Source organism: Malus domestica, chromosome 02 (genome assembly GCF_042453785.1).
Source record: "Malus domestica chromosome 02, GDT2T_hap1".
NCBI classification, from domain to species: Eukaryota; Viridiplantae; Streptophyta; class Magnoliopsida; order Rosales; family Rosaceae; genus Malus; species Malus domestica.
Genome location: NC_091662.1, coordinates 34,080,613 through 34,141,560, shown reverse-complemented (window position 1 = coordinate 34,141,560; position 60,948 = coordinate 34,080,613). Strand labels below are relative to the sequence as shown.

At 39.6% G+C, this 60,948-nt stretch overlaps 5 protein-coding genes, 2 long non-coding RNA genes and 1 other non-coding gene across 8 annotated transcripts; 6 read left to right on the top strand and 2 right to left on the bottom strand.

Annotated features, from left to right (window-relative positions):
- Positions 1–14,860: 14,860 nt before the first annotated feature.
- On the bottom strand, positions 14,861–16,337 carry LOC139190173 (uncharacterized). The gene is made up of 2 exons (XR_011574229.1): positions 16,127–16,337; positions 14,861–15,929 (listed from the first exon to the last, which is right to left on the bottom strand). It is a non-coding gene; the product is annotated as an uncharacterized lncRNA (long non-coding RNA).
- Positions 16,338–21,880: 5,543 nt separating this feature from the next.
- TRNAN-GUU (transfer RNA asparagine (anticodon GUU)) lies at positions 21,881–21,954 on the top strand. The gene has a single exon. It is a non-coding gene; the product is annotated as a tRNA-Asn (tRNA).
- A 1,182-nt stretch (positions 21,955–23,136) lies between these two features.
- LOC103418556 (trihelix transcription factor ENAP2-like) lies at positions 23,137–25,379 on the top strand. Its single transcript, XM_008356670.4, has 2 exons — positions 23,137–24,037; positions 24,719–25,379. Exons 1-2 carry the CDS (start codon positions 23,375–23,377, stop codon positions 25,112–25,114), a joined length of 1,059 nt encoding a protein of 352 aa, XP_008354892.1. The 5' UTR covers positions 23,137–23,374; the 3' UTR covers positions 25,115–25,379.
- Positions 25,380–28,682: 3,303 nt separating this feature from the next.
- Positions 28,683–38,326, top strand: LOC103411185 (thioredoxin-like protein CITRX, chloroplastic). Its single transcript, XM_008349836.4, has 4 exons — positions 28,683–29,000; positions 29,351–29,473; positions 37,394–37,474; positions 37,805–38,326. The coding sequence occupies exons 1-4, from the start codon at positions 28,764–28,766 to the stop codon at positions 37,919–37,921; spliced, it is 558 nt and encodes a 185-aa protein (XP_008348058.2). The 5' UTR covers positions 28,683–28,763; the 3' UTR covers positions 37,922–38,326.
- A 328-nt stretch (positions 38,327–38,654) lies between these two features.
- LOC114822016 (uncharacterized) lies at positions 38,655–39,293 on the bottom strand. The gene is made up of 2 exons (XR_003770027.2): positions 39,008–39,293; positions 38,655–38,892 (listed from the first exon to the last, which is right to left on the bottom strand). It is a non-coding gene; the product is annotated as an uncharacterized lncRNA (long non-coding RNA).
- Positions 39,294–40,674: 1,381 nt separating this feature from the next.
- Positions 40,675–43,446, top strand: LOC114823789 (uncharacterized). Its single transcript, XM_029099215.2, has 3 exons — positions 40,675–40,806; positions 40,906–42,974; positions 43,080–43,446. The coding sequence occupies exon 2, from the start codon at positions 40,941–40,943 to the stop codon at positions 41,619–41,621; it is 681 nt and encodes a 226-aa protein (XP_028955048.1). The 5' UTR covers positions 40,675–40,806; positions 40,906–40,940; the 3' UTR covers positions 41,622–42,974; positions 43,080–43,446.
- Positions 41,631–41,993, top strand: LOC139192034 (uncharacterized). Its single transcript, XM_070813141.1, has one exon. It carries the CDS (start codon positions 41,631–41,633, stop codon positions 41,991–41,993), a length of 363 nt encoding a protein of 120 aa, XP_070669242.1.
- Positions 43,447–55,550: 12,104 nt separating the features above from the next.
- Positions 55,551–57,180, top strand: LOC139190158 (uncharacterized). Its single transcript, XM_070810026.1, has 2 exons — positions 55,551–55,789; positions 56,408–57,180. The coding sequence occupies exons 1-2, from the start codon at positions 55,622–55,624 to the stop codon at positions 57,128–57,130; spliced, it is 891 nt and encodes a 296-aa protein (XP_070666127.1). The 5' UTR covers positions 55,551–55,621; the 3' UTR covers positions 57,131–57,180.
- The last annotated feature ends 3,768 nt before the right edge of the window (positions 57,181–60,948 follow it).

Sequence of the window (60,948 nt, the reverse complement as noted above, 5' to 3'; positions counted from 1 at the left end):
TCATCATCTCTAAAGTGTGTATGGTCCCCCATCGCGGATATACCAAGCAGAACCATAAGCAATATCTCATCATACATGTAGTGATCACCCATCGCGAATATACCAAGCATGATCATCCCTGAATACATATGGTCCCCCATCGCGGATATACCAAGCAGAACCATATGCATAATCTATTAACATAGGCAGTGATCATCCATCGCGAATATACCAAGCAGGACTGTATTCTGTAGCTCTAGGTAGTGATCACCCATCGTTGATATACTAAGCATGATCACTCCTAGAATGTGTATGGTCCCCCATCGCGGATATACCAAGCAGAATCACTCTATCAACTTCTCATTACTACTAATTATCTTGTCATATAGGCATAAAAGTTCTACATAATACTTCTAATAGGATTCTAAGATCACATGGTCATAACATTTATCCTACTTAACATTCACCTCACTAAAAAGAAAATTAAACACATATATAACCCAATCATCAATAGTAGACAAGCCAAATCATGATTAATAAACATAAGTCTAGGCTAAATATACAAAAATCACATTTCAATAGAAATCACATTTATAATACCAAGTCATATTCACAAATGATATTAATATAAGAAATTAAGGTAATAACCATATCACATATATTCAAGCCACTCTCTAACCAATGTAGGCCACTAGACTTCACTTAGTCTCCCATAGTACTAATTTTAGTATTTAGAACGTTTCGAGACATGTTGACCAAAAGTCAGCTCTCGATCAAAGGTAGGGTCCACAATTCTACATAATTCGATCCGGAAGATCCGCACTTAGGATTTCTGATCCATAACTTTTTGAAGTTCACATTATGTTCCCAAAACAACATACTAAAATTTCATCGCGATCCAACGGTCGAATCTCCGCCAATCACCAATTCTAGTGGCGGTCGACATTTTATTTTACGAACTTACAAATCCAATTTGGGAAGATCCGTACGTCGGATTTCTAATCCATCAGTTTCTAATATCCTCAAATATTACGTACTATAACGTACTAAATTTTGATGACGATCCAACGGTCGGATAGTCAAATCATAAAATGATCAAGTAACGTACTTCACCATACTAGGTTCAAACTATCAAACTATATCAAACGGTTATCAATTTTGAAATTAGAAAATTGAATTCAACTTAAAAAGACAGCATCGGTCCACTGACCTTGCGTCGCCACACGCGTCACCGCACGTGGCAGCCGGCCGGCCCGGTTCGCTGGAAAAACCAACTATTACCAAAATTTACAGAAATGAAGATCTCAATAAGTAGAGCAAGTTTTATACATGTGGCCAAGTCCAATTTGTTCGGGAAAGGCCCCAATGTCCCTCAAACCCGTCAGAATTGTAGAAAATGGTGTGCTTCGATTCAACCTCCATACTCGCTCCGACGCCTCCACCACTTCTCGGGCTTTGTTTTTAGGAATGGAAGGAGTCTATTTGTGGTGGTAATCTAGGGTGAGGTCGTCAGAGTGGCGGATTGCCATCTGGTGTCCCCGGAACCCACGGCTCTGTTCTTCGTCGTACGGGGCAAAACCCTGTCGATCTTGGGTGAAAAATGGAGAGTGAAGGCCGGTGAAGAGTTCCCATGTGGTGGCTCGATGAAACTCGTAGGAAAATCGCAGGAATTTGACCAGGAACCCAACGGGTTCCGCTGTTCTTCCAAGTCGGGTTACCAAAAATGGGTAAGGTATTCATGATCCGGTGCATATCCACTCCCTCATTTCCTTCCCTATTCTCCTTCCTAATTAGTCACCCTCATTCCTCTCCTCTCCCCATTCGCCGAGCCCCTCTTTTCCTCCTTCTTAAAACTTTCCTTCCCCTCTTCCTCGCTGTCATCAGGCAGCTTCCGATTTTTTTTTTTTCCGTAAAGAAACTTCTAAAACGTTCATAATGTTCCTTTCTTATCCCGATTCACATACAACCTTTGCCTAAACACTCGTGGGGTCAAGCCCAATTAAGGAACAGTAAAAGTGACCCTCGAAGGTCTACGGATTTAATAACTGATTTCAAAAGTTCAAACTTTGTAATTAAGTAATTAAAATCTAAAATTAATTTAACTTCACGAAAATACTATAAAATCCCGCAAATACAAAATATGTAGATTACAATAGTGAAATCCAGGAACGGGATTTCACAATAGTATTAAGTGGCGAGGTGGTTAGCATTTTTATACCATTAATTATCGGTTAAGGCTTTTTGGGGCACCAAAACTTGCATTGCATTTTGTTTTTCGTTGTTGCCATTTCATTTTGAGAAATGATAAATACATACATTGTTTGCTTCACACATTTTTGTTTAATCATATTCGTTGTTTGTGTTTGATTTACTCAATGCAATAATCAAAAATAAAAAAGGGTGTAGAAGCTAAAAAAATATGTGAGAATTCTCTCTCTTCTTTTTTTCTAAAATTATTTCTTTTTAGGGTTTCCTTTCTGTCTGTTTTACTTTCTTTTGAGAAAATTAATTGTTTTATGTAAAATACTTAGCTCGTTACATAGAAATTATCTATTCACTATGAAAAGACATTTCGTCATGTGTGTATAATGTTTATCTTACTTAATTACTTACGTATATTTTCATAATAATAGTACACATATGTTGGTAGGAAATTACAAGACACGGATGTTGGTAGGAAATTGCAATTGATTAGAATTTCTTTTTGTTCTGGAAGTATGGTATGTCAGACAACTCAAAAGTGAAGGGTGGGCGTGTTTGGGTTAATATTTAAACATTGGGCTTAAGTATTTGAGGGAGCCCAAATGCGCCAAAACAAGTCGAACTTGCCCGAAGCCCAGTCATGAAGCCTGATGCAAGCTGAAGATTTCTCAGCCAAGGTATAAGCTATTTGCCTATAATTGAAGTGACAAGTGACAGAGACCAGCTCACTATCAGCCAAAACCCACTTTCTAGTGGCATTACAAGTAATTACAAGATGACTCACTGCCCTTGAGAACTTTCCACCAAGAACAAAGCCCGGACAGTTAGGCCAAACTGCCTATAAAAGGAGAAAGAGACAACAAAGATAAGGACAATCAACCAATCAAACAAACAACATACAAACTATGCTCTCAAGCCAGATTTGCACCTAGAAACCTAAAACTCACCCAGATTTAGTCCTTTTAGCAATAGTTCCCTTAGAAAAGTCATCTTTTGTCTATTGTAAAAGCTCTGTTACCTTCCATAGTGTTGTAGTATCGATTCCCTCGTGTAAAACATGTTTACCATTCATCCCTTCTAGCATATAACCTCTGTAAACTCAAAAAGAAGTGGCTACAAGAGGTTCGACCTTGTCTGACAAGGTGAAATCTTGCCCAAGTCTCTTTGCTTGTACTTTCAATTAGTAGATATATCTCTTCATGTACTTTTCAGCATATATTCAAGTTATTTCCAACTGTTTTCTACCTAAGAGTCTCATTTGCATTCAGATCTGGTTAACTTAATGAACCTGTTTTTATTAAAATGAACTTGGATCGAGAATATGGTTTAAATGGCCCTAAACTCCCTTCGTTTTGGACATACAAGATTATGAACTAAAAGTCCTTGTTTACAAGGCAAGAAAAAGAACTTAATGCAGACTTAACTAATCTGCGACAATCCTTTGATAACAAGAAGTTTAAGTAACTTGGGGAGTAAGTAATTAACTTAAATCACATTTGTTTTACATCTGTTATATTGAGATAGCAGTGGCACACCAAGATCCATGTTAGTTTTGATTGTGAGCCTCAAAGCCTACACCTAAGGCCCCACAAAGGCACATTTCAAAATTAACTACTAACCTCTTTTGCAGCACACCAAGCAAAAGCAAGCCCGACAACACACCAAGTGCCAACACTATTGGGGAGCTGTGTGAGGAGAAATCCTTGCCTCGAACATAGTTTTGGCACGCCCAGTGGGACTAATAAGTCTTGTATGCCAAGAAGAAAAACGAACGAACGAACTTTCAGGTGGAACGCAGAGTACGGGCCATCTCATGGTTTACCAAGATCAGACATGACAGATCACCTAGAAGATTTCCCTTCCCTACAAGGTCCTGCTATTTTGGCAAGCCCAACTTCATCCAAGAAGTCGGGCGGAAAAGTTACAAATAAGAACTTGCAAGCTACTATGATGCAAGTACTGAAAAGCATGGAGAAAATATCTCGGGAAACTAGAGGAAAGGTCAGCAAACTCTGTTCACTAACAGGGAGTCTGCAGATGAGATTAGAGTTGGAATACTCCACCCTAAAAGATGGTCATGTTAGGGAGATGATGAGAAAGGCAAGTCCTGAGAAAGAACCATTGATTCCTCTATTTCCTTTGCTTGAGGAAAAGAAAGATAGGGGAAGAAGAAGGATGAGCATAGAACCAGTCAGCCAAGGGTAGAAGAGATCTAGGAATCAAGTTTGTCCGACCTTCTATTATTCCCACTAAATAGTAAGGGGCAGATCGGGCAAGATGGAAGGAAGTCTGGAATGACTCAACAAGTCGGAAAGTCCAGTGGAAAGGGTGTACCCACAATTGCGGGCAAACTGATCTAGTGGAGGTGAAACAATATGAACATGAGTCGACTAAAGACTTCATGATGAGGTTTAGGAGGACAAGGATGAGGTGCATGTTCCCTATCAACCATGCTTAGCTTACATCTATTGCTCAGAAAGCCCTGAGATTGCCATTGAGGAAAAAGTTCTATGATGTCTAGTTCAGTGAGCTGCAGAAGTTGGTAATAGCTGCTACAAAGTACAAGAAGTTGTTAGCAAATAAGCAGCAAGTAAAGCATTCATCCAAAGTGCCTCATTTCTACAAGAACAAAGTTGTGATGCACCAATTGGAATTCGAATTATCAGAGTTAGGAGAGAATAAAGCATTCATCCAAAGTGCCTCGCTTCATGTACGTTTCAACATATATTCAAGTTATTTCCAACTGTTTTCTACCTAAGAGTCTCATTTGCATTCAGATCTGATTAATTTAATGAACCTGTTTTTATTAAAATGAACTTGGATCGACAAAATGGTTTAAAATGCCTTGAACTCCCTTCGTTTTGGACATACAAGATTATGAACTAAAAGTCCTTGTTTACAAGGCAAGAAAAAGAACTTAATACAGACTTAACCCATCTGTGACAATCCTTTAATAACAAGAAGTTTAAGTAACTTGGGACGCAAGTAATCAACTTAAATCACATATGTTCTACATCTATTATACTGAGATGGCAGTGGCACGCCAAGATCCATGTTAGTTTTGATTATGAGACACAAGACCTACACCTAAGGTCCCACAAATGCACCTTTCAAAACTAACGACTAACCTCTTTTATAGCACACCAAGTAAGAGCAAGCCTGACAACACCCTCGAAGAGCTGTGCGAGGGAAAATCCTTGCCTCGAACAGGCCGATGGACTTTTATAGCACACCAAATAAGGCCGGCGATGCTGTATGGCACAGAATGTTGGGCGGTGAAACATCAACACGTACACAAAATGGGTGTAGCGGAGATGAGGATGCTTCGTTGGATGTGTGGGCACACGAGAAAGGATAAGATTAGGAATGAGGATATCCGGGGTAAAGTAGGAGTAGCCGAAATTGAAGGAAAGATGAGAGAAAATCGGTTACGGTGGTTTGGACATGTGCAAAGAAGGCCTACTGACGCTCCGATTAGAAGATGCGACTATGGGACAGAGGTTCAGGGCCGAAGGGGTAGAGGAAGACCTAGGAAAACTTTGGAAGAGACTCTAAGAAAAGACTTAGAGTACTTGGATCTAACGAAGGACATGACACAGGATCGAGCACAATGGCGTTCTAAGATTCATATAGCCGATCCCACTCAGTGACTTGGATTTTCCAAGTCTCCAACCGAGAAGTTTTCCTCACTCGGGAAATTAAGGGAACACTACCCCAACCTACATGCTCCACTCAGAAAGCTTCAACATACAAGCTTCAACAAAAGAAAATTCAAAGAACTTAGCGAAGAAGGCTTTGGTGTATTTAACACAATACGTTGAAATGAAGGAAAGCTTATTTATTGATATCCCCGATAAGCTACAAATATGTACATATACATGAGTCAAAATAAACACACAAGAGGGAGCCTTCACAAAGGTTGCTTAGGAGAAGTCCCAGCAGTCGGTAGAGCCCCAGAAAGAGAAGGCACCGGAGGGGGATCATTTGGAGCCTCAGTACTGGACAAAACCCTAGAAGGAGGAGGCATCAGAGGTTGATCATTTGGAGCTTCATTATGCGGTACAGCCCCAGAAGACGAAGGCAATAAATGCCTTTGGAACAAACCCACAAATCTCTGATGATCAAGTAAAACCTGACCATCAGTTTCCTTCATCTGGTCAAGCTTCCTCTTCATGTTTGTAGCATAGTCATGTGCGAGCCGGTGCAACTGTTTATTCTCATGCTTGAGCCCTCTAATCTCCTGTTTGAGACTCATCACTTCAGCCGCCAATGATTCAACTTGGCGGGTTCGAGCAAATAGGCGTTGGGCCATATTAGACACAGAACCTGCACACTGAACACTGAGAGCCAGCGAATCCTTAACAGCTAACTCATCAGACCGTTTGGAAAGTAGTCTGTTATCTTTGGGAGTGAGAAGGTTCCTGGCCACCACTGCAGCGGTCATATCATTCTTCATCACGGAATCCCCAACGGTAAGAGGACCAGTAGGGGAGACGAAGGATGGGCGCCATATGTTGTCTGGAGAAGGCGGGGTTGCCTCTTCAACAAGGTTCAAGTCAAAACGACGGTCGGAGGGGCCAGACATTTTCAAAGGTGTTGAAGAGAGAAGAGGTCGGACAAATCAAGATCTTAGAAGTGTAAGAATGAAGCTTCTACTGGTGGAGATTCAAGTGTGCTTTGGAACTTAATGCCAGCCCCTATAAAAATCTGCACTCGACGGAGCTTCAGAAATCGAAGAGGCGCCTGCTCAGAAATCGAAGAGGCGTTTGCTTTCTCAAAAGCTGGGCTGCTTAGAGATCACGAGGGTTGATCTCAGAAATCGAAGAGGCGTTTGCTTTCTCAAAAGTTGGGCTGCTTAAAGACCACGAGGGCCGATCTCAAAAATCGAAGAGGCACCTACTTTTCCAGCCTTGTCAGCACCTGTCACACGCACACTCAGCTTTGCGGAAATTATGGGCATTCTGTCGAAGACTTCTGGGGAAGTAGAAAACACATGAATCTTACTGTTCAATCACCCACTTCCCACACGCAACAATAACTCATGAGTACCACAGATAACTTTGCCAAAGTTCTCTGCCAAAGTTGAGCACGTGAAGCTTGCAGCTCCCACTACATCGCTCTGACCAAGAAGGGTAAAAGAATAGCAAAGAAACAGCACTAACAAAGTTTAGACCCATAAATTTTGAAGGTCTAGCTACCATATTATTACCCACAAGGGTAAAGGAACAGTACCACTGCTGGATAATTGGAAAGTCCCTGTGTGTCAACCTCTGTGCTTCGTGGCAAGGTAGACTAGCAAACATGCCCAACCTTTACTCACATTCGAGAAAACACTCCCAATAAGATTGCTTGCTCCAAAATCGAAGAGGCACCGTCCTCCGAATCTCGAGAGCCAGACTCCCAACATGATTACTTTCTTAAAAATCGAAGAGAGGGTAAAGGAACAGTACCATTGCTGGATAATTGGAAAGTCCCTGTGTGTCAACCTCTGTGCTTCGTGGCAAGGTAGACTAGCAAACATGCCCAACCTTTACTCACATTCGAGAAAACACTCCCAACAAGATTGCTTGCTCCAAAATCGAAGAGGCACCGCCCTCCGAATCTCGAGAGCCAGACTCCCAACATGATTACTTTCTCAAAAATCGAAGAGACTGCTCCCCGAATCTCGAGAGCCAGACCCCCAGCATGATTGCTTTCTCAAAAATCGATGAGGCATCGTTCTCCGAATCAATCGAAGAGGCGCTCGCTTTCTCAAAAGCTGGGCTGCTCAGAGACCACGAGGGCCGATCTCAGAAATCGAAAAGGCACCTATTTTTCTAGCCTTGTCAGCACCTGTCACACGCACACTCAGCTTTGCAGAAATTATGGGCATTCTGTCGAAGACTTCTGATGAAGTAGAAAGCACATGAATCTTACTGTTCAATCACCCACTTCCCACACGCAACAATAGCTCATGGGTACCACAGATAACTTTGCCAAAGTTCTCTGCCAAAGTTGAGCACGTGAAGCTTGCAGCTCCCACTACATCGCTCTGACCAAGAAAGGTAAAAGAATAGCAAAGAAACAGCACTAACAAAGTTTAGACACATAAATTTTGAAGGTCTAGCTACCATATTATTACCCACAAGGGTAAAGGAACAGTACCACTGCTGGATAATTGGAAAGTCCCTGTGTGTCAACCTCTGTGCTTCGTGGCAAGGTAGACTAGCAAACATGCCCAACCTTTACTCACATTCGAGAAAACACTCCCAACAAGATTGCTTGCTCCAAAATCGAAGAGGCACCGTCCTCCGAATGTCGAGAGCCAAACTCCCAACATGACTACTTTCTCAAAATCGAAGAGAGGGTAAAGGAACAGTACCATTGCTGGATAATTGGAAAGTCCCTGTGTGTCAACCTTTGTGCTTCGTGGCAAGGTAGACTAGCAAACATGCCCAACCTTTACTCACATTCGAGACAACACTCCCAACAAGATTGCTTGCTCCAAAATCGAAGAGGCACCGCCCTCCGAATCTCGAGAGCCAGACTCCCAACATGATTACTTCCTCAAAAATCGAAGAGACACTGCTCTCCAAATCTCGAGAGCCAGACCCCCAGCATGATTGCTTTCTCAAAAATCGAAGAGGCATCGTTCTCCGAATCTCGAGAGCCAGATACCACAGACCACTTTTTCAAAATGCTCTGACAGAGTTAAAACATGTGAAACTGACAGCTCCCACTACCGTGCTATGACCAAGCAGGGTAAAGGAATAGCATTACTACTTGTTGTTAGGGAGACTCCTATATATGTCGACCTCCATCCCCAACGGACAGGCAGACCTGCAAAAATGCTCAACCCTTCATCATATCTGAGAGGGCACTCCCAACGAAGCCTTTCGAAATATTCAGCTTTCTTTCCCCCCGATAATACCTCTGCAAACAAGCTATATTAGAGCAAGAATATCTCATATCATCAGGGTTAAAAGCAAGAGTATCCCATATCATGCTTTTTCCCTGTCTTTTCCTTTGGCCTTGTTTTTACCTGCAAGACAAGGAGAAAGAGAGCAATCAGTCAGCACTTGGAATCAAGCTTCCAGCCAGGAACTGACTGCCTGGAACCCCTTACCTGATTACTTACCTGGCATTGCTCTCGAGTACTCATCTTCAACATCTTATGTTTCCAGGGAAGATTCCGCATCTGCTTGAGGAACAGATAGGGCAAGTGCGAAGGATACAAGGAAGCATGTGGAGACAAGCGTAACAGCACACGTGCCGATACATCCATTACTCTGTCAAAAGCAAAAGTATCCCATATCAGCAGGGTGGAACCTACTCTAGATTTGATGGACTTGTTTTGACCCTCAAATTCTTCAGTCGGCCTTATACTCTGGAGGAAACCAGAAAACCCTCCAGCTCAGTTCAAGAATAAGCATGTGGAAAGTTACTTCTTCAAAAGCAAAAGTATCTCATATCATCTCTTCTCATTTTTCTTCTCTTTATCCTTCATGCTGCTGCAAGATGGGGAGAAGGTGAACAATCAGTCGGAGCTCTGATTGCTTACCTTGTCTGTCACCTCTTTCAGCAGACCCCCTAGCTCGGCGACTTGGGGGACTCCTACTACATGGTTTGTATCGCGCTTGACCAAGCCTGAAACTACAAGTAAGCTTCAAGTGAAATTGATACATTACCTTGTGCATCTCCACCAGTTAAAGATACCACCCCTGGATGGAGGAAGAGTACTTCCAGAGAAGATGCCACATCTACCTATGAGACAGATAAGGCAAGTCAAGACGACACCACACTCCGATACTTAGAAGTTTCGTGATTACGAGATCATTCTCCCACAATATTTCCTAATGTCATTTGTACTAAATCATTCACTTGTACTCACTAAAGGAGAGCTTGAACCTATGTACTGTGTAAACCCTTCACAATTAATGAGAACTCTTCTATTCCGTGGACGTAACCAATCTGGGTGAACCACGTACATCTTGTGTTTGCTTTCCTATCTCTATCCATTTATATACTTATCCACACTAATGACCGGAGCAATCTAGCGAAGATCACAAAAAGCGACCGTTTTCGCTACCTAGGATCTATCTTGCAAGGGAACGGAGAATTAGATGGAGATCTCAACCATAGAATACGAGCTGGATGGATGAAGTGTAAGAGTGCATCCGGCGTGTTGTGTGACCGTCGTAGGCCACTGAAGCTCAAGGGAAAATTTTATAGGATGGCAATAAGGCCAGCGATGTTGTATGTCACAGAATGTTGGGCGGTGAAGCATCAACACGTACACAAAATGGGTGTAGCAGAGATGAGGATGCTTCGTGGGATGTGTGGGCACACGAGAAAGGATAAGATTGGGAATGAGGATATCCGAGGTAAAGTAGGAGTAGCCGAAATTGTAGGAAAGATGAGAGAAAATCGGCTCCGGTGATTTGGACATGTGCAAAGAAGGCCGACTGACGCTCCGGTTCGAAGATGTGACTACGGGACAGAGGTTCAGGGCCGAAGGGGTAGAGGAAGACCTAGGAAAACTTTGGAAGAGACTCTAAGAAAAGACTTAGAGTACTTGGATCTAACGGAGGACATGACACAAAACCGAGCGCAATGGCGTTCTAGGATTCATATAGCCGACCCCACTTAGTGGGAAAAGGCTTTGTTGTTGTTGTTGTTGTTGTTGTTGTGGGTTTTGCTGAATTGTCAAACTTGTTTCTTTTTTTGAGAGAACTAATGGTCAAACTTTTAAATGTCAAACTAAATAAAAATGTGCTTTTGATGTTGCAGTCTTTTTTTTTTTCTAATAATGAATGTATTTCATGATGCTATGTGAATAAAGAACAAAATGCTTTACTAGTTAACAACAAATTAACAAAGACAGAAATATGAAAAAATAACTAAAAGTTAACTGAAACAAACAAACAAACATCTTCAACTTGTTTATAAAGGGTACATTGTGGATCGGAATTGGGTTATTAATTCCTACAATCCAACCCTTCTTTGGGTTATTAATTCCTCATCTTTGCGTTTCCGCATTGAAAAAGCTATTTAGGAACGGTGCTCGTTTGAAGGCGGTCCCAAAGTAATATAACGAGGGAAAAGGATCCTCGTCGGATCCTTTTTCTGAGGATCTTAGAGATTCTGTGATCGTGACCATTCATCGTATATCATGTGGTCAGAAATTATTTCAAAATTTAAAATTTAAAATTAAATATAAATAGTACCTAACGAAAGCTGACCGCACGATGTACAATGAATGGCTACGCTAGATTCTTTTCCTATAACGAGAACCCTTTATAATTGTTCCTTTGGACCTACCGTGGGCTATTTTCTATGTTGAGAGATCGACACGTGACAAGGAGTTGACGTTTAGACCAAACTTGCCTCTTAGAATTTTGTGCCAAAGAGCTCTCAAGCCTAGCACTTGGTTGAAGTAGTCTGAAAGTAGTTTAAACTGAGCGCTCTCTTCTTTTAGTGGCCAGGTTTTGACAATTCAATAACTCGAGCGCTCTGGTTACGATCACCCCTGATGAGGAGCTCAGTGTTGAAAACTTTTGGGCTGATTTTGTGGGCTTGGTAACTTGGCCCTTTGTTCTTGTGAGTGTTTATGGACTTCCCCAAGCAAGAGGCGCAGAGGATGATGGCTATATATTATTTTAATATGACAACAAAGGGTCATGTGTTAACATACATAGAGTGAAATTGAAAAACCATTACTAGATGAGGAATCTGTTACCCAACGGGTTTGGTTATGGAGAATACCTGTTTGGGTTTTTTACGGTTTCGGGTACAGGGAAAACAAACGGGTTTGGTTATAGGGATGGCACATCCGAACCCAATCTGCCCCATTGCCATCCCTACTCTTGCACAAGTCGGCACCAATCGAGTGAATTGAAGAAGATGAATGGTCAAAAATTAACAAGGATGCGTAAAAGGTAAAAATAGATGTGTGAATAGCACTTTCTTATGAGAAAGAGAAAGAAAAAAAAAAGTAAAAAAGGGAAGAAAAAAAAACATTAATTTGCTGTTTGTTTTTAGAGGCCCACACGGGTGGGTTGCTACTTGTTGATTATTGAGCCCATACATATTGTTTTTGAGAAGGGTTGTTTTTGTTGAATGTGTATGCATAACTTTTCTTGCCATGTTAGCCTAATAAAGCTTGTTTTTCTATGTTTGCTTAAAGGAGTTTGTCTTGTCGTGTCCACCTAGCGGAGTTTGTCTTGTCGTGTCTATCTAATGTAGTTTGCATCCACATCTGCTTGTTGGCGAACTCATGGCGTGTACCGCCATTAGTTTGACGGGGTTGTGTTAGAATTTATTAGGTTTATTTAGGAAATTAATTATAGACTTGATTTAATTTTATATTAGGGGGTTTTTGGTATTTATGCATTAGGATTTCTTAGGTTTATGTTGCTATAAATACAGGTTGTAATTTAGTTTGAGAGAATAAGACAATCACGATGTAGTCTTATTGATTTTGTAGCCATTTTGGCAGTCTTGTTTATTTAATAATATTCTTACTTTCGTACTTTGTTGTTCGTCCGCTTGTTTGTTCATTCGTATGTGAACTCTGATTTTCAACTAGATTAAACTAAAAGGCTCTTAATTTTAAATTTGTCAAGATTTTCACAAGACTCAACTTTATCCCATATATTTATTAGCTGTTGATCAGTTTCTTTCCTTAAGTCTACTCGAACTCAATTAGACATTACGTCCGCTCCATGTCATGGAAAGTCACCAATTTCTCTTGTTGTATTATACACACTTTTTGTCTTCACGATGGTATTGGCTTCTCACTTTCGGTTATCTTGGTTTTATTTGTTTCACTTTTCTTCTAAAGAAAAGACTTCAATTAAAAAAGGGGTAAAAAGTGTTGGAAAGGGGTAAAAAATGTTGGAAATTTTCCCAATGCCTAGTGCTACTTTTGACATCAAATTTGTGTCCTCACACTAAAGAAACCATCGCATATAACTAATCATTTTTTTATTTAACAATATATTTACAGTAAAGAGTAAAAAGGAACAAATTGATTAGACCGACTCCAAGGTGAAGCTTTATATGAAGCCTGGGTTGCGATTGCTGAGGATGGTGTTACGAGCAACAATCAACCTCTAAAAGTATTTTGGGATCGTTTCATCGAATTGTACCAACTAAAATATCCATTGCTTATCACCGAGCAATAACCAAAGTTTGGTATTGAATCTCAATCAAGGCCGTTCACCTAGGTTCGGTTTTGAAATTTTTTGTTTGAATTTAAATTTTATTAGGTTAAAACATTCGTAAATATTGGGTTGGAGTTGGCATTGCTAACTCATCATTTTTACTAAATTTAAATTTAAATCATTTCACTTACATGAAGAGAAATAACACTAAACTGTAGTAATCATACTATTAAGTAGCTACAATTAATAGCATATTAGTTGTACATGAGGGTATTATCTTGCCTCTTATGGTGAGAGTAGTTTTTAGTTTGAATGGGATATCTTTTTTCTTTTAAGATCATGTGTGAAGATAAGATTGTTTTATAGGCTGCACGTAAGTATTGTCGACTTGTTGGCTTTAATCGTCTTAGTCAAACACCTAAAATTATGCTTATCTTTGCCTCAGTTCATGATTGAGACATCAAAATCTGAAACAAGGGAAACCCATATAGGTTGCTTTCCTTGGGGATTTTTAACGATACATTGGTATGGCATGTATTGGTATTAAACGACTACATTGATAATGTTAAAATTTAGCCATATAAATACATAATACATATCATTACATCGATACATTGTAGAATATTTGCTTGCATTGTGGTTAAAAAGTAAATGAGTATAATATAGATTATAAATTAAAAGTAGGAGTGTGATAAATGAGTATTGTGGTAAATTTCTTAGTCCTAAGTAAAATATAGATTATAAATTAAAAGTAGGAGTGTGATAAATTAAAAGTAGGAGTGTGATAAAAAAGTTAAAATAACTCGAGCGTATGCCCTCAACCACAAGGTCAGAGGTTCAACCCCTCCTTATAGCATTATATTGTTTTACATTCGCCAGTAATATTAGTTTTTGGCTTCTGATGTACTTCTCCTCCTCTGATTGTCTAGTGTAATCTCCTCCTCTGATTGTCTAGTGTAATTCAAAAGCAACGTAACATCTACCGTTCATCTGTTATACCACAAAAGATCCACAGTTTTACACGAGTAAAATGACATATTGGACCTTTGAAATCCTAATATATTCATCTTCCCAATTACTTTAGTTTACTCCAACATCTTATTCAATGTGATGGCTATTTACAAACATGGAATAGAGATGAAGTGAAAAAGAAAAAAAAACCCCAAGAATAGAGTGAGGGTTTTTAATTTGTGTTTATGTGCAGACATTGAAATATATAAAAGTTCTAAATACGATTATCTATCTCTATAACAGCTTGCGCATACAATCCTTATGAATTGAAGCCACATACTCCAAATGATATCGGATCATAGGAAACAAAACCACATTACATACAACATGCATGAGTTGACACCATATTTGCGTCTTAAATCTTCTAACAGAAGATGACACACATTTGCATAAGTCCATTCCACTAAGTTAGGCTCGAGTTTAGACCAAACCTCATTATTGCATGAATGTTTCTTTTGGTCGAAAACAAAATAAATGTAAGGATGCCAACAGGGCGGATTGCGTCAAACGTAGAAGCTCTCAAATTTTGACGAAGCAAAATAGATTTTTGTTGCTTATTAATGAATTATAAGATTTTATGAACAAAGAGCAAAATGCCTTACTAGTTAACAAACGAACAAAAACTAAAAAACTAAAATTTAACTGAAACAAACAAATAAACATCCGACTTGTTTATATGTTGATGCAGACGATGATTCATGTTGTCAATCTTCTTCTTCCACCTCTAAAGAGGTTTATGGGTGCTGGACTGCAGGCTTGCATAGAGAGGCTGCATGTTTGATAATGTTATTGTTAACCATGGAGAAATGGTGCTAGTTTGAATTGTCTCTGGGATGCTGCTTCCGAAATACTGCTGGATTCTATCATTTTTCTAAAATTAACTGCATTCTAAATCATAAGAAAATCAATCAAATTTGTACTTTTTTTTTTTTTACAAATTGGGTCTGAAATACCTTGTAAAACTAAAATAGCAATGCCGAGAAGTTGCAACTTAATCGGTAAAAGAGAAGGCTGGTTTACCTTTGAAAATTTCTTTTGAGAGAATAGAAAACTTAAATAAGAAAGCTTCAAGGGCAACCGGTACATTGTTAACGCTCAAATATAGGAGGTCAACAAAGGACTAGTGTGACAACCCTTTGTCAGTGTCGATGTGCTAGCAGTGCAAAAACAACAAATTTAAGTAGTTCATCTCAAAAATCCAACCTCTTCTTTGGGTTATCCCTCCTCTTCTATACCTTGCCTCAGTCCAAAAAGTCTTGGGCTTTTAAGTCTCGGACAGCAAGCTATCCCTTCTATGAGCGGCTAACATGTGGAGCGGAGTTAACATCCAAGCATGTCTACTTTTTGGGTTAGGGTTGGGTTCAAAAAACCGAAAACCAAATAAAATCGAACCAAACACTGAACCGAAACTGAAAAAAATCAAACCGAAAAAAAAAAAAACCAAAACCGAAGTAAAGAAACCGAACCGAAATCTATGATTTTTTTTTTTTTTTGTCAACAGCCAGCCATCCCATTGTTTTCCAGAGTTTCTGCAATTGTGGCAATAGGCATTTGCAAAGTAGAGAGCTCCACCTTGTGCTATTGCATACACCTCTGCAAATCAATAAAGCGCCATATAAGCATATATATATACACATATATTCGTATATAGGCAGAGAACTTTTAGAACTCTCAACTCTCCCCCAGCAGCTGCTTGTGAATATTTAAATTTTTAAAAATAATTTTCAGATTTAAGGCGGTCGTAAAGTAGTCATATCGAATACTCCCTATAATTGTTCCCTGTGACTTACCGTGGGCTATCTTCTATGTTGATGATCCGCACATGGCACGGGGTTTATGTTTGGACTAGACTTGCCTCTTAGAATTTGTGTCGGAAAGCTGTTAGGCCTGACACTTGGTTGAAGCAGACGGAAAGTACTTGGCTCAAGTGCTCTCTTCTTTTGATCAGTGGTAAGGTTTTGTGACAATTCAATGACTTGGGCGCTCTGGTTTCGACCATTCATGATGCAGCGCTCGGTGCTGAAAACTCATAGGCTTATTTTGTGGGCTTAGTAGCTTGGCCCATTGTTCATGTGGGTGTTCGTGGACTTCCTCAAAAAGACGCAGAGGATCATAGATATACATTATTTTGATAGGGCAACCAAGGGTCCATGTTAACATACAAAAAGAGTGAAATTGGAACGTCTGCCCTGCACAAGTGGGCACCAATCTAAAACTAGATACATTTAGAACTAATTTGATGTCCAAAATTAGCTAGAGTATCAACTTAAAAGTTTGCTTCCCTAATGGCTGCACTACAGTAGGAAATTACTAGAATTATGAAACCTTTTTTTGAAAAAATAAAAATAAAAATAAAAAATCCAAGCTTTGTAAGCAACTTTGGGCAATTTCTGAACTGTTGATGCATGTAACTCATAATGCATGAACTATCTAATTTCATGATTGACATTAATAAAACTTATGAGAATATTAAATTAAAATGTTTGGTTGCAAATATTTGTCTATGTGGCTGTTCGTATTCGTAACCAATTGTGTGGTTAATCTCTTATATATTAATCGTTGATGTAAAGTAGAGACACTTGAGATTTTCTTCCAATTTACTCTTACCCTATATAAGGGGGTTGAATGATAATAAAAGGGGAGTTTTAACGAAAAACCCGTGATATTGTTCACTTTAACGAAATACCACATTTTTACACTAAAAGTCAATTATGGTACTATTCACTTTACCCTTTATTTTGTTATCGTTAAAACTCAAAGTTTTCAAGCCCTTTTCATTAATTTTCCCTAATAAAAGTAGAATATCTGACACACTCCGACCCGGGATGTCCACTAGGACTCCAAATTGAGTTGTGCTGGTCGACACCTGGAATGTGACGAAGTCATAAGGTGTGATGGTATGGAAAAATGTGGACAAATTTAAACCTAAGAGTGCCTAAGAACCAGAGTGCGCTGGTGAGAGGGAATGAACCCACTTCACACGTGACGTTAGAGCATAAGTAAGTACAGTAGAGTGGGTTGAGAATCATACCATTGAAAGAAATCTCCAATACTACGATTTGCCACGAATCCTCGTCGATAAGAAAGCTTAACTAATAAACCTAGAGGATGAAAACAAAACAAGGGCGAGTGGCCGTAAAAATAAAATTTTAATGGAAACCTTATAAAACGTTATAACCCCTCGCTGCAACACCTGTATAGATTCCAGAAAATCATACCACGTATCCATGTGAACTCAAAAGTATATCAATAGTAATTCCATAAATATACCACGACACAACATCTCATCAGCAATATAAATAATCATGTACTCAATAATCTATATTAGCACGCAAGTCAAAGTTACCTAATGTAACTTGTACGATTGCACCCATAACTCATCAATCAATGCTAGCACATAAGTCGAAGTCCCCTATAGTGACCTGTACGACTTACCCATATCCCATCAATCAATACTAGCACATAAGTTGGAGTCACCTATAGTGGCCTGTACGACTTACTCATATCTCATTAATCAATGCTAGCATATAAGTCGAAATTACCTATAGTGACCTGTACGACTTACTCATATCTCATCAATCAATGCTAGCACATAAGTCGGAGTCACCTATAGTGACCTGTACGACTTACCCTATAGTGACCTATACGACTTACCTATATCTCATCAATAAATGCTAGCACATAAGTCGGAGTCACTTATAGTAACCTGTACGACTTACCCATATCTCATCAATCAATGCCAGCACATAAGTTGGAGTCATTAATATAGCTCATCTACCAAGTCCTGCACACGAGTCGAAACCACCTAAAGTGGTCTGTACAATAGGCTAGGTGTAAATAAATACGCTCAAGTGCTACGATCACGTGAAGGTTATGCGAAGTATCGTAAGTCTCCTACGAGTCGGAACCACCTAATGTGGTCTGTATGACAGACTAGCACCTACCTTGGATACAAGGTGAGCGTGTGGCGCAGGAAGTAAACAATCACGTGAAAGCTAGGCCTTGTCCTCGGGCGAAGCACTAACACCGGAGTGCAGGACAATGAGCTATAAATACATCTCAACACAATCATACTCACTACCATCAAGATACTCACCTGAAACTTACCCGGTGTCCACAGCGTCATTTGGCATAACCACTTTAACATCCCACATTCTTAATCAGAACTATACCCAGTGATAGACCAGAATAAATCAAGGTTAATTTCTACGTTGTTAACCATCATAACTTCTTTCTTTAAAGAAATCAAGTACCATGTTAAATTCAGATTGTTTTATGGCTGCAACTAACTGTCTTGTTAGACTGCCTACGTACCCTCAAATGGGATCAAGTCATTCGTAGTTCAACTTAGTACGTCAAAGCATTCATAGTCATTATATATAGGAAACATGCATATAAATATGTCATAATGTAATCTAACACTCAACCATATCAAAGTATTTTAGACTATATAAATATATGTATGACATGGTATACATATGCATAAATCAAACTAAAAGCGTTTGCAGAATTATCAATCATATATATATATATATATATATATATATATATATATATATATATATACGATAAAAGGAAAAGACCCACTCACCTGAGGTCCGCACTACGACTCCCTAGCATGCATATCAAGACATCACGAACCAATGTCGCCTAGAACAATTATCAAATCACGTCTCAGAGTTCTTACCGATAGAATACATAATTTACAGAAAAAACACATCCCTACGTAATTCACTCTGGAAGATCTGCATCATGGATTTCCGATCCATTACTTCCAAAGATTCACATTATGTTCTTAGAACCACGTCCTAATATTTCATTATGATCCAACAGTTGGATCTTCGCCAATTGCCAAAACCAAGTGGCGATCAACATTTTATTTTATGAACTTACAAATCCAATCCGGGAAGATCCATACGTCGGATTACCGATCCATAAGTTTCTATGGTCCTCAAATATTACGTACTATAATGTATTAAAGTTTGGTGACGATCCAACGGTCGGATCGCCGATTCACACTTTTACCAAATAACGTGACGTAGAGAATTTAGGTTCCAACCATCAACCTAAGTCATACATTTACCAAGACTGAACTCAAGTCATCTAATTTAGCCTAAGAATGACATCGACGTGGGTGGCGGTCGGCCGCCCCGACTCGTCGGAAAATCCAACTATTTCTAAAAATTACCAAATTTTACAGAAATGAAAATCTTAATGAGTAGAACAAGTTTTATACCTGTGGCTAAGTCCAATTTAGCCAGGAAATTCACTCAAACCCGCCGGAAACCCTAAGATGGGTGTTCTTCGATTCGACTTCCTCGATGTTCCAACACCCCTACAACTGCTTGGGTCTTGTTCCTGGGTCTAAGAGGAGTTGATTATGGGTGGTGGTGGGTGGTGAAACTCGCTGGATCAAAGGAATCACCGTCGAACACCTCCGGTGCTCCGCTGATGTTCTTCGCGTTTTTGGGCCTAAAACTCTTCAATCTTGAGCGAAGGTGAAAGAAGAAAGATTGGGGAAGATGTGGCAGGTGGTGGATATGGTGTTCCATGAAACAAAATGGCAGAAATTGGCCAGATTTTGACCGGTTTGGGTGTGCGGGTGCACTACTCGACGGGAAGGTTTCTTCTCTTTTTTTTTTTTTTTTCCTTCTCCCTTCCTGATTGGTTCTCCTTTCCCTTCCTGATTGGTTCTCCTTTTCCTCTCTTAAAATTGATTGGTTACCACTCCCACATGGTGAGAGTTTGAATTAATTTATAACTAAACTTTAAATAACCAATTTTAAATGTCTGTAACTATACCGATATAATTCAGACTCGCAAACGGCTTTCGCCTATGCGTTCGTACCAACGAGTACCACACAAATGCGTTAAGTGAATAAGTCATACGTTTCTCTACACGTTGGTCAATGAAAGTCAAAACCTTCACCTTTAGGGAATTTTCGTAAATTCATTCTTTTCAAGTTTATAAAATCATAGAACTAGGGACAGGTTGTCACACTATCACATTTCTCCTCCCAATCTCTATATTCTCTCTTGTTTCATAGTTTATTTTAAACACGTTCTTACATTTTAAGTTTGTCAAGATTTTTACAAGACCCAACTTAATCCCATATTTATTGGCAGTTGATCAGTTTCTTTCCTAAGTCTACCCGAATTCAATTAGACTATACGTCCACTCAATGTTCTTGCTGTATTATGCACATTTGTTTTTTTTTTTTTTCCTTTCTTCATGATGACATTGGCTTCTCACTTTCGGTTATCTTGGTTTTATTTGGTTCACTTTTCTTCTAAAGAAAAGATTTCAATTAAAAAGGGATTAAAAAAAAAAGTGTTGGAAAATTTCCTAGTGCCCTAGTGCTACCTTTGACATCATACGACTTAACAGCAAATTCGTCTTATGCTCCCTCTTAGTACAAAGTGTTATTATTTCATTAGACCTTAAATTTGTGTGCTCACACCAAAGAAACCCTCGCATACATTTAATTTTTTATTTGTTTGACAACAGTGCATAAACCCAAAAGAAAAAAGAAAGATTACAAAAGAATATCACAAGGCAATGAGACCCTAATTATATTTACAACTAGCAACCAACGACAAAGAGGATGAGGGGCATACAATTATTATAAAACGATATATTTACACTAAAAAGCAAGGTGGTGGAGGGAAATAACTTGATCACTAACTTGTCATTTACAAAATTTCAATCTAAGACCATTTACTTACAAGTGAAGAAAAATATATAATACTAAATAGCTATATTTTATATCATATTAATTGTGCATGAGGGTGTTAATACCACATTTATGGCGAGATTATTCAAGTAGGTTTTTTTTTTAACAAACAGTATTATCTACACTAAGGGGTGAGGATGTGGGCTAAGCCTTATGAGCCTAACCATAATAATGTGGTTCAAAACCGCATTTGGGGAGAATCAAACTTAAGATCTTTCACTTACAAATAAAGAGAAATACCACTAAATGTAGTTTTTAATTTGTGTGGGATGCATCTTTTCTCTTTCAAGATCATGTGTGAAGATATGATTGTTTTATAGGGTGTGCATAAATATTGTAGACTTATTGGCTTTAATCGTCTTAGGCAAACACCTAACCTTATGCTTATCTTTGCCTCATGTGTATAAATTATCAATGACAACCTCCACATCAACATAATTTTAGAGTAACCTCTGCAATTTTAATTCATGAATGAGACATCAAAATTTGAAACAAGACAAACCCGTATGCCAAGGTTGGGTGTGCTTGCCTTGCCTTGGAGAATTTTAACGACACATTGGTACGAAATGTGTCGGTATTTAAATGACTAGACTCAGAAAATCATAATTTAATTGTCTATCATATCATACATTGGCGCATTGTAAAATTTTCATTGGCGTTGTGAGTTAAGAAGTAAATGAGTATTGTGGTAAATTACTTAATCTTGAGTAAAATTTTCATTTGCGTTGTGAGTTAAGAAGTAAAAGAGTATTGTGGTAAATTACTTAATTTTGAGTAAAATAGCGCAAAGTTGGTAAATATAACAACAAAGCTGGAATAGCTCAGTTGGCTAGAGCGTGTGGCTGTTAACCACAAGGTCGGAGGTTCGAGCCCTCCTTCTAGCGTTTGTATTGTTCTTTTTTTTATTGTTTGTTTCACTTTTAAATAATTTTTTAGGACAATGTTCGCAGGAGTGGAAATTTTTTAACCAAAAGTCAATTAAAACCGACCAAACCGGTTGGCTTGGTTATTAAATTTCAGTTACTGATATATTCGATTTGGTTCGGTATAAGTAACCGATTATTCAAACGTTTAAGAACCAATCTCTAAATCCATAATCAAATACCTAAAAATCAAGAATTTGATCAACTAGGGGATAATCGATTTAAGTTCTCCAATTCATTCGTTCTGCTATTTTTATTAACATCCTAAAATAAGGCTTTTACAATAAAACAAATAAAGCAAATTCAATTTAATGGCATGGTGTGGCAATGGCACACCAATGACCAGTCCCACCACCAATGGTCAGGCAGAAACAGTATGTGGTGCCGATAGAACCGTTGCTCAAAAAGGTATCATAACTTACTCAAGTGGTGATGAATCCACCAAAAGTTTAGGAAAAAAAAGGGCATAAATAAAGCAAAGGCCAAAAGGAGGAGGGCACAAAAGAGGAAGCCAAGTTTGAATGGCGGTAGCATATTGGATGGTTGATAATATTGGGTGGTGAATTGGTGATTGGGATGGAGGAGTGGGTGACAGACCCACGTGACTGACCCACCACCACCACCATTACCACCACTCCCCTCCCCCCCCTCTCTCTCTCTCACTCTCTCTCTCTCGTAGGAATAGTGAGGGCCAAGTGGATGTCTTGGTTGGCTTCATATCAACGCTAACAGCCAAAACAACCCAACGACAACAATAAAACCAAACAAACTTACCCACAATCACACAACTCCACCCCAAAAAGTGAAAAGGAAAAGTTTACAGGTTTCCTATCATTAACTCATTTGACTAAAGTCATCCCATTTTACTTGGTTGCCCACTTTCATTAAACGTTTCCTTTTCTTTCACTTCCCTTTCTCCTCTCCTCCCTATAATGCTAGTAGGCAATGGCTTCTCCCTTTTTATTTATATTTTTAGACTCGAACTTAAGGCCTCACATGCAAGAAATAATGCTCTTAATCATATAAAAGTAATTTTTGTGTATGTGTCAGACTGTAGTTAACAGTTAAGGATGAATGATTATAAAGAACCACAATATTTTTTAAACACATAACTTCATGTGCATAAATAAACGTTGTTAACCACTTGTGCTATAAATCGGACTCATTTCTCTCTCTCTCTCTCTTACTTTATATTGGCCATTTGTACTTACTTAGCCTTTCTTTATCTCTCTAAAATGCTAGTGGTTCTCCTCTACCCTTACCATTTCTTGAGCTCAAACTTGTTTGGTGGGAGGAACATGTTAGCAGCTTAAACAAAAGGGTAAAATTTGTACTACAAGCATTTGGAGAGAGAGAGAGAGAGAGAGAGAGAAAGAGAGAGATGGACAGTGAAACAAACCAAGAAAACCCATCCCTCCCCCCAAACAATTATACCACCACAACCACCAAGGAATTAGAGTCTCCTCCGAGATCAAAACCTCCCCAACAGCCTCCTCTCGGCGGGAGCGGCGGTGACAGACTCAAAAGAGATGAGTGGAGTGAAGGAGCAGTTTCTAGCCTACTTGAAGCTTATGAGACCAAATGGGTTCTCAGAAACAGAGCAAAGCTTAAAGGCCATGACTGGGAAGATGTGGCAAGACACGTGTCGTCACGTGCCAACTGTACCAAGTCCCCAAAGACGCAAACTCAGTGCAAGAACAAGATTGAGTCCATGAAGAAACGGTATCGTTCTGAGTCCGCCGCTGGTGATGGTTCTTCTTGGCCTCTGTATCCTAGGCTTGATCTTTTGTTACGTGGCAGTGGGACGTCCCCAACCGCGGCGGCAGCAGCTGCTGCTGCTGTTGCTGCAACTGTACCGCCCCCGCCACTGCCACCACTACAGCTGCTTCATACACTGCCTCAGAACGATCATCCCTTGATGCTATTGGAGCCTTCAGCACCGCCGCCACTACCGCCGCCACCACAACCTCCTGCTCCTCCGCCACTTATGGGGACTGCCCAGAATTCATTTGGATCCAATGGTGCTGATCATAGGGTGGCCAAGGTCAGTCTACACGGCACCCCCTCCCCTCACCTCCCCTCCCCTGTTTTTATTTTTAATTTTGTTCTTGTTTTTAGCCATTTCCCTTAAATTATGTTTTGATTTAGCTCTCAAGTTTTGTTGAAGACAGTTGGGTTTGTAATTTTATCACTCATATATTAGGATATTAGAACCAAATATGTCCCACCATAACGCCATAGCAATCATATAATTGCATATTTTCTAAATGAACAACAACAATAACAACAACATCTTACCCCACTAAGTAGAGTTGGCTGTATGAAATTTGGAACGTCACTGAGCTTGGTTTTGCGCCAAGTCATCCATTAACATTTACAATTTTTGAAATATTTGTGACATTGAATTCACCGTAGTTAATTGTGAATGATGATTTAGATGTTGTCTCAAATGCTGGTTTGGAAAAATTAGTTAACATTCTCACTTGTAACTTGGGCATTATTTTCAAACACATGAGGTAAAAGTTCTAACAACTGTAAACCACTGAGCTCACAAGGAGGTTAATGCCAAAGTGATATACTAAACAACCCTAATCTACGTAAAAAGGGATTTGAACTTTATGTGAGGGACAATACATTGCTCCGACCAACTAGCCTAACAAAACTCTGTATTAAAACTTGTAAGTCTCACTGAGTTAATTTAACCTGTAGTCGTTTTAACATGCAGGAAGATGCAGTGGGGATGAAATTGTCAGACCATGCATCGGACAAGAACCCTTTGGAGGTAGACAGTAGCACACCAGCTCTCTACAGTGACAAGGAACAATTAAGGTCCAAAAGAATGAAGAGGAAAATGGAGAAAAAGAAGCGGCGAAGGCGGGAGGAAGTAGACGTAGCTGAGAGCATAAGATGGCTAGCAGAAGTTGTGGTAAGATCAGAACAAGCAAGAATGGACTCAATGAGGGAGATAGAGAGGATGAGAGTCGAGGCAGAGGCGAAGCGAGGAGAAATGGATCTCAAGCGTACCGAAATCATTGCGAACACGCAGTTGGAGATTGCAAGGTTGTTTGCAGCTGGTGGTGGCAAGGGGGTTGATTCTTCATTGAGAATTGGAAGAAGTTGACGGAGGGAAAAGTTGAAACTTTGAGAGTGACATAAATGTACAGAATTTATGTAGCATTGGATATTGAGAGAAAAGAAGGAAAGGAGAACTTTTGGAAGCAAAGGTAAGGGAGATCGACTAATTTTTTACCTCATTGTAATCTACATGTTCTCTCTTTCAGCCAGCAATATCAGTGCTTAGACCTACAGAGTATTATTTACTTAAGTTTTCCCAAATATTGTTATTCACCTCACAATAAATAAGTAAATTTGGGCATATTTGATGAGTTGAGTGAATTATTTTTAATAAATCGAACGCCTCAATAGAATGGGAAGTGAAATCCCTACCGGCTTTCTTTTTCGGATGAAGACAAGGACTGTATTTTCATGGTCTGTCAAACACTTTCTTTAAGTTCACGGCCAGAATCAAAAGCGAAGGGCGGTACTGTGGGTTGATTGAATGGATTCACAAACATTTTATATCATGTAGTTAACATATAAATACAAAAAAAACGTAAGAAATATCATAATTCATTTGTTGGTGCAATAGAAATGTTCGCCTTTTTTTTTTTTTGGGATGTTGAGTTCGAAATATGGAGCTGCCATTTTAGTCACTGGTTTTTTCTTGTTTTTCAAATTTACTTCCAATCCATCTGTCTAAATGCATATAAAGTTAAAAAACTCAAGTCCCTTTGCAATCTTTTTTTTTTCAACTTCCTAATCTCTCCATTTATATCGAATGTTTAAACCAACTATCACATGGTCTTGAAGGTTGTATTTTAAGGTAATCAAAACTTTGAAGTTATATTTTGCTTTTCAATAATTTTTTATTCAATGGATTATTTTAATATTTGATTCGTTAGTGTGATGTTGATTTTAGATAAAAACACAAGATAAACAATTGACGGTGGTGAATTTATTATACTCGTCAATCAAGTTTTATTATTCTTCACTCTCAATTTTAAACTCTTGACTATAAACATTTAGGGCTCGTTTTTTATGTGTTTTTAAAATGACTGAAAACACTTTTAGAGAAAATGTTTTTGGAAGCACTTTAAGTGCATTTTCTCTAAAAGCGTTTTCAGTCATTTTAAAAACACATCCAAACGAGTCCTTAGTACATTTACGTCTAAAAACATGAAATATGTAATGTTTAAGTAGTGTTTGTATATTTATCTTCTTTTGATATTAATTTTTAATGATATCTGATGTGGAAATATAATTTTTTATTTATTTAGCAAATTCTTTTTTATACATGTCAATGACAAAGAACCAAGGATCAAAGAACTTTAGAGCCCCACTTCGAAGGCTTGCCTAGGGCCTCCAAATTCTTAAGGTTGACCCTGGTTGAAAAGACGTAGAGCGCGCAATGCATTGAACCCAAAACCACCGTAAGAAGTTTGTTGACCGCAACCAACATCATAAGTAGACGGGTAGTATGCTAAATGTGATATAAACATCAAAATTTAAATGGGTAGTATTCTAAAAATTCTCGCCTAGGCGCTCGGCGGCTGGCAACCATCCGATTAATCCCTAAGCGTTTGAAAATTAATCTATCTATGCATCCGCCTAAGTTGCAACTCTTAGATAGAAAATATATAACTTTATTTGTGTTTTTTTTTTAATAAATTGTAAGAGACTTGATGAATACTTTAATGAACACTCATTATATGTTTGTTCCCCATACTTTCAATATCTTCTAATACTTTATAATCTATTTGTCATTCTATTTTACAATTTATATATTTTAATATAGTTATGTATTTTTTTTTAAGTATAAATAGACATTTATGTACATGTTATATAATAAATATAATTAAAATTAAAAAAAAAAAAAATTCCCTAGCTCGTGCCTAAACGCCTAAATACCGAGGCGCTAAACCGTGCGGGCCGCCTAACTAGCACCTTTTAAAACCAACATAGTAAAACGGATCTTTCATACGCGACATCATTGAAATGATATGACATTGGCCTGTCCAATTTCATGAAGGAGTAGGCAAAACCTTCTTTTATTGTTTTCGGAGTGACGTGAGAAATATGAAAGTTGGTAGTGTTATCTTAATATAAGTAGAACAACTCCATTCCCATAAGAACATTAACTACAAACAGAAAAAAAATGAGAGTTTTAACAAAAAAATTAGTGATACTGTTTACTTTAACGAAAAATCACATTTTTACACTAAAAAGTTAATTCTGATACTATTCACTTTACCTTTTATTTTGTCATTATCGTAAAAACTCAAAATTTTCAAACCATTTTCATTAGTTTTCCTAAAAAAAATTGAAAGTTGGCTTAACAACGTAGCTATAGTAACTAATTAGTTCCTAGTGTTAGTATTTCTCTTCAAAGTTAACAGAGTTTCCAATTGAATTCTTCTTTTTTGGTTGATAAATAAAGAGACAATATAACATGTTTACTTATGAGATAGTGATTTTCACAAATCATTTTTAGCTTCTTATACACTCTGTTTAATCTTTGTAATTGATTATGTGTTATTATTCAACTCAATGGCTATAAATAAAGAAGAATATGCGAGGAGTAAAAAAATGTGTGTGATAATTACTCCCTTATTTATTTGGAATGAAAATTGAAATGATGGAAATTTCCTATTTATTATTTTGATTCATAACTGTTGAACCGTTTATTAACACACGTAGAGTTAAAATATTTTTGAGGTTTAGTCGTCATCCTCTATTTATGATTGGGGTCGTTGGCAACCTCTCATCCACCCTCTGAGGTTTAGTTGTCATCCTCAATTTAGCGTTTTATGTTAATGAAACTTATTATGATTGACAAAAAAAATTAAAATCGTTAATTCAATATTAAAAAAAAATCAGGAATTAGATTGATGGAAAGTAAACATATCGTAGAAGTAAATACATGCTTGTTCTCCTAAATCCCATAGTGGTGACTCATCGTTCGATCTTAATCTAATAGCAGGTGGTCATTTATCTTTTATTTGTACTATTTCCACTGTAGTAGGATTAAGATGGAATTATAGGCATTGTTCTAAAAATCCTCGCCTAAGCATTAGGCGACTCGTCACCGTCCCGATTAATGCCTAGGTGTTTGAAAATTAAGAAGGAGCACCTAAACCTACTGAGGCACCCGCTTAGCCCGCCTAAATCCGCCTAGGTTGTGACTCACTTAGACAGAAAATAGATAACTTTCATTTTGCATTTTATTTTTCAATAAATTGTAAGAGACTTGTTGAATACTTAAATGAACACATATTATATGCTTGTTTCCCATGTTTTCATTATGTTTCAATAGCTCATAATATATATGTCATTCTATTTTGTAGTTTATGATGAAATTATATATATATATATATGTATATATATGTATATATTTTAAGTATAAATATACACTTATTTACACAACATATAATAGATTTAATTAAATCCGTCTAGTTCGCCTAGGCACACATGTGCCTAACTACCTAGGCATTAAGCTCTAACCCACTGCCTGATTAGTGTCTAGCATCTCATAGAATTTGATTATAGGTGGCTACTATTTTCTTTTTGCATGGGCTTGGTTAACTTCATAGTCCTCCAGCAACTCCAACCCAAGTCAGCCCAGTAACTGTCTTTGAGACACAATACTTTTTGGCTTGTCCGCTAGAGTTCAGATAGTGTAGAAAGGATTACTCTTTGAGCTCTGTAGAAAGATGGCTCTCTTCCAAACACAAACAACGCCTCCTATCCACAGCCATGGCGTTAGCTTCCAAACCCACAGCCACTCTCCCATGGCCTTACCATTTCATCCCCCACCGCCTTCCCTCCCTCTTTCTCTCTTCTCCTTTAGAACCCTCCAACAAGACTCACTTTTTTCTCCCCCAACAGTGAAAAGAAAGTTTCTTTGCAGACCCCCTCATGGTAAACATGTTAGAGAAGATTATCTTGTGGTAAGTTCTTCCTGCAAATTCTTTTTTACTTTAGTATTTTGATTACCCATTACAACTTGGTCATCTTTTCTTTAATTCATGAGTTTTTCCTCCTTAAAAGTGGTAATGGTTTGATGGGTTGGTTTGCATTTCCAAATTATTTATCTGTTGGGTATGAAAAATGCAGTAAAATGAAGAATTAGGACATTTAACTTTACTTCTGTTTGGGAAATGGGAAAGCATGGAAATTTTCTTTTCATTTGGCTTTGTTTGAAAACCAACTTGGGATTTGGAGTTTCATTTGTATTTTCCTTTTTGTTACCTCATGAATTATTAATTTGAGCTTATTTAAATTTTGTTTGAGAGGGCAGAAGAAGGTGTCGGCCGAGGAGGTCCAGGAACTGGTAAAAGGAGATAGAAATGTACCCATTATTGTTGATTTCTTTGCAACATGGTGTGGACCCTGTATATTGATGGCTCAAGAACTTGAAATGGTATGCTCTATCATATGCATGCCAGTTTTAGTTATGCTGCTTTCTGATCATATCTGGGGTTTTTGTTTAAAGCCTTAATGGTTTATATGTCGTAATAGTACTACTTTGATATGGATTTCAAACTGTTTGTTGGAGAAATTAGAGTTCACTCAACTGAAATATGAAGCTTTAGACCTTCCTAACTAATCTTGTATAGTTCTATGTGTGTTGTGGTGATTGAAACCATTTTACACGAAATATGCATGTCTACTCTGCAAACATATCTGCATCTTTATCTAGCATGAAATATAATAAAAGGACCCACCATTTTGTAAAACCTCATGGCTGTTTGATATTTGATCGTATGAATTTAACTTTAGAAATACACTTCTTTAATTAGGTGGTAAATGGAGAAAATTCCATTGTCCTACATGTTTAATTGGATGACAATACCTTCAAAGGAGTGTACTTTTCACGGTTATTGGATGGGATCTATAGTTTTATTCTGGTGTTGATAGCTTCTTTTCCTGTTGAATGCTATGTTTGCGATGAATAAGTGTGAAGTTTTCAAAATCCTGACCTCTTCAATAGGATTTTGAAAACGAAGAAGATGCCAAATGAGTGGCGAACGAGCACTTTGGTGCCTATCTACAAGAATAAGGGCGACGTACAAAATTGCATGAACTATAGGGGTATTAAGCTAATGAGTCATACAATGAAGCTTTGGGAGAGAGTCATTGAGCATAGATTGAGGCAAGAGACACGGGTTTCAGACAACCAATTCGGGTTCATGCCAGGGCGCTCAACCATGGAGGCAATCTATCTCTTACGAAGATTGATGGAAAGATATAGAGATGGGAAAAAGGATTTACACATGGTCTTTATAGATTTGGAAAAAGCGTATGATAGGGTCCCAAGAGACATTCTTTGGAGGATTTTAGAGAAGAAAGGAGTACGAGTAGCATATATCCAAGCTATAAAGGATATGTATGAAGGAGCAAAGACTGCCGTAAGAACTCATGAAGGACAAACCGAAAGCTTTCCCATAACTGTAGGATTACATCAAGGCTCATCCTTAAGTCCTTACCTTTTTGCGTTGGTAATGGATGAGTTAACAAGACATATTCAAGATGATATTCCTTGGTGTATGCTTTTCGCAGACGATATAGTGTTGATAGATGAAACTCAGGAAGGGGTAAATGCAAAGCTTAACCTTTGGAGAGAAGTGTTGGAATCTAAAGGTCTTCGCCTAAGCCGATCAAAGACAGAATATATGGAGTGCAAGTTCAGTGCAAATGGAGGCCAAAACGAGTTAGGGGTGAGGATCGGAGATCAAGAAATACCAAAGAGCGACCGTTTTCGTTACCTAGGATCTATCTTGCAAAAGAACGGAGAATTAGATGGAGATCTCAACCATAGAATACAAGCTGGATGGATGAAGTGGAAGAGTGCATCCGGCGTGTTATGTGACCGCCGTATGCCACTAAAGCTCAAGGGAAAATTTTATAGGACGGCAATAAGGCCGGCGATGCTGTATGGCACAGAATGTTGGGCGGTGAAACATCAACACGTACACAAAATGGGTGTAGCGGAGATGAGGATGCTTCGTTGGATGTGTGGGCACACGAGAAAGGATAAGATTAGGAATGAGGATATCCGGGGTAAAGTAGGAGTAGCCGAAATTGAAGGAAAGATGAGAGAAAATCGGTTACGGTGGTTTGGACATGTGCAAAGAAGGCCTACTGACGCTCCGATTAGAAGATGCGACTATGGGACAGAGGTTCAGGGCCGAAGGGGTAGAGGAAGACCTAGGAAAACTTTGGAAGAGACTCTAAGAAAAGACTTAGAGTACTTGGATCTAACGAAGGACATGACACAGGATCGAGCACAATGGCGTTCTAAGATTCATATAGCCGATCCCACTCAGTGACTTGGATTTTCCAAGTCTCCAACCGAGAAGTTTTCCTCACTCGGAAAATTAAGGGAACACTACCCCAACCTACATGCTCCACTCAGAAAGCTTCAACATACAAGCTTCAACAAAAGAAAATTCAAAGAACTTAGCGAAGAAGACTTTGGTGTATTTAACACAATACGTTGAAATGAAGGAAAGCTTATTTATTGATATTCCCGATAAGCTACAAATATGTACATATACATGAGTCAAAATAAACACACAAGAGGGAGCCTTCACAAAGGTTGCTTAGGAGAAGTCTCAGCAGTCGGTAGAGCCCCAGAAAGAGAAGGCACCGGAGGGGGATCATTTGGAGCCTCAGTACTGGACAGAACCCTAGAAGGAGGAGGCATCAGAGGTTGATCATTTGGAGCTTCATTACGCGGTATAGCCCCAGAAGACGAAGGCAATAAATGCCTTTGGAACAAACCCACAAATCTCTGATGATCAAGTAAAACCTGACCATCAGTTTCCTTCATCTGGTCAAGCTTCCTCTTCATGTTTGTAGCATAGTCATGTGCGAGCCGGTGCAACTGTTTATTCTCATGCTTGAGCCCTCTAATCTCCTGTTTGAGACTCATCACTTCAGCCGCCAATGATTCAACTTGGCGGGTTCGAGCAAATAGGCGTTGGGCCATATTAGACACAGAACCTGCACACTGAACACTGAGAGCCAGCGAATCCTTAACAGCTAACTCATCAGACCGTTTGGAAAGTAGTCTGTTATCTTTGGGAGTGAGAAGGTTCCTGGCCACCACCGCAGCGGTCATATCATTCTTCATCACGGAATCCCCAACGGTAAGAGGACCAGTAGGGGAGACGAAGGATGGGCGCCATATGTTGTCTGGAGAAGGCGGGGCTGCCTCTTCAACAAGGTTCAAGTCAAAACGACGGTCGGAGGGGCCAGACATTTTCAAAGGTGTTGAAGAGAGAAGAGGTCGGACAAATCAAGATCTTAGAAGTGCAAGAATGAAGCTTCTACTGGTGGAGATTCAAGTGTGCTTTGGAACTTAATGCCAGCCCTTATAAAAATCTGCACTCGACGGAGCTTCAGAAATCGAAGAGGCGCCTGCTCAGAAATCGAAGAGGCGTTTGCTTTCTCAAAAGTTGGGCTGCTTAGAGATCACGAGGGTTGATCTCAGAAATCGAAGAGGCGTTTGCTTTCTCAAAAGTTGGGCTGCTCAAAGACCACGAAGGCTGATCTCAGAAATCGAAGAGGCGCTCGCTTTCTCAAAAGCTGGGCTCCCCAGAGACCACGAGGGCCGATCTCAGAAATCGAAGAGGCACCTACTTTTCCAGCCTTGTCAGCACCTGTCACACGCACACTCAGCTTTGCAGAAATTATGGGCATTCTGTCGAAGACTTCTGGGGAAGTAGAAAACACATGAATCTTACTATTCAATCACCCACTTCCCACACGCAACAATAGCTCATGGGTACCACAGAAAACTTTGCCAAAGTTCTCTGCCAAAGTTGAGCACGTGAAGCTTGCAGCTCCCACTACATTGCTCTGACCAAGAAGGGTAAAAGAATAGCAAAGAAACAGCAATAACAAAGTTTAGACCCATAAATTTTGAAGGTCTAGCTACCATATTATTACCCACAAGGGTAAAGGAACAGTACCACTGCTGGATAATTGGAAAGTCCCTGTGTGTCAACCTCTGTGCTTCGTGGCAAGGTAGACTAGCAAACATGCCCAACCTTTACTCATATTCGAGAAAACACTCCCAATAAGATTGCTTGCTCCAAAATCGAAGAGGCACCGTCCTCTGAATCTCGAGAGCCAGACTCCCAACATGATTACTTTCTCAAAAATCGAAGAGACACTGCTCCCTGAATCTTCGAGAGCCAGACCCCCAGCATGATTGCTTTCTCAAAAATCGATGAGGCATCGTTCTCCGAATCAATCGAAGAGGCGCTCGCTTTCTCAAAAGCTGGGCTGCTCAGAGACCACGAGGGCCGATCTCAGAAATCGAAGAGGCACCTACTTTTCTAGCCTTGTCAGCACCTGTCACACGCACACTCAGCTTTGCAGAAATTATGGGCATTCTGTCAAAGACTTCTGGTGAAGTAGAAAGCACATGAATCTTATTGTTCAATCACCCACTTCCCACACGCAACAATAGCTCATGGGTACCACAGATAACTTTGCCAAAGTTCTCTGCCAAAGTTGAGCACGTGAAGCTTGCAACTCCCACTACATCGCTCTGACCAAGAAAGGTGAAAGAATAGCAAAGAAAAAGCACTAACAAAATTTAGACACATAAATTTTGAAGGTCTAGCTACCATATTATTACCCACAAGGGTAAAGGAACAGTACCACTGCTGGATAATTGGAAAGTCCCTGTGTGTCAACCTCTGTGCTTCGTGGCAAGGTAGACTAGCAAACATGCCCAACCTTTACTCACATTCGAGAAAACACTCCCAACAAGATTGCTTGCTCCAAAATCGAAGAGGCACCGTCCTCCGAATCTCGAGAGCCAGACTCCCAACATGGCTACTTTCTCAAAATCGAAGAGAGGGTAAAGGAACAGTACCATTGCTGGATAATTGGAAAGTCCCTGTGTGTCAACCTTTGTGCTTCGTGGCAAGGTAGACTAGCAAACATGCCCAACCTTTACTCACATTCGAGACAACACTCCCAACAAGATTGCTTGCTCCAAAATCGAAGAGGCACCGCCCTCCGAATCTCGAGAGCCAGACTCCCAACATGATTACTTCCTCAAAAATCGAAGAGACACTGCTCTCCGAATCTCGAGAGCCAGACCCCCAGCATGATTGCTTTCTCAAAAATCGAAGAGGCATCGTTCTCCGAATCTCGAGAGCCAGATACCACAGACCACTTTTTCAAAGTGCTCTGACAGAGTTAAAACATGTGAAACTGGCAGCTCCCACTACCGTGCTATGACCAAGCAGGGTAAAGGAATAGCATTACTACTTGTTAGGGAGACTCCTATATATGTCGACCCCCATCCCCAACAGACAGGCAGACCTGCAAAAATGCTCAACCCTTCATCATATCTGAGAGGGCACTCCCAACGAAGCCTTTCGAAATATTCAGCTTTCTTTCCCCCCGATAATACCTCTGCAAACAAGCTATACTAGAGCAAGAATATCTCATATCATCAGGGTTAAAAGCAAGAGTATCCCATATCATGCTTTTTCCCTGTCTTTTCCTTTGGCCTTGTTTTTACCTGCAAGACAAGGAGAAAGAGAGCAATCAGTCAGCACTTGGAATCAAGCTTCCAGCCAGAATCTGACTGCCTGGAACCCCTTACCTGATTACTTACCTGGCATTGCTCTCGAGTACTCATCTTCAACATCTTATGTTTCCAGGGAAGATTCCGCATTTGCTTGAGGAACAGATAGGGCAAGTGCGAAGGATACAAGGAAGCATGTGGAGACAAGCGTAACAGCACACGTGCCGATACATCCATTACTCTGTCAAAAGCAAAAGTATCCCATATCAGCAGGGTGGAACGTACTCTAGATTTGATGGACTTGTTTTGACCCTCAAATTCTTCAGTCGGCCTTATACTCTGGAGGAAACCAGAAAACCCTCCAGCTCAGTTCAAGAATAAGCCTGTGGAAAGTTACTTCTTCAAAAGCAAAAGTATCTCATATCATCTCTTCTCATTTTTCTTCTCTTTATCCTTCATGCTGCTGCAAGATGGGGAGAAGGTGAACAATCAGTCGGAGCTCTGATTGCTTACCTTGTCTGTCACCTCTTTCAGCAGACCCCCTAGCTCGGCGACTTGGGGGACTCCTACTACATGGTTTGTATCGCGCTTGACCAAGCCTGAAACTACAAGTAAGCTTCAAGTGAAATTGATACATTACCTTGTGCATCTCCACCAGTTAAAGATACCACCCCTGGATGGAGGAAGAGTACTTCCAGAGAAGATGCCACATCTACCTATGAGACAGATAAGGCAAGTCAAGACGACTCCACACTCCGATACTTAGAAGTTTCGTGATTACGAGATCATTCTCCCGCAATATTTCCTAATGTCATTTGTACTAAATCATTCACTTGTACTCACTAAAGGAGAGCTTGAACCTATGTACTTGTGTAAACCCTTCACAATTAATGAGAACTCTTCTATTCCGTGGACGTAGCCAATATGGGTGAACCACGCACATCTTGTGTTTGCTTTCCTATCTCTATCCATTTATATACTTATCCACACTAATGACCGGAGCAATCTAGCGAAAATCACAAAAAGCGACCGTTTTCGCTACCTAGGATCTATCTTGCAAGAGAACGGAGAATTAGATGGAGATCTCAACCATAGAATACGAGCTGGATGGATGAAGTGTAAGAATGCATCCGGCGTGTTGTGTGACCGTCGTAGGCCACTGAAGCTCAAGGGAAAATTTTATAGGACGGCAATAAGGCCAGCGATGTTGTATGGCACAGAATGTTGGGCGGTGAAGCATCAACACGTACACAAAATGGGTGTAGCGGAGATGCGGATGCTTCGTGGGATGTGTGGGCACACGAGAAAGGATAAGATTGGGAATGAGGATATCCGAGGTAAAGTAGGAGTAGCCAAAATTGTAGGAAAGATGAGAGAAAATCGGCTCCGGTGATTTGGACATGTGCAAAGAAGGCCGAATGACGCTCCGGTTCAAAGATGTGACTACGGGACAGAGGTTCAGGGCCGAAGGGGTAGAGGAAGACCTAGGAAAACTTTGGAAGAGACTCTAAGAAAAGACTTAGAGTACTTGGATCTAACGGAGGACATGACACAAAACCGAGCGCAATGGCGTTCTAGGATTCATATAGCCGACCCCACTTAGTGGGAAAAGGCTTTGTTGTTGTTGTTGTTGTTGTTGTTATTGTCTATGACATTTCATGAAATGAACTAGAGGCATTAGCTTTATTTCATCACATGTTTTGTGAATCCTGCAATGCGGAATTTAAGCATGACACTTATTTCACCAAAAATTTGATAAGCGTGTGTCCTTATTGAATCTCAGGTTCAAATCTATGCAAGCCAAGAGTAAAATGGATAACTAAATCGACATACATAATTTTGAACAGTTTAATATAGTAAGCCCAATATTTCTGTTTTTTTTCTTTATTTTTTATTTTTTTTATAAGGAAAAATAATGAAAATGGCTTGAAAACTTTGAGTTTTAACGATAAGAACAAAATAAAGGGTAAGGTGAATAGTACCAGGATTGACTTTTTAGTGTAAAAATATGGTTTTTTGTTAAAGTGAACAGTACCACGAGTTTTTCGTTAAAGTTCCCTTTTTTATAAGATTTGGAAATCCAGGTACCTAAATACTGTATGCAGTGATGATGTCTTTGTAGTTCACTTCATTCTAGAACTCGTGTGAGTAAATAACTGATCTTATGAGCTATAGACGATGGGCTGATGAGTCAAACTTCTAGCAGATAGCCAGAGGAAACTATGATTATCTACCTTAGTATCTGAACGAAGCCAAATAAGAATATTCATATGTGCATAATTCTTTTGAAATTGAATGTAGCTATACCGCAGTGGCGGGAAGTAATCAGGCTTATGCACGGGTTTGAATTTCACCGATTCCTCTCTCCCTCCCCCTAACAACTAACAATTTAATCACTACTTCCTATCATTCTCACATTTATTTGCTTCTGGAATACAAACACGGTAAAGTGTCAATGCCACTTGATTATCATGGACCTAATCTGTTTTTTTAATTAATCAGCCATTGGAAACCAAAATGCTTTCAGAACTGAAGTCGCTTTTTTATTTTGTGGACCTTGTGATTTGCGATTCAAACATTTTTGGTTGATGTAGAGTAATCCACTTTGGATCTAAATTTGTTAATTTTATTTTCTCTAAGATCTCGTGTTCACCTAAGTTGCATTTTTGACGTGGGTCGTAAAAGTTTCATACAGCAAGTATACATAATATAAGTACCTGACTGGTACTGATTTCGAATGTTTGCAAACATATGAGTAATGTTAAAAACTTTTGATTTTCACAACAGCTTGCTGTGGAGTACGAGAGCAATGTAAGAATTGTAAAGGTTGACACGGATGATGAATACGAATTTGCACGGGACATGCAGGTAATTGCCTTCTTGTTTAACGTTGCTCTATAGTTTTACTCTCTCTATTCTCTCATCTTCTTTGGTGCTCTGAAGTCTGAAACCCTTATGAGCCTTACGGATTTATGTGTCTGTACCTAGATTTGTTCATAGAAAAATAGTTCTACATTATACGAGATTTTTCTCTAGTCTCGATGATAAATATTGTGGATACACTGGGTGGATTTTTCTTATATCTCTGCTTGAAGATCTATGTGTATTTGTTTCGCTATTGTTTTGGAGTTGAAGTGATGTCTGAACGTAGTGGAAAAATAATTGGCAAAAGAATACTTACTGAACTCGTTGGATCAGGTACGAGGATTGCCGACATTGTTATTTATAAGTCCAGATTCAAGTAAAGAAGCCATCCGGACTGAAGGGCTCATCCCATTACAGATGATGCGGGATATCATTGATAACGAAATGTGAAGTAGCCCGTGGCTTATTTCTGCATAAATATGGGGAGCATGGGTTTGGTGATGGTACAAACATTACCAGTACTGTTCGAGGTCTGTTATGTTCTGATTCACTAACTGAAATTTTGCCGTGGAGCGAACAATTTAGTAGCCATAAGATAGCGAGTAGATCTGATTGTTTTAGGCATGTATAAATGTAAGGATGCACGTCCATCACACATCCTCGCACGGTTAGAGGTGCAAGGATGTTTTGTGATGGTACGAGAATTACCGTTGTTGTTACTGTTTTGTGATGGTACCCTAAAGAGATTTTACTCCTTTCCGTTAAGCTGCAAGTTCATGGTAGATCATCAAACCAGTTGTTTGTAATTGTTGTTAAAGTTCTGAAGTGGATTTGGTTGATTATTGCCTTGCTGGATATCTCAAGTTTTGTTAAATAGGTAGTGGAGGCAGATGGCAGAGATCATGTGGGCCAAGGAAGGAAGTGGGATATCCTGGCTTTTCACTAGTCGGCTGCTATCAGCACCCTCGCTACGCATTACGTCAAAGTCCAGGTACTCTGCCTCGCGGCGGCACAAAAACCCACATGTAATGGGATGTCAAGGTTACTTGCGATTAGAAAACTAGGATGCGAAGGTGATGGTAACCAAATCAATAGCATAATGCGATTAGAAATCAGTGTTTATTTTTTTATTTTTTGTTTTGCCATTTGATCTTGTGTTAAATTTGTGATGTGGACGTGAGACTTGTTAATAGGTGGATGAAGTAACTAGAATTGCAAAATAAACCCCAAACATACAATTAGGCCCAGACAAAAAATACAAAAAACAAAACAAGACAAAGCAGCCTGCACCCAACCGCCATGGACCGGAATCCGCCACCATGCACCACCATCCCAGCAAATACCGGAGATCTAGCCAACCGAAGCCCTATAAGTGGTGGAAAAGAAAGCTCCAACCGTCATCCATCAAGCACCAAATGGATCTAAGCCACAGATTGAATGAAACCACAGGGAAAGAGAACCCATTAGTAACTATACCAATAAAGGCATACACATAGAAGGTGGTGGTGTGTCCATCGAAACCGGAGCTGTACCCACCTTCCGAGAGGTTTGCTATAAGTCGTGTGAAGAAAAATGGTCTTCAAATACAAAATTGTGAGAGATCGAGGAAGGACAAAGCTAGGTGGGGTGGAAAGGATGGTGAATGAAGATAAATAAGGAGGTGGAAGCGAAATAGAGATTGGTTGAAGAAGGGATCGGAACTTGGAGAGAAGAACGAGGTAGATTGGGTCGAAACGTCTAGTACAAAACGCAAGCCAACGAGTACACATAAAATAAAAGAAGAAAAGGAGAAACAGGTGACGGCCACCGACCCTTGACACAGCCAGAGATGGCCACGGAAGAGGGAGAAAGAAGTACATCAAGTTTTTTTCGTCCCAGAGGCATACCTAAAGTATAAATTTTGGGACAGTCTCATACATCCGTTAGTCAAACTGTTAAGTCCCCCGTTAACTATGACGTGACGCCCACATGGACAATGACTAGGTAGCACGTGGATTTATTTATTTTAGAGAATGGGTTTCAGTGAACAAAAAATTCAAAATTCAAAATTCTCGACCCCCCATCTCCCATAGAAAAGGTGAAAAGTGAAAAGTGAAACCACTTTTCACTCCCCCAGAAAATCGCAACCCATCTCTGTCTGAAACCCTACCAACGGGCCATCACTTGACCTCGCCATCGCTCTACCTCACACGCTGTCATACGTTGCACACACATTTCTAGGAAAGATGTCGTGAAGCCATCGTTGGCGATAGGGTGGAAAAAAGGAGGATCGAATTGGGTGAAACACCACTTTATTGTAAGTAACCTACCTTTTTCGAAGTGTAGATAATATGGGTTTAAGTTTTTTGATTTTTCAATTTTGAATTTTAGGGATTAGGGATCTGTGAGTTCCAATCCCATTTTTTTTCTATGGTTTATGGAATTGTGTTTTGTAGTGGGTTGTGCATGTGGTTTTGTTTTCAATTGTGGTCCCTATGGTTTTGTTTTCACCTTTTTTTCTATGGTTTCAGGAAAAAATGTGGAATTGTATTCATGGTCCCCATGGTTTTGTTTTCACCTTTTTTCCTCATGGTCATACTAGTGTTTTCACCTTTTTCCCCATGTGCCTCCAGGATTTTATGTTGTTTTCACCTTTCTCCTTGACTTTGCAGGCATGCCCGAATTATTTAGCCTTAAAATTAACCATGGTGGGAAGTGGTCTGAAAGTGCATATACGGGAGGGTTTGAGGCTTGGTTTGATTACTTAGACAAAGATTTCATGTCTTTTTTCGAGATTGATGAAATGGTTAAGGAGTTAAGATATGATGGGTTGATGTTGTATAGGATTCCTGGGATGTCTTATTGGGAGGGATAAAGGCTGATTGAACGGGACCAAGATGTGGCTGAAATGTGCAAGTATGTTCCAGGGGTTAGGGAAATAGAAATTTACCTAGAACATCTGAGTCCGAAGCAAGCTGCCTTGAAACATAAACTTTTGATGAATCTAGATGAGAGTGTCATATTAAAAAAAGGTGTCATTATAGAATATATTGAGGAATCGAGGTTGGTGATTTTGATTACAAAGGGAAGTGGTTCAAAATTGAAGAAGGGTAAAGCAAAAAAAGGTGCAGATGACTTAGAAAAATGGCTATGTCTTTTGAATGACATAGCCTACATTGGTGATGATGAACATGAGGCTAAAGCAACTGAGGGAGGACAATGAAATGGAGATGAGGTTGAAGATGGTCCTCTCAATGCTGATAATAAAGGTGATGAAGATGATGAAGGTGATGAAATTGAAGAAGGTCACGAAGCTGAAGAAGTTAATGAAGGGACCGAAGTAGAAGCTAATGAAGGTAAAATTTTTGAAACATTTATTTTTACAATTTTAATTTCAGTATTCAATTATTTTTGCAAAGTTTAGGTTTTTAACAAATATGCATTGTTTGTGGCAGTAAATGCAGAGGATGACACTACATATATTGAGTTTATGGATAGTAACTACAGTTTGGAAGATGATGATTGTCGTGCAGTAGATGATACGGTTGTAGAAAGTGTCGTTGGAGATGCTGAAAGGGGTGAATGGGTTGGGAACCAACATCCAGAAGAAGTTATTGATGCAAGGGATGTAGAAGACGTTCCCCTTGATGATGAGAGACAAGACTTATATGGCCTGCACAGTGTTGACGATTCAGGTTCAGAATGTGATGAGAAGGTCATCTACCATGAGTTTAATGAAGAAGCTAACAGGGATGATCCAAAGTTTGAAAAGGGATTAAAGTTCAGAGTTGCTGCACAGTTGAGAGAGGCAGTGTGGTTTCACTCCATTAAGCATGATGCACATTCTATTAAGCTAAAAATGAATGAGAAATGGAAGATTAGTGCAATGTGTGAGAAAAATTGTCCATGGAGATTGTATGCTTCTAGGATGTACAATGAATATTCAATGCAAGGGAAAACCTATGTTGGGAAACATGAATGTTTGAGGATTTGGAGGGAAAATCCTAACTGCAAAGTGGCATGGCTTGTGAAAAGGTATGTGGACAAGTTCAGACTCAACCCAAGCATGCCCATCACTACATTTATGGAAACAGTGAAGGAGGAAAGAATGGTTGAGATCCACATCAAGACAACCTACAAAGTGAGAGCACAATGTTTGAAAATCCTTTAGGGGAGTAACATGGATCAGTACACAAAGTTATGGGAATACTGTGATGAGTTTAGAAGGACAAACCGGGGTAGTACAATTCAGATGAAGGTGTTGCCCTATGATGATACTCATGTGATATTTCAGAGGATTTATATTTGTTTGGGGGCTTGCAAAAATGGATTTAATAATGGATGTAGGCAGCTTGTAGGGTGGGATGGTTGTCACTTGAAAGGGGTGTTCAAAGGCCAGTTACTGTCTGTAGTGGGAATGGATGCAAATAACCAAACTTGGGTTATTGCATATACTATAGTGGAGCTCGAGAACAAAGACAGTTGGGTTTGGTTTCTGGAACTGCTAGCTGCTGACTTGGGAATTGTGAACCAGCATGCTTAGACTTTCATTTCTGACAAACAAAAGGGTTTAATACCAGCTTTTGAGAAGGTACTACCTAATTGTAATCATCGGTTATGTGTTAGGTACTTATACACCAACTACAAGGCAGATGAGTTTAAAGGGAAAGAATTAAAAGATGCCTTATAGAATGCTGCCAAGGCAACAACCATCGCAGAAAGAGTATAGTTGAGGTGATTAGGCTGAATGAAGAAGCTTATAAATGGTTGGAGAATAAACCAGCATTGCATTGGAGTAGGTCACACTTTGAGACACACACTCAATGTGACATTCTCTTAAACAACCTCTGTGAGAGCTTCAATTCTTTTATCCTAAGGTCTAGGGACAGGCCTATTATTATCATGCTGGAAACTATATGAGTTTTATTGATGAAGATGATATGGTTGAGAAGAGATGCAATGAGGAAGGATAAATGAGCTATCTGCCCAAAAATTCAGAAGAAGTTTGAGGAGTACAAACTGAAAAGCTCACACACTATAGCTACATGGTATGGAGGAGAAAAATTTGAAGTGGATGAAGGCAGAGGCAATATATTTGTGGTGGATTTGAATGGGTGCACTTGCTCATGCAGAAGATGGAATTTGACAGACTTTCCTTGCATACATAGTTGCTTAGCCATCTATTATGCAAGGAGACAGCCTTCAGAATTTGTTTCCTCTTGGTACAAGAAGGAGAAGTACTTTGAAGCTTACGAAAACTTGATTCAACCTGTCCAAGGCATGAAATTTTGGGAGCCATCTGAAAATAAATGCATTCTTCCTCCAACTTTTAAAAGGCAGTTGGGGAGACCAAAAAAGAAGAGACATAGGGAGGGTGATGAAAATAAATTCAAGTTAAGCAAGAGAGGGCAAAAAAAGTGTGAAGTGTAGTGTTTGCAAGGCCTCGGGACACAACAAGGCCAGATGCCCTACCACTCATCATCCTCCAGCTGTTAGAAAAGGAAGAAAAAGCAAGAAAAATGAGGTATAATTTTGATATTTTTTGTTGAATTTTCATTTCTTAAGTGAATTTGTTATTTGTGAGGTGTAGTATCTGTCAATGCTAATGCTATATAAGTTCATTACTTAGGCCTCAACATCTAAGGCATCATAACCCTCTCAATCATCGCAACTATGCACTCAGGTAGCTCCACAACCTTCATCTCAGCCAACTCAAGCCTCTCAAACCACTTCAGAAAAAGAGGAGGAATGTTCCATGATGCTGCTTTAATGCTTTAGGTAGTTTAAGGGTTCATTTTGTTATAGTCGAATATGCCCGTAGTTTTGTTTTTAATCAACTTTCCGATATATCTTTAGTGTTTTGGACAGAGTTCAATTAGTTGTTAAGGTTGACCCATTAGTGTTTTGGCCAGTTTTTTTTACAGATCTTTAGTATTTTTTTAATAACACCTTGACGCATTAGTTGTAAAAGTTGTGGTCTTTTGATACTTTTGTGTGAATTGAAAGTTGTTGACAATTGAACTTTGTTGGTAGTTTAAATGATGAATTTGCAGATTGAGAATTCAAAGTTTGTTTGGAATTGAATTTGCAGATTTGGAATAGAAAGTTGTGGTTTTTTCCCTGTTTAATTTGATTTTTTTTTTCAAAAAATTTTGGCGGGAAAAAATGTAAGGTACATGGTTGTGGGAAAAAAAATTTGGGTGGGAAGTTTTTTTTTTGGAACCCCTTCTCTAAAAAAAAAAAAATATTCCACATAGACCCACATAGCGCCCAGTCATTGTCCACGTGGGTGCCACGTCACAGTTAACGGGAGACTTATCAGTTTAACTAACGGATGTATGAGACTGTCCCAAAATTTACACTTTAGGTATGACTCTGGGACGAAAAAAACTTGATGTACTAAATGTTGAAAACCACAAAACATAAGGGTAGTAAACAGAGATTTACCCAAGAAGTTAACAACAAACTCTCACAAGCAAGGTTCTAAAAGACACAATACGCTAGTCAGACGGCAGGCTGAGGCCTAAGGCCTAGTGACTAGGCAGGCGCTTAGACGGACTAGGCAGGCGCTTAGGCGGACTAGGCAGATTTAAATAAATCTATTATATTTCGTGTAAATAAGTATCTGTTTATACCTTAAATATATATAATTTCATAATAAACTACAAAATATAATGATATATATATATATATATATATATATATATATATATTACGAAGTATTGAAACATAACATGGAGAACAAGGATATAATGTGTGTTCATTTAAGTATGCAACAAGTCTCTTACAATTTATTGAAAAAAATAAAATGCAAAATGAAAGTTATCTATTTTCTGTTTAAGTGAGTCGCGACCTAGACGGCTGCCTTAGCAGGTCCAGACGCATTTTCTTAATTTTCAAACGCTGCATTAATCGAGACGGTGACCAACTGCCTAACGCCTAGACCGCTAGACGATAATTTTTAGAACAGTGATCATAAGGGAGAATGAACTCTCACGAAGGGAAAGAAGCTTCTAACGTCTTTTTTTAATTAGAATCGACATTTCCCACTTTGTTAATTTAACAACAAACACGATACTCAAATAGCCAGAAGAGAAAAATGGCCAGATATAGTTTCAAAATCTCAAAGTGATGTAAAAGCATTGACACTCGATGACTCTTTTTGTAAAAGGAAATAAATTCCATACAATACTTTCTACCTTTTTTTTTTTTTTTTTTTTTTTTTTTTTGAAAATCCAGAAATAAATTGGGTTCTAAATGAGTAGAACATAAATGTGTTAAATCAAAGAACTCTGAACTTATAGGTTGAAAACATATAGTTTTCCTTTTGGATGATGAAACAGTGAAAAATATAGTTAGAATTGTTTTGTTTAAGCAATCTTCTCGACGAAAAGAGAAATTCTGAGATCCGACAATCGAACTGCTTGTTCGTGGAGAATAAAAAGGAACACACTTTCTTTATCCCAATCCTTGATTTGCCATATTCACTCTGACCTACTTTTGATCCCACTCCTTTATGTTGTACCAAGACCCTCTCCTACTAAATACTTACAATAAAAGAAGGCTTAAATGTCAAAATAGCCTCGTGTGATAGCCATTTGGCCAATTTAGTCTTTGTGTTTTTAATTTGGTCAATTTGGTTCTCATGTTTATCTCAATAAACCAATTAAGAACATTTCATCCAACTCCTCGACCTCCTCCCAACTTCTTGACCTTTTCCCTAATGTTCTCTCATCTCCTAATTTTCTTCAAACACCCCCATTCTTTTCTATGTCACAACCTTAATAAATTTTTGGGTAAATCTCTGTTTATTACCTTCAAGTTTCATGGTTTTCAACATTTGTTACATCAAGTTTTTTTCGTCCCAGAGTCATACCTAAAGTGTAAATTTTTGGACAGTCTCATACATCTGTTAGTCAAACTGTTAAGCACCTATGTGGACAATGACTGAACGCCATGTGTCATTAAAAAATATTAAACTATTAAAATAATTAATTAAAAAAAAGTATTTTTAAAAAAAAAGAAAAAAACCTAGAACTCATTTGTCTTCCCCACCCGACCCCTTCCCTTCTCCCTCCATTCTCCCCACTGCACCTACCTTAACGTCTGCACATCTATCCTTCCCCCTCATCCGACCACCATTCTAACCACATCCCCTCCCTCGTGGATCTACTCCCATCCCCTTCTCTGTCGTCCCCACCCCAATCTCATATCCAATTCTCTTTCATAAATTCCATTCCTAACCCCACAAACATGGAGAAAGGAAGACCCATCCCCACTGTCGTCCGAGCACTTTTCTCCCTTCGCCGGAGACCTTGTCGTCGTGACTTACACTGAGCACACCAAAAGGAAGACTGTGACGACGATGGACGTCATTTATGCGCTCAAGAGGCAAGGTAAGACTTTGCATGGGTTCGGGGGTTAGGTTGTTAGGGTTTCAGATTGGGCATTTTGTAAATTGGTTGGTTGGTGGGCTGGCCGTTAGGTAGATTTAGGAAAGGAAATGCTTCAATTTTTATGTTTTTAGTTTGGATTTGAATGGAAAATCTACCTATTTGCACTGGTGTATGAGTCGCCACGTTTGGTGTGCTCGTCCCGCTCATCCCTCTTCACCTCCCCGACCCACCTTCTCCCTCTGTGACTCCCCTGATCCCTACCATCGTCGTCTTCATCCTCAAATCAAACGAAAGCTGCAACCCTCCCCAAATCAAAACAGAACCCAATTGCAAGACATGAATTAAACCCTAAAAGTCAAATCAAATTCAATCACATAAATAATTAGAAAGTTTAGAAATTGGAGAACTAGAAGTTAGACTTCAATTGGGGTTTTGATGGTTTGGTTGTAGACCATTTGAGAGCTCAGGTTGAAGAAGAAGGGTGGCCCTTTTTTCTGTGATTTGGCGGTGCAGAGAGGAGGGGAGGTGAGGTAGAAGACGCGTGGTTTTTTTTTTTAAATACTTTTTTAATTATTTATTTTAATAGTTTAATTTTTTTTTAATTTTTTAATGACACGTGGCGCCTAGTCATTGTCCACATAGGTGCCACGTCATCAGTTAACAACAGACTTAACAGTTTAACTAACGAATGTATGAGACTATCCCAAAATTTACACTTTAGGTATGACTTTGGGACGAAAAAAACTTGATGTATTAAATGTTGAAAATCACGAAACTTAAGGGTAGTAAACAAAGATTTACCCTAATTTTTTCATATTGAAAGTTTACTTTGTTATATGTGTTAATTCTTATTGATTTGCATTTTTCTGTAAATTTATGTTTAAATAAAAAGAAAGGGTAATATATGGCTCTCTAAATAGTGATCTGTTACTCGATTAACCGTCAAAGGCGAGGTGGTCGAGGTTAATTTTCTTGGGACTATAAGAGCACTTCCAGCCATGTCAATTGGCCGGGGGACAGGCGAGATCAAAAGGCCTGAGGGCCTGTCAACTGGGTCCAGCCACAAGAGGCCCGAGCTCGTGGAGAAGGCCCGAGTAGGGGGCCTGTCAATTTGTGACAGCCCCGGAGCCCGAGCACCAAGCCAAATTTTTATTTTTTTCTGTCAGGCGCGTGCACCCCACTCGCGCGTGGGGGCGCGTCGCCAGACAGCTTTTCAGAAAAACAGGCAGCTTTACAACTTTTCACAGTTACCGTTGGGAAGCCACGTGGCTTCCCACGGTCCATTCGATCTCAACGGCTCCTTCATTTGGACCGTTGGATCTCAAACAACAACAACAACAACAAAGCCTTTTCCCACTAAGTGGGGTCGGCTATATGAATCCTAGAACGCCATTGCGCTCGGTTTTGTGTCATGTCCTCCGTTAGATCCAAGTACTCTAAGCCTTTTCTTAGAGTCTCTTCCAAAGTTTTCCTAGGTCTTCCTTTACCCCTTCGGCCCTGAACCTCTGTCCCGTAGTCACATCTTCGAACCGGAGCGTCAGTCGGCCTTCTTTGCACATGTCCAAATCACCGGAACCGATTTTCTCTCATCTTTCCTTCAATTTCGGCTACTCCTACTTTACCTCGAATATCCTTATTCTCAATCTTATCCTTTCTCGTGTGCCCACACATCCCACGAAGCATCCTCATCTCTGCTACACCCATTTTGTGTACGTGTTGATGTTTCACCGCCCAACATTCTGTGCCATACAACATCGCTGGCCTTATTGCCGTCTTATAAAACTTTCCCTTGAGCTTCAGTAGCCTACGACGGTCACACAACATGCTGGATGCACTCTTACACTTCATCCATCCAGCTCGTATTCTATGGTTGAGATCTCCATCTAATTCTCCGTTCTCTTGTAAGATAGATCCTAGGTAGCGAAAACGGTCGCTTTTTATGATCTTCGCTAAATTGCTCCGGTCATTAGTGTGGATAAGTATATAAATGGATAGAGATAGGAAAGCAAACACAAGATGTACGTGGTTCACCCAGATTGGCTACGTCCACGGAATAGAAGAGTTCTCATTAATTGTGAAGGGTTTACACAAGTACATAGGTTCAAGCTCTCCTTTAGTGAGTACAAGTGAATGATTTAGTACAAATGACATTAGAGTACAAATGACATTAGGAAATATTGTGGGAGAATGATCTCGTAATCACGAAACTTCTAAGTATCGGAGTGTGGTATCATCTTGACTTGCCTTATCTGTCTCATAGGTAGATGTGGCAGCTTCTCTGGAAGTACTCTTCCTCCATCCAGGGGTGGTATCTTTAACTGGTGGAGATGCACAAGGTAATGTATCAATTTCACTTGAAGCTTACTTGTAGTTTCAGGCTTGGTCAAGCGCGATACAAACCATGTAGTAGGAGTCCCCCAAGTCGCCGAGCTAGGGGATTTGCTGAAAGAGGTGACAGACAAGGTAAGCAATCAGAGCTCCGGCTGATTGTTCACCTTCTCCCCATCTTGCAGCAGCATGAAGGATAAAGAGAAGAAAAATGAGAAGATATGATATGGGATACTTTTGCTTTTGAAGAAGTAACTTTCCACAGGCTTATTCTTGAACTGAGCTGGAGGGTTTTCTGGTTTCCTCCAGAGTATAAGGCCGACTGAAGAATTTGAGGGTCAAAACAAGTCCATCAAATCTAGAGTACGTTCGACCCTGCTGATATGAGATACTTTTGCTTTTGACAGAGTAATGGATGGATCGGCACGTGTGCTGTTACGCTTGTCTCCACATGCTTCCTTGTATCCTTCGCACTTGCCCTATCTGTTCCTCAAGCAGATGCGGTATCTTCCCTGGCAACATAAGATGTTGAAGATGAGTACTCGAGAGCAATGCCAGGTAAGTAATCAGGTAAGGGGTTCCAGGCTGTCAGTTCCTGGCTGGGAGCTTGATTTCAAGTGCTGACTGATTGCTCTCTTTCTCCTTGTCTTGCAGGTAAAAACAAGGCCAAAGGAAAAGACAGGGAAAAAGCATGATATGGGATACTCTTGCTTTTAACCCTGATGATATGAGATATTCTTGCTCTAGTATAGCTTGTTTGCAGATGTATTATCGGGGGGAAAGAAAGCTGAATATTTCGAAAGGCTTCGTTGGGAGTGCCCTCTCAGATATGAGGAAGGGTTGAGCATTTTTGCAGGTCTGCCTGTTCGTTGGGGATGGAGGTCGACATATATAAGAGTCTCCCTAACAACAAGTAGTAATGCTATTCCTTTACCCTGCTTGGTCATAGCACGGTAGTGGGAGCTGCCAGCTTCACATGTTTTAACTCTGTCAGAGCACTTTGAAAAAGTGGTATGTGGTATCTGGCTCTCGAGATTCGGAGAACGATGCTTCTTCGATTTTTGAGAAAGTAATCATGGTGGGGGTCTGGCTCTCGAGATTCGGGGAGCAGTGTCTCTTCGATTTTTGAGAAAGTAATCATGTTGGGAGTCTGGCTCTCGAGATTCGGAAGGCGGTGCCTCTTCGATTTTGGAGTAACCAATCTTGTTGGGAGTGTTTTCTCGGATGTGAGTAAAGGTTGGGCATGTTTGCTAGTCTACCTTGCCACGAAGCACGGAGGTTGACACACAGGGACTTTCCAATTATCCAGCAGTGGTACTGTTCCTTTACCCTTGTGGGTAATAATATGGTAGCTAGACCTTCAAAATTTATGTGTCTAAACTTTGTTAGTGCTGTTTCTTTGCTATTCTTTTACCTTTCTTGGTCAGAGCGATGTAGTGGGAGCTGCAAGCTTCACGTGCTCAACTTTGGCAGAGACTTTGACAAAGTTATCTGTGGTACCCATGAGCTATTGTTGCGTGTGGGAAGTGGGTGATTGAACAGTAAGATTCATGTGCTTTCTACTTCACCAGAAGTCTTCGACAGAATGCCCATAATTTCCGCAAAGCTGAGTGTGCGTGTGACAGGTGCTGACAAGGCTAGAAAAGAAGGTGCCTCTTCGATTTCTGAGATCGGCCCTCGTGGTCTCTGAGCAGCCCAGCTTTTGAGAAAGCGAGCGCCTCTTCGATTGATTCGGAGAACGATGCCTCTTCGATTTTTGAGAAAGCAATCATGCTGGGGTCTGGCTCTCGAGATTCGGGGAGCAGTGTCTCTTCGATTTTTGAGAAAGTAATCATGTTGGGAGTCTGGCTCTCGAGATTCGGAGGGCGGTGCCTCTTCGATTTTGGAGCAAGCAATCTTGTTGGGAGTGTTTTCTCGAATGTGAGTAAAGGTTGGGCATGTTTGCTAGTCTATCTTGCCACGAAACACAGAGGTTGACACACAGGGACTTTCCAATTATCCAGCAATGGTACTGTTCCTTTACCCTCTCTTCGATTTTTGAGAAAGTAGTCATGTTGGGAGTCTGGCTCTCGAGATTCGGAGGACGGTGCCTCTTCGATTTTGGAGCAAGCAATCTTATTGGGAGTGTTTTCTCGAATGTGAGTAAAGGTTGGGCCTGTTTGCTAGTCTACCTTGCCACGAGGCACAGAGGTTGACACACAGGGACTTTCCAATTATCCAACAGTGGTACTGTTCCTTTACCCTTGTGGGTAATAATATGGTAGCTAGACCTTCAAAATTTATGGGTCTAAACTTTGTTAGTGCTGTTTCTTTGCTATTCTTTTACCCTTCTTGGTCAGAGCGATGTAGTGGGAGCTGCAAGCTTCACGTGCTCAACTTTGGCAGAGAACTTTGGCAAAGTTATCTGTGGTACCCATGAGCTATTGCTGCGTGTGGGAAGTGGGTGATTGGACAGTAAGATTCATGTGTTTTCTACTTCCCCAGAAGTCTTTCGACAAAATACCCATAATTTCCGCAAAGCTGAGTGTGCGTGTGACAGGTGCTGACAAGGCTGGAAAAGTAGGTGCCTCTTCGATTTCTGAGATCGGCCCTCGTGGTCTCTGAGGAGCCCAGCTTTTGAGGAAGTGAGCGCCTCTTCGATTTTTGAGATCGGCTTTCGTGGTCTTTGAGCAGCCCAACTTTTGAGAAAGCAAACACCTCTTCGATTTATGAGATCAACCCTCGTGGTCTCTAAGCAGCCCAGCTTTTGAGAAAGCAAACGCCTCTTCGATTTCTAAGCAGGCGCCTCTTCGATGTCTGAAGCTCCGTCGAGTGTAGCTTTTTATAGGGGCTGGCATTAAGTTCCAAAGCACACTTGAATCTCCACCAGTAGAAGCTCCATTCTTGCACTTCTAAGATCTTGATTTGTCCGACCTCTTCTCTCTTCAATACCTTTGAAAATGTCTGGCCCCTCCGACCGTCGTTTTGACTTGAACCTTGTTGAAGAGGCAGCCCCGCCTTCTCCAGACAATATATGGCGCCCATCCTTCGTCTCCCATACTGGTCCTCTTACCGTTGGGGATTCCGTGATGAAGAATGATATGACCGCTGCGGTGGTGGCCAGGAACCTTCTCACTCCCAAAGATAACAGACTACTTTCCAAACGGTCTGATGAGTTAGCTGTTAAGGATTCACTGGCTCTCAGTGTTCAGTGTGCAGGTTCTGTGTCTAATATGGCCCAACGCCTATTTGCTCGAACCCGCCAAGTTGAATCATTGGCGGCCGAAGTGATGAGTCTCAAACAGGAGATTAGAGGGCTCAAGCATGAGAATAAACAGTTGCACCGGCTCGCACATGACTATGCTACAAACATGAAGAGGAAGCTTGACCAGATGAAGGAAACTGATGGCCAGGTTTTACTTGATCATCAGAGATTTGTGGGTTTGTTCCAAAGGCATTTATTGCCTTCGTCTTCTGGGGCTGTACCGCGTAATGAAGCTCCAAATGATCAACCTCTGATGCCTCCTCCTTCTAGGGTTCTGTCCAGTACTGAGGCTCTGAACGATCACCCTCCGATGCCTTCTCTTTCTGGGGCTCTACCGACTGCTGAGACTTCTCCTAAGCAACCTTTGTGAAGGCTCCATCTTGTTTATTTATTTTGACTCATGTATATGTACATATTTGTAGCTTATCGGGGATATCAATAAATAAGTTTTCCTTCATTTCAACGTATTGTGTTAAATACACCAAAGCCTTCTTCGCTAAGTTCTTTGAATTTTCTTTTGTTGAAGCTTGTATGTTGAAGCTTTCTGAGTGGAGCATGTAGGTTGGGGTAGTGTTCCCTTAATTTTTCGAGTGAGGAAAACTTCTCGGTTGGAGACTTGGAAAATCCAAGTCACTGAGTGGGATCGGCTATATGAATCTTAGAACGCCATTGTGCTCGGTCCTGTGTCATGTCCTTCGTTAGATCCAAGTACTCTAAGTCTTTTCTTAGAGTCTCTTCCAAAGTTTTCCTAGGTCTTCCTCTACCCCTTCGGCCCTGAACCTCTGTCCCATAGTCGCATCTTCTAATCGGAGGGTCAGTAGGCCTTCTTTGCACATGTCCAAACCACCGTAACCGATTTTCTCTCATCTTTCCTTCAATTTCGGCTACTCCTACTTTACCCCGGATATCCTCATTCCTAATCTTATCCTTTCTCGTGTACCCACACATCCAACGAAGCATCCTCATCTCCGCTACACTCATTTTGTGTACGTGTTGATGCTTCACCGCCCAACATTCTGTGCCATACAGCATCGCCGGCCTTATTGCCGTCCTATAAAATTTTCCCTTGAGCTTCAGTGGCATACGGCGGTCACACAACACGCCAGATACACTCTTCCACTTCATCCATCCAGCTTGTATTCTATGATTGAGATCTCCATCTAATTCTCCGTTCTTTTGCAAGATAGATCCTAGGTAACGAAAACGGTCGCTCTTTGGTATTTCTTGATCTCCGATCCTCACCCCTAACTCGTTTTGGCCTCCATCTGCACTGAACTTGCACTCCATATATTCTGTCTTTGATCGGCTTAGGCGAAGACCTTTAGATTCCAACACTTCTCTCCAAAGGTTAAGCTTTGCATTTACCCCTTCCTGAGTTTCATCTATCAACACTATATCGTCTGCGAAAAGCATACACCAAGGAATATCATCTTGAATATGTCCTGTTAACTCATCCATTACCAACGCAAAAAGGTAAGGACTTAAGGATGAGCCTTGATGTAATCCTACAGTTATGGGAAAGCTTTCGGTTTGTCCTTCATGAGTTCTTACGGCAGTCTTTGCTCCTTCATACATATCCTTTATAGCTTGGATATATGCTACTCGTACTCCTTTCTTCTCTAAGATCCTCCAAAGAATGTCTCTTGGGACCCTATCATACGCTTTTTCCAAATCTATAAAGACCATGTGTAAATCCTTTTTCCCATCTCTATATCTTTCCATCAATCTTCGTAAGAGATAGATTGCCTCCATGGTTGAGCGCCCTGGCATGAACCCGAATTGGTTGTCCGAAACCCGTGTCTCTTGCCTCAATCTATGCTCAATGACTCTCTCCCAGAGCTTCATTGTATGACTCATTAACTTAATACCCCTATAGTTCATGCAATTTTGTACGTCGCCCTTATTCTTGTAGATAGGCACCAAAGTGCTCGTTCGCCACTCATTTGGCATCTTCTTCGTTTTCAAAATCCTATTGAAAAGGTCAGTGAGCCATGTTATACCTGTCTCTCCCAAAACTTTCCACACTTCGATTGGTATATCGTCTGGGCCTATTGCTTTTCTATGCTTCATCTTCTTCAAAGCTACACCCACTTCTTCCTTCCGGATTCGACGATAAAAAGAGTAGTTTCTACACTCTTCTGAGTTACTCAACTCCCCTAAAGAAGCACTCCTTTCATGTCCTTCATTGAAAAGATTATGAAAATAACCTCTCCATCTGTCTTTAACCGCGTTCTCTGTAGCAAGAACATTTCCATCCTCATCCTTGATGCACCTCACTTGGTTTAGGTCCCTTGTCTTCTTTTCCCTTGCTCTAGCTAGTTTATAGATATCCAACTCTCCTTCTTTGGTATCTAGTCATTTATACATATCGTCGTAAGCCGCTAACTTAGCTTCTCTGACCGCTTTCTTCGCCTCTTGCTTCGCTTTTCTATACCTTTCACCATTTTCATCGGTCCTCTCCTTGTATAAGGCTTTACAACATTCCTTCTTAGCCTTCACCTTTGTTTGTACCTCCTCATTCCACCACCAAGATTCCTTTTGGTGTGGGGCAAAGCCCTTGGACTCTCCTAATACCTCTTTTGCTACTTTTCGGATACAACTAGCCATGGAATCCCACATTTGGCTAGCTTCCCCCTCTCTATCCCACACACATTGGGTGATTACCTTCTCTTTGAAAATGGCTTGTTTTTCTTCTTTTAGATTCCACCATCTAGTCCTTGGGCACTTCCAAGTCTTGTTCTTTTGTCTCCCTCTTTTGATATGTACATCCATCACCAACAAGCGATGTTGATTAGCCACGCTCTCTCCTGGTATAACTTTGCAATCCTTACAAGTTATACAATCCCCTTTCCTCATTAGAAGAAAATCTATTTGTGTTTTTGACGACCCACTCTTGTAGGTGATCACATGTTCTTCTCTCTTCTTAAAGAAGGTGTTGGCTAAGAAGAGATCATATGCCATTGCAAAATCCAAGATAGCTTCCCCATCCTCGTTTCTCTCCCCAAAACCATGGCCACCATGAAAACCTCCATAGTTGCCTGTCTCCCTGCCCACGTGTCCATTTAGATCTCCTCCTATAAATAACTTCTCCGTCTGAGCAATTCCTTGCACCAAGTCTCCAAGGTCTTCCCAAAATTTCTCCTTCGAACTCGTATCCAACCCTACTTGAGGTGCGTACGCACTAATCACATTGATAAGTTCTTGTCCTATTACAATCTTGATTGCCATGATTCTATCTCCTACCCTCTTAACATCTACAACATCTTGTGTCAAGGTCTTGTCCACGATGATGCCAACACCGTTTCTCGTTCTATTTGTGCCCGAATACCAAAGTTTAAACCCTGAGTTTTCTAGATCCATTGCCTTACTACCAACCCACTTAGTTTCTTGTAGGCACATAATATTTATCCTTCTCCTCACCATAACTTCCACTACTTCCATAGATTTTCCCGTTAAGGTTCCTATATTCCACGTTCCTAAACGCATTTTGCTCTCTTGAACTCTACCCTTCTGTCCTAGCTTCTTCACCCTCCCCCGTCTAATAGGATCAAAGTACTTCTTTTGTGTGTCCCGTGTAAAGTTGATAGGAGCATATGCTCCCAAACAACTTTGAGTGGAGTCGTTCGAAAAGAAGTTTCTACGGCCCCCTTGCTCATTTAACACTGCATCCGGGTGCCGATGGAGATACAGCGACCCTTGCTCACTTATCACTGTGCTCGGGCCACACAGCGCGCCACTTACGGGTGACGCCCTAGCTTTAGCGCGATTTTGTTCTGGATTCACTTTCATAAGGATTCGACGTGATAGGGTAAGAAAAGTTACCGTTGTGACACGTGGCACAATCTGGAGTGTTGGAATTCAAATTTTTTAAATCCAACGGCAGAGATTAATTATTTGAATAAAAATTAAAAAAAAAATGTAAAAAATCCGAAAAAATTGTAAAAAATCTGAAAAAAAAATTGTTTTTACTTTTCTATAAATACCACTTCTTCTCCATCTACCTTACACCACAATTTCATATTTTCTCAACTACTTTCAATCAAATTCCTATCTTTCTCTCAAAGTTTCAATCCAATTTTTTTCCACAAAATGGCTACTGATGCAGGTTCGAATTGGTCGCTTCTTGAAGATGTTGCGTTGTGCACTAGCTGGGTTGAAGTTACTCATAATTCCCTTACGGGTAATGAGATGCAATTGTGAAAAATGTGGAGTTTAATTCATACCAAATTTGTTGAGCAAATGAGTGGGAAAAGAACCAAAGAATCGATATCCAGTCGTTGGAAAATACTTAGCCATTCCTTTAGTACGTGGAGAGATGCCTTGACACAAGCTAGTAATAATGTTCGAAGTGGGGCAAATTATGCGGATGAGGTAAGAATATATTATAATTATTTGTTTGTATTATTATTTTGTTACCTAATTTGATTATAATTATTTGTTTGTTTCATTTATTTGTTACCTAATTTCATTATTATTATTTGTTTGCAATATTTATTTGTGACCTAATTTCATTATTATTATTTGTTTGTATTATTTATTTGTGACCTAATAATTTCATTATTATTATTTGTTTGTATTATTTATTTGTTACCTAATAATTTCATTATTATTATTTGTTTGTATTATTTATTTGTTACCTAATAATTTCATTATTATTATTTGTTTGTATTATTTATTTGTGACCTAATAATTTCATTATTATTATTTGTTTGTATTATTTATTTGTTACCTAATAATTTCATTATTATTATTTGTTTGTATTATTTATTTGTTACCTAATAATTTCATTATTATTATTTGTTTGTATTATTTATTTGTTACCTAATAATTTCATTATTATTATTTGTTTGTATTATTTATTTGTTACCTAATAATTTCATTATTATTATTTGTTTGTATTATTTATTTGTTACCTAATAATTTCATTATTATTCATTTGTTTGTATTATTTATTTGTTACCTAATAATTTCAATATTATTCATTTGTAGCAACTTCAAGCACAAGCATGGTATGGTGCCAAAATCAAATCAAGAAACAAATCATTCACCCGGTGGGAATGTTCGAATATTGTTAAAGATTGTCCTAAATTCAAAGTTGTGCCTGTTGGTCCAGAAGTATGCATGAACAGCATCCTTTTACACAGCACCTTTGTACACAGCACCCCTCCACACTCTACACCCGATCATGGCTCCCATGTTGATGAAGAAGATGGAGAAGAAGTGCCTGAAACGCCCATTCCTGAACAAGCGTCGGGGTCGACCCGTTATCCAATTAGGCCTCTAGGTAAGAAGGCTTCAAAGAGGAAAGGGAGTGCTTCCAAGAATGATTATGGAAAGTACATGCAAGAACTTGCTCGTCAAGGTGAATTGACGTTGGCGCGGGAATTGGCGAAATATGAGGCTGACAAGGCTAGAGAAGAGGTAAAAGCTGCAGCTATTCAACAAGCATTTCAAGCTGAACAGAGGGAAAGAGAGCTACTTAGGCAAGAAAGGGAGTTGCTTAGAGAAGAAAGAATTGCACAACGAGATCGTGACATTATGAACACGCGTTTAGAAGGGATGTCTCCAAATTCTAAATATTTTTGGCAGTCGGAGAAAGCGGATGTGGTGCAAAGGAGGCGTGCAAGAGAAGCGAGATCAAGACAAGATGGTCCTAGCACAACAAGACAAGATGATCCTAGCACCACAGATTGGTTAAGTGGTGAGGAATAGGGTACTTTTGTAATCGGAGCCCATAGTTTTCCAATCACTTTGGGTTGTAATTTATTATTTATGTTATTTCCATTTTATTGAAGTTAGTACTTTATTTAAAGTGAGAGTACATGTATTTAATTTCGTAATATATTTATCCTAATAATAGAATCTTTAATTCATCAAATTGTTCACGTATAATGAAATTATAAAACACACCAAATAAAACTCACCAATTGGAATTACATAAACACACCAAATAAAACTCACCAATTGGAATTACATAAACACACCAAATAAAAATACATAAACATACCAAATAATTAACACCAAATAAAATTACATAAACATACGAAATAATAAAAAACTCACTACAAAAAACACACCAAATAAAATTACATAAACACACCAAATAAAATTACATAAACATACGAAATAATAAAAAACTCACTACAAAAAACACACCAAATAAAAATACATAAACATACCAAATAATTCACACCAAATAAAATTACATAAACATACGAAATAATAAAAAACTTACTACAAAAAACACACCAAATAAAATTACATAAACACACCAAATACAAACAAACATACTAAATAAACTTAAGTATCTTCAGCTTGTTTTAATGCCCACTGGTGCTCTATCAAGTCAATTTGCCAATCATTGTGCATAGATGACCTTTGAAGTGCAGTATATCGTTGAATGACCCTTTTATTGTAACGTCCATCGATTTCTAATGGCTCGTGTTGCACGGGTTCTTCGGTGGCATCATGCGCACAATATATCCGTGTTCTTGAATTGTTCATCGTGTCTGCCTCTGGCTCATATTCATCAACCGCATCATAATCAAACTCATCTTCCACAATCATGTTGTGAAGAATGACGCACGTCATCATGATGGATCGAAGTGACTCTATATCGAACATTCTGGCAGCACCCCTGACGATCGCCCAACGAGCTTGAAGGATACCAAAACAACGCTCCACATCCTTCATGCACCCTTCTTGACAGCTTGCAAAATGTTTTTCTTTTGCACTTCGCGGGCGTGGCACTGTTTTGACAAAGGTTTCCCACCGTGGGTAAATGTCGTCAGCTAGGTAGTATGCCCCGTCGTACGTACGTCTGTTAACGACGTACGTGAGTTTTGGTGCCTTTCCTTGCAGGACGTCGTTGAACACTGGGGATTGGGCAAGGACGTTCAGATCATTTTGAGCCCCTGGAACCCCGAAAAAGGCGTGCCATATCCATGTATCAAAAGATGCCACTGCCTCCAAAATGATAGATTTTGATCATTTTCTGTTCCCATATGCGCCTTGCCATGCACTTGGACAGTTTTTCCACGTCCAGTGCATACAATCGATGCTTCCTATCATCCCAGGAAAACCTCGCATCTCGCCCTTCTTCAGAAGCCTTTGCAAGTCCACGTGAGTAGGTTTTCGGAGGTACTCTGCGGTGTACAAAGATTCAACTGCTCCGCAAAACCTCATCAGGGCCTCAAGAATGGTTGATTTCCCCATCCTCGGTATCTCATCCACTTGGTCTGCAGATGCTCCATACGCAAGCATCCGCAACGCAGCAGTGATTTTTTGCTCAGGCAGGAGACCCATAACACCACAAGCATCCTTCTTTTGCACAAAGTAAGAATCATGATTGCAAACATCAGTCATGATTCTGTTGAACAAATGTTGTTCCATTCTAAAACGACGTCTGAAGTACGTATCAGGAAATGCACTGTTATGGACAAAGTAATCGTCCAACAGCTCTTCACCCCGTTGTTGCCTGCTTCTATCAAGGTTTCTTGAACGGTTGGGCCTGCATATCTGAGCAACAGTCTGCATGACTCGACGGGAATGTGAGGCTCTGGCCATTCTTGTTTCATCATCTCTCCTTCTACGCTCCTCATCCTCTTCCATCTCATTTTCGGCTATCTGAAGGTTGAACATTCCTTCAGATTGGTTAAACAATTCCTCCTCTTGCTGATCGATTTCCCACATCATCCTTGATGAAGAAGAAGACATTGTAAGGATGGATGGTGATGAAGAAGCAGAAATTATGAATAATGAGATAGAGATGTTGAGAAAATTGGTGTGAGATTTGTGAGGATGGATAGTGGATTATATGGACGATTCAGAAAAGGATCGGATTGTAGATGAGGCCACGTGGCATGCCGTCATTCGTTAAAAATCTAATCGAAATCTATCCTCAAAGATTCTGAAAAGATAATGACACGTGGTACGATCGTATTGGATAAAAATCTTATCGAAATCGATCTCCAATAATTATATTTTCGGATAATGACACGTGGCGCAATTTTGAACGAGTTAAAATCTGATCAAAATCTATCGTCAAAGATTCTCAAAAGATAACGACACGTGGCACGATGACATTGGATAAAAATCTTATCGAAATCGATCTCCAATAATTATCTTTTCGGATAATGACACGTGGCGCAATTTTGAACGAGTTAAAATCTGATCAAAATCTATCGTCAAAGATTTTCAAAAAATAACGACACGTGGCACGATGACATTGGATAAAAATCTTATCGAAATCCATCGCTAAATATTTGTTTGTTTTTATAAAATGACACGTGGTGCAACGAGAACGATTTAAAAAATCTTATCCGAAATTACAAATAATTTTATTTTGTATTATTTAAACAAACAAAAAAACTAATATTTTATTACCTATTGCCTGGGGGGAGGGCTCCAAGGGTGGAGATGCAAATGGCAATTACTGTTCATTAATGGCAATTACTATTCATTTGAGGTAGTTACTGTTCAAAATGGTGGATTCAATAGTGGATTGCCAAGGGGGAAGGCTCCATGGGTGGAGTTGCTCTAATGATAGGTAAGGTTGAGATGGGTCTAGTGACGAGGTTCGGGTCAAGGATAAGGTGGATGACAGGTTGGGTTAGTTTAATTTTTTTTTTTTCATTTTGAAATTATATTTCTTTTTATTGTAATTGAAAAAATATTTTTCAACAATAGAATGTTATACTTTTATAAAAAAGAAATTTTAAACAAGTGATATTGTCTGCACTAAGGGAGGAGAATGTGTTTAGCCTTACAATGTGTTAACAATAATATGGTTCAAAATTTTATTTTAGCAATAATCGAACCTAGTATCTCTCATTTACAAGTGGAGAAGAATATCACCAGGTCAAAGTGCTAAGTGGCTACTTTTATGTATTTTTTAACAGAGATTAGATGAAATGTCGGATAATGAAAATAAATGCGAGAAATAAATTGGCCAAAATAAAACATGGAGACTAAATTGGTCAAATTAAAACACGGTAACTAAATTAGCCAAATAACTATAACACAAGACCGTAGCATTTAAGCCATAAAATAATTTACAAGAAATATGTATCATTCTTATTCGTTATTTATCGATATTCTTTCTCATTCTTGTATCAACTAGTAAATCTTCAGTGCCGGCCAGAAGATGTGGTGATTGTGATGGATAATTGATTATACAAACAATTAGCATGTGGCCTTCCCACTCAATGCGATCGGTAAGAAAACAAAAATATATCACTGGAATTCAAACTGTGCCAAACAGGCAAGAAGCGTACAGCTAGCTCATAGCTACTACTTGATATAATCAAAATCTATTACCTAATAATGTTTACACAGAATAAGAAACGACGAGCTGTGCGGCCGGCTGATCAGCCGGCGAGAAGGCGAGAAACACAAGAGCAGCCATTATGCCAACCGGAAAGAACAAGAGCATGAACGGAGGAGGAGGCAGCGGAGGCAACATCAAAGGCAGAACTACCATGCACAACGCTAGAACCGCCAGCACCAGTACGGACCCCCAGCTCATACAC

Bases quoted from the DNA above. Each gene is read 5' to 3' on its own strand.
- LOC139190158 (XM_070810026.1), top strand. From the start codon at position 55,622: ATGTGGAGTTTAATTCATACCAAATTTGTTGAGCAAATGAGTGGGAAA. The intron at 55,790-56,407 runs GTAAGAATATAT...ATTCATTTGTAG, and splicing joins GGGCAAATTATGCGGATGAG to CAACTTCAAGCACAAGCATG.
- LOC139192034 (XM_070813141.1), top strand. From the start codon at position 41,631: ATGGATCAGTACACAAAGTTATGGGAATACTGTGATGAGTTTAGAAGG.
- LOC103411185 (XM_008349836.4), top strand. From the start codon at position 28,764: ATGGCTCTCTTCCAAACACAAACAACGCCTCCTATCCACAGCCATGGC. The intron at 29,474-37,393 runs GTATGCTCTATC...TTTTCACAACAG, and splicing joins TGGCTCAAGAACTTGAAATG to CTTGCTGTGGAGTACGAGAG. The intron at 37,475-37,804 runs GTAATTGCCTTC...TCGTTGGATCAG, and splicing joins AATTTGCACGGGACATGCAG to GTACGAGGATTGCCGACATT.
- LOC114823789 (XM_029099215.2), top strand. From the start codon at position 40,941: ATGGATAGTAACTACAGTTTGGAAGATGATGATTGTCGTGCAGTAGAT.
- LOC103418556 (XM_008356670.4), top strand. From the start codon at position 23,375: ATGGACAGTGAAACAAACCAAGAAAACCCATCCCTCCCCCCAAACAAT. The intron at 24,038-24,718 runs GTCAGTCTACAC...TTTAACATGCAG, and splicing joins CTGATCATAGGGTGGCCAAG to GAAGATGCAGTGGGGATGAA.